Source organism: Humulus lupulus, chromosome 6 (assembly GCF_963169125.1).
Source record: "Humulus lupulus chromosome 6, drHumLupu1.1, whole genome shotgun sequence".
NCBI classification, from domain to species: domain Eukaryota; kingdom Viridiplantae; phylum Streptophyta; class Magnoliopsida; order Rosales; family Cannabaceae; genus Humulus; species Humulus lupulus.
Genome location: NC_084798.1, coordinates 93,105,239 through 93,177,327, shown reverse-complemented (window position 1 = coordinate 93,177,327; position 72,089 = coordinate 93,105,239). Strand labels below are relative to the sequence as shown.

Below are 72,089 nucleotides of genomic sequence, written 5' to 3'. Positions count from 1 at the left end.
TTTCAATTCGTTTTCATTTCAACATTTTTTTTCTTTTAAAAATATTCATCTTTCTCTATTTATTTTGAAAAGAAACTTTACAATCAACACAATTGAAGAGTAACTCACTTTTTACATTGAAACCGAACACACCATCTATTTCTCAATCACACAATCATAATATATCACATTCCCCTACTTTACAACACATTCCAAAAATCAAAACAATTCAATCCTATGCTTATGGTGCAAAAGAGGGTAAAAGGATAAAAATTAATCAAGTTGAAATTGGCATGTCACAAGCTCAAAATGTGTTAAAATAACAATGAATAAGAATGTCACAATAACTCAAAAAGGGAAACAAAAGGAAAAATATATAGGTTAGCTTTTTGGCTCAAACGATTCAAAGAAAATACCTCTATCATCTCTACATAACAAAGATCTAGGATTTTGCCTCAACAAATTGATCAAACAAGTTCTAGTTGTATCTATGTCAAACAAAATGAATCCAAGTCTCTACAATACCCACAAAGGCACACATTCAATAAGAATCATAAAGAGATACTACAACGAGAGATAATAATATTAACACCAAGTAAGATAAGGCAAGCACACAATCAATAAACTTCAAAACACATACTAAGCGATATCAAAGAGTTAAGCATAATAGTCATCATCGAAACCCATGAGTCATAATCTCAATTTAATCAAGTACAATCATCCAATAACACATAAAAACAAAATAAAAACTAAAAAAAATGAAAGTTCACCCAACTAATAATAAAAAAAAACGAAAATAAAAGAAAAAGAAAAATAAACTCTTTTTCTGCCAAACTTAATAAAACCAGTGTCCCCACTGTTTAACCCGATAATACCAAGGAAAGAAAAGAATACCCCATGGCCATACTAAGGATCGTCGGCCATATCACCACCGTTATCAGTAACGGGTGGCTCCTCAGGCACTAGAGAATGGTAGGGATAATGAAACATGCTCAGAAATTGTGGAAGATGACAATCGGAAAATTGTTGCTGCCATTGATTATGAATTGTGGCCATGTAGTTGTAGAAGTGAAATTGACGCTCCTACATATCAGACACACGTCGATGAAGACTGATGAGACAATTCAAGGTTAGACAATCGCTATCCCTGCTGATCCAATAGATGACCAATGTCATCGAGTGAATAATGCCTATCCTCATCAGGTTGAGATGAAGAAGCAACACGCTGAGATTGTCTATCACAATCATGTTGCCAAATATGAGTATCATAATTAGATTGTTGGAAAGCATCAGGTGGCGGTCGGAGACGCGGACGTGGAGCAGCATGCAGTGGTGGGACATTCTCAGGATCATCCACGTCAAATCCAAGGCCAGAAGGACGAGGAGTTCCACCTTGCCACAATGAACCACAAATCAAATTACAATGATCAATAGTGCTATTTTGCAAACAGGGCTCAGTCTCATTCATCGGAATACTAGTCGCCTGACATAACCCTGTAATCAGATTTTCATGACCATGAACACGAGTAGTAGCATCCCTTATAATCTTCAAAATATTGTTCCAAATAAGAATCCCCACATCAATAGTATTGCCTGCACAAATACAATACAAAAGAACCATGCGGTCAACCAAAATCTCTGACTTTTTAGAAGAAGGCATCAATGTTGAACAAATAAAGCTATTCCATAACTTGGCATAAGGGTTCAACATAGTGCTAAGTACATTCCGAGGCACCGTTGGATCCGTTGTTGAGTAATTCCAATCCACCCTAGGCGATGCCATTTGGTTTAGAATAAATCTATAATCTGACCCTTCACTCACCATAGTATGATATGTTGTGAATAGTGCCCTTAAAACAATTGTAGTTGACAAATATTTTAAATGAAATAAATAATTGAATTGAATTATTATATATATATAGACTATGTCCGATATTATATTGATAATATTAAGTGAATATCAGAAAATTCTAAAGTTTACTTATGTGGTCTTAATATCAAATTAGTATGAAAGGATTGAGATTAAGATAATAAACTTAAACCAGTTCGTAGTAAAATAAAGTTATGGAATCTTTAGATCAATTACTGCTAGTACGGTTCACTAGTATTATGAATATAAGTGACCTAGATCTGGGTCACTAGTGTAGTAGGACACTTTAGTGAAGGTGCTTTATATATAGGGATATATAGAACTAGACCATATGTGATTTGTTAATACTTGTTTAAACACCGTTTCATAGTATTAATCAAACACATCAAACAATGATCATATACACGATGATCTTAATCTTGAGGTTGCTATGAACTCCTATATATGTCATCTGATCCTTTGTTTCATGCATTAAGGTTTGTCAGAATGATCAGGCAAAGAACAATTGTTATGGGGACTCAATGATATATATGAGTGGGGACATAATTTAACAGATATGGAATCTATACCTTCTTTTAGATTGAATAATGGTTCTCTATTCAGTGGACTTTTGAAATTGAAAAGGTTATGAGGGCTGACGTCGCAAACTTGTTGTGACACAACCTTCAATGGTACTCTAGAAACAAGATATAGCTAATAGGGTAAAATAGTAATTTTATTCCCTTTTAATTATGATTCATTAATAGAGGATTAACGTTGTATGTAATTATTATATCAATGGACAGTTTATTCTTTAATAAAGTAGTAAGTAAATATATGTCAACAATTATCAATAGTTCAATCTCATATTTATAGTATATAGAAATCATGAGTTTAATAAATATGATTATTTAATTAAAGAGCTTTGATTAATAATGTAATATTTATTGGTGCTTGATATTATAGGTTCATAGTTCCCGAGGGTAGATCTATTAACACTATATCTGTTGGAAAAACATTCAGAGCACGCAGGAATATTGGCGTGGTGGCCCATTGTGTACAACAATAAAATTTTCATCACTCATATAATCAGTGTATATGAACAAGAAAACAATCAAGAAACATTAACATGTAATATTATTAATCATGCAACAAATATATAAATATACAATATATTTATCTATAACATATAAACACAAAAAAATTCAAGAACATAAACAATTACCTCTTGAAGCCTATCAAGTGTCCTTGAGTATTTTTTGTATATTTTTCGATCTTCCTATACAAAGCTTTGAGCACTCAAACCACGATCTTCCAGAGTGTTCTCTACACCTCAAGATGTGTGTGGGCACATAGAGAATATGACTTTGTATTTTTAGGAATCACAAGTATTTCTCAATACATGAGAACTTAGATTATGGTCTGAGAATGACTAGAATAAAGAAGAAGAAGAAAAAGTTTTGTCTGACAAAAACTCTAAGAACTATTCTGAATTGTGTATTGTGTCGTATTGTTCTAATGTTATTTCTTCTCTTTATTCTATATCATATATATAGAGATAATTCTAATACCTTATTATTCCTAATAATAATAGAAAGATAATAAAATATCATAATGATGATAGGAATTGATTTAGGTAAATATCTAACTTACCAAGTTTGAAAAAAATATTTTTAAATTATTAATTAATTAAATAAATAAAATAAAAAAACATTGATACAATATCAAAGTATTGATACACGCATGGCACAGTCCTTGGACTATGTTATGCGTGTACTGCTGTATCCCTTTTCAGGAATATTGTATTTTTTTTCATTTATTTAACAAAAATCAATCTTCCACAAAATAAGGTATTTTTCTTTTTAAGATGACAACCATATTTCAAATTTTAAATTCAAAATTCAAAATTCAAAATTCAAATTGATGATCATCATCTTTTAAAATTTAATAATTCAAAAACTATTTTTGACTTACTAATTTTATTTTCTCCCACTCAAATAAAATAATTTTCAAATTTTATTTATTTATTTATATATATGAAATTTGAAATTTTATATATTTAAATTAATAAATATAATTTCAAAAATTAATAATCAATTCCAAATTAATTATTTAACCTCAATTATCATATAATTGCATACTTGACCCGAATAATAAAATTCTTTTCAAATTCCTAAATTACAGTTATACCCTTGTATCAAGTCTTACCTTGATATGGTGTTGATAGAGTCACCCTGGAGACCTATGGACTTATAATATCAAGCTCCAATAAATATTACATTATTAATCAAAGCTCTTTGATTAAATAATCATATTTATTGATCTCATGATTACTCCACTATAAATATGAGATTGAACTCTTGTTAATTACATACATATATTTACTGAGTACTTTATTGAAGAATAAAATGTCCATTGATATAATCATTATATACAACGTTAATCCTATATTAATGGTTCATAATTAAAAGGGAATAAAATTATTGTTTTACCCTTTTAGCTATATCTTGTTCCTAGAGTACCATTGAGTTTACTAGTGAAGGTTGTGTCATAACAAGTTTGTGACGTTGAGCGCTCATAACCTTTTCAGTTCCAAAAGTCAACCCAATAGGGAACCATTATTTAATCTATAAGAAAGTATAGATTCCATATCTGTTAAACTACGTCCCCAGCCATATACATCATTGAGTCCCCAAAACATTGTTGTTTGCCTGATCGTTCTGACAAACCTTAACGCATGAATCAAATTAGCAGATGACATATATAGGAGTTCATAGCAACCTCAGAATTAAGATCAACGTGTATATGATCATCGTTTTATGTGTTTGGTTAATATTATAAAAAAATGTTCAAACATGTATTAACAAATCACATATGGTCCAATTCTATATATCACTATATATAAAGCACATTCACTAAAGTGTCATACTACACTAGTCACCCCGATCTAGGTCACTTGTATTCATAATACTAGCGAACCATACTAGCAGTAATTGATCTAAAGATTTCATAACTTTATTTTACTGCAAACTGTTTTAAGTTTATTATCTTAATCTCAGTCATCTCATACCAATATGAGATTAAAACCACATAGATAAACTTTGAAATTTTCTAATATTTACTTAATATTATCAAAATAATATCGGACATAATCTATATATATATATAATAATTCAATTCAATTATTTATTTCATTTAAAACATTTGTCAACTACAATTGCTTTAAGGGCACTATTACCAACAATCTCCCACTTGCTCTAAAGCAAATTGAGGCATCTCTTTCAATATGTCAGTCATATTCTCCTGACTGAATTTTTCTAACAAAGTCTTTGTAACAGTTTTGTAAGAAACAGTTTTGAAGTTATCTTCAGGATTATTACATCAATTATGTAAAATTGTCTTGAATTAAAAGATACATCATTTCATGTGCTTTACCCTCTCATGATTTCTTGTTCTCCAAGAATAGTTGTGTCTCCATTGCTTTTGCAATGAGATACTAGTTGTTTATTCTAGTCTGAAACCCTTTCCAGAATGACGAAGAACTTAACTAAGTCAAATAGCCTATTTAACTACTTGTAGCTGTTATATATTGACTTTTGTGCTGAAACATATAAATCAGAAATGTCTAACACATTTCTAGATTAATGTGTCTGGTCCACAGTTAAGCTGATTTTGATATCAATTTTTGAAGATTTAAAATCAGTTCATCCTTTGGGATTTTAGGTCTCTGCCTAATGCACATATATATAATCTTTATTATATTCAAGATACTCAAAATTAAGTCTTTATAATTATTCAATGACTCAATCCATAATGGATTGACAATTGTTGACTATTCCTACCATTTAACAAATGTCAAAATATAACATTCGATACATTAAACTGTCTACCATTGAGTTGTAGGAATACTGTCTCATGTCCTCTTTTTCTAGTAAAAGAATAAATGACCATTTATTAATTAGATGATACATCCTCCTGCCCGGGAAGGCTAAAAGCCTTTCTTGGATTTTTGTCCGGGAAGCTAAAAACATTCAGAGCACGCAGGGAAATTGGCATGTTGGGCCCATTATGTACAACAATAAAATTTTCATCACTCATATAAATAGTTTATATGAACAAGAAAACAATCCAGAACATTAACATACAATATTATTAATCATGCAACAAATGTATAAATATACAATATATTTATATATAATATATAAACACAAAAAAAATCAAGAACATAAACAATTACCTCTTGAAGCCTATCAAGTGTCATTGAGTTTTTTTGTATATTTTTCAATCTTCCTATCCAAAGCTTTGAGCATTGAAGCCACGATCTTACGAAGTGTTCTCTACACCTCAAGATGTGTGTGGGCACATAGAGAACATGACTTTGTATTTTTAGGAATTACAAGTATTTCTCAGCACATGAGAACTTGGATTATGGTCTGAGAATGACCAGAATAAAGAAGAAGAAGAAAGAGTTGTCTGACAAAAACTCTAAGAACTATTCTGAATTGTGTATTGTGTTGTATTGTTCTAATGTTATTTCTTTTCTTTATTCTATATCATATATATAGAGATAATTCTATTACCTTATTATTCCTAATAATAATAGTAATATAATAAAATATCATAATAATGATAAGAATTGATTTAGGTAAATATCTAACTTACCAAATTTGAAAAGACTCAAGGACACTTGATAGGCTTCAAGAGGTAAAAGTTCATGTTCTTGAATATTCATATGTTTATGTGTTTATATGTTGTATATAAATATATTTATATTTATATATATGTTGCATGATTAATAATATTGTATATTAATTTTTCTGGATGGATGTTTTCTTAGTCATATAAACTGTTTATATGATTAATGAATTTTTTTATTGTTGTACAAAATAGGCCCACCACGCCCATTCCGCTGCGTGCTATGAATGTTTTTCCAACATGATATTCATCATCCAGAACTCGTGGTAACCCATAAAATGCATTAATCATCGACGAAGAAAAATTCACCATTCGACCCTTACAATCACAGAATTGTTCTCTCTTTGTTGACTCCCATTTGCATAGAATTCTCTAATTACACTAATATTTCCCATAATGGTAACCTCACATAACCATTGCCAACCACATTCTTGAATCATATGTAACAAGCTACCATCACGTGGTATCAGTTGAAACGACGACTCTATGATAATTAGCCCGTGCCTCATCATTCACAAAAGAATGTGGAACGATAAGAGATGATGAGGTAGACACCTTGGTTCTCTTCTTCTTAGGTCTCATTATCAACAAACAACAACAACCACAAACACTTACAATATCCAAGCACTCCTTGAACCCAAACTACCTTTCACAATACACCAGCTTTTCCCCCAAACATCAATGGAAAACACCACCCCAAGAACAACAACAACACCCCGTTATATACCAAATCAAGGACTAATCACGAATACTAAACACCTTCAACCTTGCTAATATATATCCAAGCATAAAGACAATAATTCCACCACCAAAACTCAAGTAAATCCTCAAAATAAATAAATTTTCGTCATTGAAGTATTTCATCAAAAACTTAGTATTGATGAACTAAACAGACACTTCCAAACCCCAATAACTATCTAATCTCTCCAAAAAAAAATGTAGATCAACAAAAAATATAGTCCAATCGCCAACAATCTTCAAAATAGAACAAAAAAAGAAATCCAACCAAAAGGAGAGATTGCCTTACTTGAATGTTTGACAAGAAACCCTTGATTAGTTTCAATTTTCCATAGGAAAAACTTTGACAAAAAGAGATTAGTGGTGAAGATGATAAAAACAATAAATGAAAGATGAAAATTTTGGTGAGAATAATTAAAGAATGATGATGATGGTGTTGAAGATTAATGGCGATAGAGAAAAACTGAAGAAGAAGATAAAGAGAATGGGTATTTGGGAATGGTAAATTAATGAAATAAAGAGTAGATAAAGAAGTAAATAATAATTTAAATAAATAAATAAATAAATTACAAAAAAAAACCGTGACTTTCTGATTGAGTTTTTTTTTTTTTAATTTTGATGATTTTTTAATAGAAAAAAAACTAGAAGTGGCGACGTATCGCCACTCATCAGGTGACATGTCGCCTGATGCGATTAAAGAAGGGCTCGCGATTAAGGTTTAGGCAATGCGTCGCCTGAATCCGAGCGACGCATCGCCAGACCCTATGTTTTGTGGCCCAAAATGCTAAAAATTTCCACTTTTGGCGATGCATTGCCACTAGGCAGGAGATGCATCGCCTGACCCATTTTTTTTTCATTTTTCATTTTTTTTAAATAAAACTTTAAAAACTAAAAGTAATATTAATCCTAAACTAAATTACTAATAAACTCTACGAAAAAAAATAAAAGTTATTAAAAAGATGGGTTGCCTCCCATTAAGCGCTTAATTTAAAGTCTTTAGCTAGACCTTGTATCATCAACGAGCTTAATGCTCGCCATTTTCTCTACTTCGGCTCCAACATAATACTTCAACCGTTGGCAATTTACTTTGAACGCAGGATCATCACCTCGATGAGATCCAAATGGAAAGACTTGAATAACTGTGAACGACCCCGACCATCGAGACTTTAATTTACCAGGAAAGAATTTAAGATGAGAATTGAATAAAAGGACCTTCTCTCTCGGTACAAACTCCCTTTGAAGAATTTTCTTATCATGACATTTTTTCGTTCGCTAGTTATAAATTCGTGGATTCTCATAAGCTTCATGATGAATTTCTTATAACTCATTAAGTTGACGAAGTCTTTTCTCTCCCGAAGCTTTCAAATCAAAATTCATCTTTTTAATGGCTTATTGTGCACGGTGCTCAAGCTCAAATTGTAAATGACAAGCCTTCCCAAACACAATCTGGTAAGGAGACATGCCGATAGGTGTCTTGAAAGCTGTCCTATATGCCCATAAAGCATCATCAAGCTTATTAGACCAATCATTTTTATTGGATTGCTCCATTTTCTCCAAGATAAGGTTAATTTCCTGATTAAATATCTCCGCTTGACCATTAGATTGTGGATGATAAGCTAAGGTCGTCTTATGTCTTACTCCGTACTTTTCCATAAGAGCATCAAAATCCTTATTAGCAAAATGGGTACCTTCATCACTAAGTATTGCTCTCAGTGTACCAAATCTAGAAAAAATGTTCTTTTGAATAAATTTGACAACAACCTGAGCATCATTTGTAGTTGTTGCAGCAGCTTCTACCCATTTACTTACATAGTCTACCACCAAGAGAATGTATAGATTACCAAACGACGGTGGGAATGGTCTCATGAAATCAATACCCCACACATCAAAGTTCTCCACTTCTAGAAATAATAATGAGAGGCAATTCCTGCCTTCTAGAGATATTTCCCACTCATTGACACCGATCACAACTCTTCACATACGCATAACAATCTTGGTGTAAAGTAGGAAAATAAAACCTACTATCAAGGACCTTTGCAGCAGTCCTTACAACTCCAAAATGGCCTCCCATAGGAGAAGAATCACAGTGGAATAGAATCTCACTTACTTCCATCTTTTCTACTCATCTTCTTATAACAAGATCTGCACAATGCTTGAAAATAATCGGATCATCCCAAATATATTGCTTCACATCATGAAAAAATTTCTTCTTTTGTTGAGAGGATAGATCCGATGGCAAAACCTTGCATGCTAAATAGTTAACAAAATCAGCATACCAAGGGATTTTAGTTGCCACCGAAAATAATTGCTCATCCAAAAATGCTTTCGAAATTGGCGAACCTTCATCTCCATTATTTACCCCCTCAAGACGAGATAGATGATCAACCACTGAATTCTCACTTCCTCGCTTATCTTGGATCTCCAAATCAAATTCTTGGAGCAATAGAACCCAACTTATCAAGCGAGGTTTAGCATCCTTTTTCTTAAACAAGTACCAAATAGTAATGCCCTGGATAGCCAAGACTGTTACACTGTGTGTTTACAAATGTGCAAGACTTGCTAATCAAGTCATTTAGTTAGAAACATGTTACAGAAACTACAGTTGAACTAGGGTTAAAAGATTTTGGTCTCAAAAGTTTCATTTCTTATAATCAAACATTTTTCCATGGGATCACAAAAGTAGTAGCGTTAATAGACACTCTACAAAATTTCAGAATAAAAGTACAGTTACTAGCCACACTAAGAGCAAAGCAGACATTTAGGCTTTTCCCGTCCTGTACTACTCCTCGGCCGTGGCGGCCGATCAGCTGACTATGTACATTCATCCTCAAAGCTCTCCATCTCAGGACTGGTCCACTTTTCCCTTGCCTTTACCTGCACCACGTAGCACCCGTGAGCCAAGGCCAAGCAAGAAAACACATTACGAGAACATAATCATCAAATAAACAACTAGATAACTCATACAGTATAATCATATACTCAACATTCCAAATATTTACATTAATCAAGTATTCAGCATACCAAGTTCATCATTTCATGCTAATAACCAATTCACATATGATAACCAGGGTCAACGCCCTTAGGCCGCACCCTCTATTTATCCCTCTGACTCTGACCTGCTTAAAGCGAGCTTAGTGAATATCAAGCTATCCTCAGCTACCAATGGCCGAGCCGTGCCCTGTGCGCAAATATTATTTACGGCACTCTTAGGTCGTTTATCACATGTCCCATGGCATAATACCATCTATGACATCATACAGATATAGGGAGCTCTTAGTCCCAACACAATCACACATCCGGGTGCAGTTTTCTTACCTTTAGATTCCGATGGCTTTGTTTAATTCAACCCTCAAGCACGATCCCGTCCAAGCCCTAGCGTACACCTAGCCACAGTCACAAGTTAGAACCATAACAAAATTCAATTCCAAAACCTAGCCTTGGGACCAATCCTGAGCCCTCGGGAAGTCCTAATTCCACAAAATGGGGTGGTGGAATCAAACCCCGAGCCCCCGGGAAAAAACCCTATGTAATAACCCAAAAACCTCCTTCTGGAAACAGGGTAGCGCTACAGTGCCATAAAGAGGGCGCTATAGCGCTACAAATAGATCCAACAGGCTCCCAGACACCCAATCCTAGCGCTGTAGTGCCCTAAGGCTAACGCTACAGCGCTAGTCACAGCACAACCAAGACTCAGATTTTCCCCTTCGAACTTCCTCGAGCCAAAACTCTCCAAAACTCCTCCAAACCTCAACCATACCCCAAAGCAAGCTTATCAACATCTTCAACTCTCCCCAAATGACCTAACCATATAAAATTCAATCACATGCACCCCAACATAAAGAAATCACCATGGCTGAGCTTGAAGCTCAAAACTCGGCAGAACAACAAAAATCTCAGAACATAAAGCTAGAACTTCTTACCTTTGATGGATGAATTCGACCTAGGTTATCTTCCACACTTCCTTAGCCTTCACCTTCTCAAATCCTTAGGCTTAATTTCCTAGAATTCCCACAAAAACTCAGCTTAGAAACCAGTTCAAGACCAAAAACCAAGGACTGAATAACAACCTCAAAACCTTACCTCAAATGGATGAATAACCTTTGCCGATTCCTTAAGCCAAATCAAGAATCCTAGTGCTAAGCCTTATCCTAAGCCTTCTCTGAATTTTAGCTCCAAATTCCAAAAAAAAATGGTGAAGAAAAGCCAAAACCGCATAAGAGAATAGTGCCCTGTTTTTCCCTTCTTTCTTTTCTCCTTCTTTTCTTTTGTCTCAATCCTTCTTTTAGACCTCTACTGCCTTCTACACATTCCACTAAGGAAATAAAGAAAAATAATACTTATCTCTGCTTTTAACTCAAATGACCAATTTTCCCTCACGAAAATCCTAAGCCATTACATCATTCTAAGGGCATTTTGGTCATTACACCCAACTCCCGCTAATTCCTCGAATGTCTCTAATATTTACAGCCTATTTCACGACACCTTAATAATAAAAAATTATACTTATCAACATCAAAATAGTCTCCAATATATTTCCTAAATTCCCAGAAATACCCCCAAGCTCGCCCCGAGCCGGGGATAAATCCCCGCCGTGACTTTTTCACTAAACTGCTCACTAGGATCGCCTCGAGTCACAAGCTACAAATATATCCACATAATAATGTGTTCTCAACAATTTATCACACTTATTTACATTTATGCCCTCAACAGGCCAAAATTACGAATATTCCCTTCTAACCTAATCAGGGCCTACATGCATACTAATACACATAGTCATGCATCACAGATATCCAAATAGTCATATAAACATGCTTTTAATCATTTAAATCACATATAATCCAGTTATGCCCTCCCAGCACACTAATCAACGCCCTTAAGCCTTGTTAGTAAATTTGGGTCGTTACACAAATAGCTGCATGCTCGGTATAGATTATCACCTTAGTTCCAATTATATAAGGATGAAACTTGTCACAAGAATAAACCACCGCTAACATCTCCTTCTCGGTAGTTGTATAATTATCTTGAGCTTCATTCAAAGTACGACTAGAGTAATAAATAGCTCTAAAAATATTGTCTCTTTGCTGCCCAAGAATCGCTCCAATAGCAAAGTCACTTGCATTACACATTATCTCAAATGGCTCACTCCAATCGGGCACAATAAGAACGGGTGCTGCAATATGTTTCTCTTTAAGGACATTAAAAGCTTTGAAGAATGACTCATCAAAAAGAAAAGGCTCATCCTTCTCAAATAACTTGCATAGTGGCTTAGTAACTTTAGAGAAGTCTTTAATAAATAGCCTATAGAAATCTACATGGCCTAGAAAACTTCGAATCCCCTTCACATTATTTACTGGTGGTAAGGTCTCAATAATGGAAATTTTTGTTTTATCCACCTCCAAACCCAGAGAAGAAACTCGATGCCCAAGTACAATCCCCTCCTTAACCATGAAATGGCATTTCTCCAAATTAAGAACAAGATTGGTCTCCACACATCTTTTGAGAACTATCCCAAGGTTGCACAAACAAGAGTCAAACGAGGAACCAAAAACTGAAAAATCGTCCATAAATACATCCATTATATTCTCCACCAAGTAAAAAAAAAATGGCAATCATACACCTTTGAAAAGTGGCTGGTGCATTACACAAAACAAATGACATCATATGAAAACAAAATGTACCATATGGACAAGTAAAAGTGGTCTTATCTTGGTCCTCTGGAGCAATAGCAATTTGGTTATATTTCGAATAACCATCTAGGAAACAATAGAAATCATGGCCTGCCAAACGATCTAACATTTGGTCAATGAAAGGCAAGGGAAAATTATCATTCCAAGTTGCCTTATTAAGCTTCCTATAATCAATACACATTCTCCACCCCGTCATAGTACTAGTTGGAATTAACTCATTCTTTTCCTTCATTACAACCGTCATTCCTCCTTTCTTCGGTACCACTTGAACCAGAATCACCCACGAACTATCAGAAATGGCATAAATAATTCCAGTATTCAAAAGCTTCAATACTTCTTCTCTCACAACCTCTTTCATAGCTTGATTAAGTCATCATTGATGTTCAATAGAAGGCTTATAAGAGTCCTCCATAAGAATCTTGTCCATAAAAATTGCTGGACTAATGCCTTTAATATCTGAAATTGACAAAGCAAAGGCAGATGAATACCTCTTTAAAGTTTCTAACAACTTCCTTTCGTCTTCCTCATTCAATGATGCCAAAATTATTATGGGTTTGGTAGATCCATCTTCCAAAAATGCATACCGGAGATGAGTGGGTAATTGCTTCAAAACAAGCCCATCACTAGTAGTATTCCTTTTCTATGAGCTATTATCAATAGTAGGAGCCTTATTGATATCTTCCTTCTTAGACACCTCATTTTCTACTAGTAATGCTGCTAAAGCAAAGACACTATCAACCTCCTCCACATTATTCATGCCCAAATCCACCCTAAGGTCCTTTTTAGAAATCGGCGTTGTCAAACATAGTTCCAAAGGATCATTATGAAAAATAGTCTTAAAAAAGTCTCTTAAGCATGGAGTAACTACATCCACTTTCTTACAATATGCTTGCTCCTTGGGAAACTTCATATCATTACTAATGTTGAACTTCAATTCTTCGCCATTAACCCTTAGAGTCAAGTTATCATCATGAACATCAATCAAAGCTTTCCTAGTTGCTAGAAAAGGTCTTTCCAAGATTATAGGAATTTATTGGTCTTCCTCCATGTAAAGCACAAAAAAATCAACCAGAAAAATGAATCTATCAATCATCACTAGAACATCTTCAATGATACCTCTAGGATACATCAAAGAACGATCCACCAATTGTAAGGAAATAGTAGTTGGTGTGACCTCTCCAAGATTGAGTTTCTGAAAGATAGAGAGAGGCATTAGATTGATACTAGTTCCCAAATCACACAAGGCTTTCTCAATATGTAGGTCACCAATAACACATGCAATTATAAAACTTCCCGGATCTTTAAAATTTTCTGGTAATTTTCTCTTGATAATGGAACTACACTCTCCTGTTAGCTTTACTATTTCATAATCCTCTAACTTACGCTTCATAAACATTTCCTCCTTCATAAACTTAGCGTAGTTTGGAATTTGTTCAAGGGCATCTACAAAAGGAATGTTGATATGTATTTTATTGAAAATGTTCAAGAACGTTGCAAATTGTTCATTATCACCTTCTTGTGAAATATTTGTGGAGATGGTAATTGAGTAATAATCTTGGGTGAGTTGTCCGAAAAGTAATTGAACCCGAATTAGCCACCAATGGCTCTTTCTTCGGAATCTCCTCCTTTTGCTTGTCTTCTTCTTTCTCACCATTCATTTGGATCTCATCAACGTTTTTCTTCTCAATTGTAGGAGTGTCCAATTCTTTTCCACTCATCAAAGTGATTGCCTTGAACTATCTTGGATTCTTCTCTGTATCACTTGGAAAAGATCTAGACATTTGATTCTTCATAGTATTGTCCAATTGACCCACTTGTGTTTCCAATGTCTTCATCATTGCTCCCATATTAGTACAATGTATTTCAATTTTGTTGAGACGAGTGTCATGTTGATCTGGCCTTGCCTTGGAGTCCACTATCTAAGTCTTTAGTAACTATTCAAGTAATGGTGAATGCTTCTCCCCCATTTGTCTAGGTGACTCTTGAGGGGGTTGGAGAATGTTTCTATTGTTGGCATAGGAAATTTTTTCATGATTACAAAGGCCAGAATGGTAGTATGCGGGCAAGTTGTTGTTGGGCCTAAAGTTGTAGTTCCAATTGACATATTGGCATTGTTCATCCACCAACCCATTCGAACTAGAAGCTTGTGCCACATTCACTGTTTGTTGACTTGCCGCTACTTTATTTTTAGTAAGACCCTTAATTTGATTAGTCAAAGTAGACATCTGCACCATCAATGACATTATTTGATCTACTTCAAAAACCCAGCTGCCTTCTTAACCATCGATATTTCACTCTGCCATCGACAACTATTCATGGCCATATCCTTAAACAAGATTAATGCTTCCACCAGTGTTTTTGATAGAATGGTTTTGCCAGATGCAACATCAATATGTGATCTTGTTGGAGCATTGAGCCCATTGTAGAATAGTTGAACCTGAAACCGATCCTCTATGCCATGTTGAGGACATTTTTTGAGCATCCCCTTAAATCTATCCCATGCATCATACAATTGCTTGGACATCATCTGTCTAAATTGAGTAAACTCAACCCTTAGTTGTGACGTTTTAGAAGGCAGAAAAAATTTGGTGAGGAATTTATGTGTCATATCCTCCCAAGTAGTCACATTTCCTGGAGGTATAGATTGAAACCAAGCTCAAGCTCTATCTCTCAACGAAAATGAAAATAGCTTCAATCTTATAGTATATGTCATCACCCCATTGATCTTGATTGTGTATAAAATCTCCAAGAAAGTTTCCAAGTGGATATTTGGGATTTCATTAGCTAGGTAAGAATATTGATTTTCTTGCACCATGTTAACCAAGGCTGGTTTAAGCTCAAATTTTTTGACATTCACTTGTTGCATTTGAATGTCTAAATAATTGTCATTCACAACCAGCGTAAAATAGCCTCTCAAGGTCCGGTTTGCTGGTGCTTTCACAAGAGAATTATTGTTGTTGGCTGGTACATTGTTGATGTTAACTTGGTCCACCATTTTTCGTGATCTAGCTCATCGCTCTCTCCTAATAGAAGATATAATTATTTCAATTTCAGAATCTAATGGTAGAAGATTTGAGGGACGAGCTTTTCGCATACACCTTTGTTTACCTAAAAAAAGATTCACCTGATGACATGGCAAAATAAATATGCATGTGGGGTGCACGTGACTATTCAAGTTGGTACGTTATGTTCGACCATCGAGCAAAAGAGGATTCACTCAGCAGAAGGCATATTTCATAAGCGATCAGGCTGGTCGCAGTATTTCAGTTATCTTTTATAAATTTGTAATCTCGCATTTATGTAATAATTGTAATTTCCATTATTATTTGAGATATGCTTGTATTAAATGTAATCAAGGCCCACCGGCCCCTAAGGAACTCCTTGAGCTTATAAATAAGACCCAAAGGGGCTCAAGAGAGGGGACTTTTGGATCTGGAGAGAGAGAATTATAGTGTTTTGATATGCCAAATTGCTATTCATCTCAAAACTTGTGAAACTCGTGAACCTTAGTTCATTGATCACAACTTTTGGAGTTCTCCATTAATAAGAATACTAAGTGGACGTAGGTCATTACAATCTTTGGGGCCGAACCACTATAAATCTTTGTGTCATTTATCTTTTTGGCTTAATTTCATCTCATTTCTCTCATTTTACTTGACTCCATGTCGTTGACCAAATCCATGGTAAGCATTTTCGTGCTTTCATTGAGAGTTGAACCCAAGACTTCCAAGAAGATCAAATGGGGAAAACAACTAGGAAAATGAGGCAAACCTTAGGGAATGCGCCAACCCAACCTCCTCCACAAAATGTGGCTGAGGATGAGCTACAAGTAGAATTGGAAGAGGAGGATGGATTCTGAAACTTTGAGGACGACTCTGATTGTGTTGCAAGAGAAATTAGCCAATCTGAGGGCTAATCAAGAGAATGTGGCAAAAACAATGGTGTTGCAGCAGAGGGGGATAGATAGGCCGCGCCAAGAGTTGAATGAGCAGTAGGCTAACATGGACCGCTGGCAGAGGGATTCCACTACCGCCCTGGAAGCAGCCATTCAGTTTGTCCGAGGACAGCCTGCACCTGCCTCCCAACCAGATCAGCCGCCTAGTACGCACCCACAACAAGGTCCATAATCAGATCATCCCAAACATCACCACACTCCGCCTCAACCGGCAAACCCTCAGAGGCCAGAACAACCCCTGCTGCTCAACAAGAGAGGCCTTTCTAGGATCTTGGGAAGCAGCCACCCTCTCGGGCTGATGAAGATAATCCATAGCAGCAAAGGCAGAAAAGGGCCGGGCAGCGTCCTAGAAGCCCTAGACGCCAGACGGCTGAGGAGAAAAACCCTCCGAGCAGAGGACAACATCCTTCCGCGAGTAGAAGGCAGGTGGAATCAGGCTCTGTCGTCAGGGGTCCCCCACGACATAATAATGCCTGGGGACCTACTGGCCAATGCAGGCCTCCACCCACCTATCGGGACATTCCAGCAGGGAGAGAGGGAAATAGTGCGAATAGCAGATTGCACCGTCATCAGTCACAATTTAGAGATGGCCATGATTATAATGAGGCAGATTCTGGCAGAAGGAATGCTAGAAGGCGGCAAGAAAAGAGGGGCGAAGAGCAGAACCCTTCACTAAGGGAGAACCGACCAATGAGCCAAAATGCTGGGGGGCAACCTAAATGGCCAAACTTCTTTGATCGACTGGGCACGAGCGAGAAATAATGTAGAGAGGAAAACTTGAGAGACGCCCTCAATGATTGAAGGGAAAGACACGATGAGTATTTCCCCCCAGCGCCGGTCGCTCCAATAGTGCCTGATGCCATACAGGCCCAACTTGATGCTTTGAATCAGGTCATCCCACAACTAGTTGGGAATCAGACATCCCATATAGAATTTGACCGGAGAAAGGGCACTCCATTTGTGCAAAGAATAGTAATGGCGGAGACATCAAGAAAATTCAAGATGCCAGTCTTACCCAAATTTACTGGATTAAAAGATCCTGTATCTCACGTGAACAAATTCAAGATACAGATGGACATCCAAAAGGTGTCAGACGATGCTCAGTGCAAGATTTTTCCTGCCACTCTATCTGAGACTGCCCAAGAATGGTTTTTCAAGTTCCCTTCGGCCAGTATAGTCTCTTGGGAAATGTTTGTAAAGGAGTTTTACAGGCAATTCTATGCTGGTCGAGTACATCGAACCGAGGCCAATCGGCTGGTCAAGATACACCAGAAAAAAGGAGAAACCCTTAAGGGTTAGCGATTCATGTGAGCAGCTACTGGGGCCAAGACGGTTGGGGATGGAGGTAAGATGAAGGCTCTTATGGCTAGGGTACCGCGCCACTCTTCCCTTTAGAACAGTTTGCGAAAGAATGGTGTTAAGTGCACTCAAGAGTTTCTGTACCAAGCAGACAGGTATATCAAGCTCGAGGAGGCCATTGCTAATGAAGGAAAGTCTCCAACAGATGACCAGGGTCCAAAGTAATCTCGTGCCAAAGCTGCCAATGGATCTGAGAAAACCAATGGCAACGGCAAAAATAACGGGAAGAATGGAGGAAAAAGAGTGAACCACGAGCCAACAACGTCTAAGAATAAGCACCCAAAAAGTAATAGATATGAGCCACGGTTTACTAATTACAAAGCCCTGGTCGATAGCTGAGTGGAGGTATATCAGACCAATAACACTACTGTTCCCTTCAGACGACCAGTCCCAATCAAGAAAGATATCTCTAAATGAGATACTACTAAGTTTTGTCGTTTTCATAACGACTATGGCCATGACACCAACGAATGCAACTAGCTCAAGGATGAGATTGAGTTCCTTATTAGACAAGGACACCTGAGGAGGTATGTGCGAGCAGCTAGAGGTTCTCAGCGAGAGCCTCAAGGAGGCAACGAGTAGGCACCTGTACGCCAATGTTTGCCTCCTTTACAGCAAACTCAAGTTGCTGGCACATTGCTGACCATCTGCGAAGGACCACACATAGCAAGTGATAGTGGGAAGGCGAGGGAGAGATATGCCTGAACCTTACGTCACAACCAGGATGTTGAAATTATGAATGTAGAGGAGCGAACTCCCAAAAAAGCTCGAACAGAGGAAGAATTGATAACTTTCTCTGAGCTTGACGCACAACATGTTCGGTTTCCTCATTCGGATCCTTTGGTTGTGGACGACCATATTGCCAATATTATGGTTAAGCGGGTGTTGGTAGATACAGGAAGCTCAGTCAACATTCTGTATAAATCTTCACTGGAGAGGATGAAATTGTCAGTGCAAGATTTGGAACCATGCAACCAAACAATTTATTGTTTTTCTAGCGAAGGGCTCACCCCAACTTGGTCAATCAGGATTCTGGTCATAGCAGGAACTGCACTTGTGAACAGGACATTACTCACTACTTTTATAGCAGTTGATTGTCCTTCTGCATATAATGCTGTGATTGGAAGGCCTATTCTAGTCGACTTGCGAGCCGTAACCTCAGTCTGGCACTTGTCCATGAAGTTTCCAACCGACGCATGGATGGGGTGCATGTTGGGAAACCCGCGAGAAGCACGAGAATGTTATAATTCCTCAATCACCAAGGCAAAAAGGGGCGGATCGAGGGAAAAAGCCAAGAAAAGGTTGTTGTTAGTAAATGAAGCACAAGCCCAATCAAGTGAACAGGTCACCAAATAGGGTGTTGCCCAAAGTGAGGATAGAGACTTAGATCCTCGCTTTGGGGATTTTGAAGAAAATGTTGGACCAGTGGAGGACTTCGAGGAGGTCCAACTAGATGAAGCAGATCTGACCAGGGTTGTGAAAGTTGGTAAAAACTTAGAGACAACAACAAAAAACAAACTGGTGGAATTTTGGAAGGAGAACCAGGAGGTGTTTTCCTGGTCGCATAAAGATATGGTTGGGATTGATCCAGCAGTTATTAGCCATGTCTTAAATATAGACAAAAACATTCCACCAGTGCAACAAAAAAGAAGGCCGCTCGACAAAGAAAGATTGAAGGCACTAAAAGATGAAGTCGAGAAGTTGAAGGAAAACAGATTCATCAGGGTAGCGTTTTATCCATCTTGGGTCTCTAATCCCGTACTGGTTCCCAAGCCGAATGGAAAGTGGAGGACGTGCGTGGATTTCATAGACCTTAATAAAGCTTGCCCAAAGGATTCTTTCCCACTCCCAAGGATTGACCAGTTGCTACATCTGGACACGAGATTTTATCATTCATGGATGCATACTCTGGGTACAATCAGATCAACATGCATCCACCTGATGAGGATCACACTAGCTTTTGAATAGATACATGGCTATACTGCTACAAAGTAATGCCCTTCGGTTTGAAAAATGTTGGTGTGACTTACCAGCGACTGGTCAACCATATGTTCAAAGGAATGATTGGTGTTAGCATGGAGGTATATGTCGATGACATGCTGGTTAAGTCAAAGAAAGCTAAAGAACACATCGAGAACCTTCAAAGATGCTTCAACATCTTGAACAAATATCAGATGAATCTAAACCCCCTCAAGTGTTCGTTTGGTGTTGGATCAGGGAAATTTTTGGGATTCATAGTGAACTCGCGAGGAATTAAGGCTAATCTTAAAAAAAATCAAGCCCTAATCGAGATGAAGTCTCTTTCCAAGATTAAAGATGTTCAAAGCCTAACTGGGAGGATCACCGCCTTGAGTAGATTCATATCCAAGTGTGTCCCATTTTTAATGTGTCCCATTAAAAATGGGTCTTTGGCGCCTAAAAAGCCTGTTCGTACTCTTCTGACAAATGTGTCCCATTTTTAATCTACTCAGGGGGAACAAGAAATTTGAATGGACAGAAGAGTGTGAACAGGCTTTTCAGGCGCCAAAGACCCACATGTCGCAACCACCAATCTTATCCAAGCCGGTTGAAAAGGAAACTTTGTTCATCTACTTGGCAGTCACAGAGTTTGCTGTTAGCGCTGTTTTGATCAGAGAGGAGGACCACGTTCAAAAAGCTGTGTACTATGCAAGCAAAAGTCTAGTGGGAGCAGAGTTGCGGTATCCACCCATTGAAAAGTTAGCCTATTGCTTGATTCTGGCCTCTCGAAAACTGCGACCTTACTTTAAGGCTCACCCCATCGTGGTGCTCACTAACCAGCCATTACGACAAGTCTTGCAGAAACCAGAAGCCGCTGGTCGGTTACTAAAATGGGCAGCCGAACATGGGCAGTTCGACATTTCTTATTCTCCATGAGCAGTTGTGAACGAACAGGCTCTAGCAGACTTTGTCACAGAATTCACCAAGATCCCAATTAGTGAGTCGATGGAAGAAACTGAAAGTCAAGATTAGGCTCCTTCATTGAAATTGTTCATAGATGGCTCTTCCAACGAGCACAATGTTGGAGCAGGACTGATCTTGATTACACCAAAAGGACATTGGTTCATTTGTGCAATTCGGTTCGACTTTACAGCGTCCAATAATGAAGCCAAATACGAAGCTCTGCTCACAAGTTTAAGACTTGCCAAGGACATGGATATAAATTCACTAGAAATTTATAGCGGCTCCCAGCTAGTGGTCAATCAGATTATGGGAAAGTATCAGGCTAGGGGTCTCAAGATGGTTGCTTACTTAAACAAAGCAAAGGACTTATTGGCGCAGTTTGAAAAGTATACTCTCCATCAAGTACCTCGCGATTAGAACTCGAATGTTGATGCCTTGGCCAAGTTAGCAAGCACGAAGGATGCTGACACCTTGAACATAGACAATTTGAGCATTTGTTAGGACCAAGCATTCAAGCAGAAGAGTCTTCACTGGTGATTCAAGCGACAGACACATGGATGACATCCATCATTAAAGACCTTGAGCAAGGATTGTTGCCAGCAGAAAGAAACATAGCAAGGACTCTCCAGAGACAGCCGACTCGATTCATTCTGGTTGGCGGAATCTTATATAGAAGAGGGTACTCGATGCCTCTGTTAAGGTGTGTTTCTAAGGAAAAAGCCAAGGAACTAGTGCAAGAAGTCCATGAAGGTTTCTATGGAGATAATGCTGGAAGGCAAAGTTTGTCGAAGAAAATCTTAAGGCAAGGGTATTTCGAGCTTACCATAAATGAAGACTCTATGGATTTCATTTGGAAATGTGACAAGTGCCAAAAATTCTCCAAGATACCACAAGTAGCCCCTAATAAGCTGAAACAGATACAAAGCTCGTGGCCATTCACAGTATGGGGGATTGATTTGATCAAGTCCTTACCCACAGGAAAAGGGAATGTCAAGTATGCAGTAGTTGTTGTTGACTAATTCACAAAGTGGGCTGAGGCTGAGCCACTAGCAACCATAATGACCAAGAAAGTTTTGGATTTTATGGTCAAGGATATCGTGTGTCGATATGGGTTACCAAGAAAAATTGTCTCGGATAATGGCACACAATTTGAGAGTGATCTTTTCACTGATTTCTGCGAGAGGCACGGGATTATAAAGAGTTTTTCATTGATAGCTCATCCACAAGCGAATGGGCAGGTTGAAGCTGTCAACAAGACCCTAAAGGACACCCTGAAGAAAAGGCTTGAAGAAGCAAAGGGGGCATGGCCAGAACAATTACCAGAAGTCCTTTGGTCGTATAGAACATCCCATCGAACAGTAACAGGCCATACTCCATTTTCTTTGGCCTATGGGTATGAGGCCATGTTGCCTATTGAGCTCAACCCACCATCACATATAAGGCTAACATACGATCAAAGTGATAATGATCAATTATTGATGGAGTCCTTGGACTTGGTCGATGAAACGCGTGAGCAAGCTCAACTTCGAGTAACAGCTTACCAACAAAAGGTCGCTCGGTATTTTAACTATAAAGTATGTGAAAGAAAGTTTAACATGGGAGATTTGGTACTTAGAAGAATTTTTCTCAACACTCGCGATCAAGCTTCCGGAGTGCTCGGAAAAAATTGGGAGGGTCCATATCAGATTAAAGAAGTTCTTCAACCAGGCACATATAAACTTGCTCGCTTAAATGGAAATCTCACTCCTCGCTATTGGAATGGAGAACACCTACGCAAGTATTATCAATAAACAATTCTTTTTAAAGATGTGGCTTGTATTAATTTCACTTTTTACAAGTTTATGAACAAGGGCTAGTCAATTATATGACTAGTCGCTTATAAGTGTAAGATTAATTTTTGATCACTTGTATAGACACGATTTTGTCCATTTATTACGAGAAATAAAAGGAACTGTGCGCAGCCAGTTATTCTTGCCAATTATTGTATTTATTACAAGTATTTGCTCATTATGTGTGTTGTTTTGCTATATTATCGATAATTTTTTATAATTGCCTAAGTAGTAATGTTTGAACAGGGCTTGGTCATGGCAAGTGACCGAGAACCCTAAGCTCCTCGATCACTTGGGGGGCATATAAGATACTAAGCAAGAAAAGCATATCAATAGGCATATGTAAACACACGAGCAAAATAAGGGAAAGCATACTACGGTACTTCGAGTATTTTTCAAAAAATTTAGTTTAAATTTTGTAAAATCAAAAAAAAGTTCTATGCTAAGTTCGGTCATGCAAACAGATGTTGTAATATTAAATATTATATTATAAAAATGACATGTTTTACACCGCGAGCAGCTGCTGCTCTGATGTATTTAATAATTAAAAGAAAGCTGACCTACGCAGCACAAATTTGTCTCGACATCACGAATTGTGGTTCATGTGTCCTAGTTACAAATAAAAATAAATAAATAAATAATTCATTGAGCAGCAGGAGCAGCAGGAAGATCCAGCATCCTCTTCGGTGCCTTCGATGCCAGTCGCCAAGGAGATTTAAGGAGATTCCTGAGCTTTCTTTTCCTCTTCTAGGCGAGTAGCACACTTCGCCAGTTCTGCCTTCTTCACTTGCTCGGGGAGATAGTCAAAGTTCGCTTCTGGATTGTTTTTCCAGAACAAGTAAAACTAGTTGAAATTTGCTCCATTGAACTTCTCTAGATTGCGAGCATTGGTTTCCTTGAGCAGTTTTGTTTGCTCCTCAAGCTCAGCGGTTTTGTTTCAGCTGATCACAAGGTCATCTTGATGTTTGGATGCTTCTTTGAAGTTAATCTCCGAAGCCTCCTTAAACTTCTCCTTGACTACAGTATTTTTGACCACCAAGTCTTGGCATCTCCCCAGCTCCTTGCTTAGGTAGGTAACTCTAGCCTCAGCCGCCTTAAGCACTTTGGCAACTCTGGCCTCGACTGCCTTCACCTCTTTGGGATGTTTTACCTCAGCAACCATCTTCTCCTCGGCGTATCTGGCCTCGACCGCCTTGATCTCCTCAGCAAATTTGGCCTCGGTCTTCTCGGCTTGGCGCCAGCTATGTCCTATGGTGAGGATACCTTGTGAACAGAAAGAGAAATGTAAACCAGTCAGGAGCTGTTAAAGAAAGTGTTGTTCGATTAAAGGAAACCGAAGAAACATGCTTACGCTGAGGACTTCAGATAGTCTACGGCTGATGACCTGGCTATTCAGTAGTGGAGGAAGATGCGAGAAGGCTTCTTGGCTGCGGTGGTGCTTTGAAAGGCTTTGCAACTTCTCATAAGTAACGTTGAAGGCGTTACTCAGCGAGTTATTGGTCGAGGGTCTCCTTGCTGGTTCAGGGGGGAGGCTTCTACGAGGAGGATGAGGAGGTGTCATATTCCTGGAAGGAGTGGGCGCTGGGGGAGGCGCTAGAGGATCCTCTGTTCATGCTTTTTTATTAGAGGGATCACTGCTGCTCTCCCCTCAGTTTCTCTTGCTCGCCTTCTTTTTGGTCGCGGGAGCTTCGGCGTTGGTGTATATGTCGAAGGCTTCCTCAGAAGGCATGACTACAAGATAAAAACAATCGATTAGACAATATAATTTAGAAGAGCAAGGAAATAATAAAAAAAGGAAATTCTAACTAATATACCCAAGCTATTACTACTGGTCGATACATTATTTATAGAACTACTGCTACACTCACTCTCTGGCTCGAAGAAGTCTGAATTAAAGTTACTGGTCATAAATTTAAAGTTTTCATCCCTATCAAAAAAAATTACAGGGGATAGGCAGGCTAACTAAGAGTGAGAAATCTATACCATTTTTGTCGAAGGACTCGAGTATAGGGTCAGTGTACTTCAGAAGCTTTTGCTTGCCTCTCCCGTGTTGGGCAGGGGCAGCAGTAGCCCGAGGGTTGCTGGAGGGTTCCCGGATGGTCACTCCTATAGCCCGCTGTCTCGGGGATTGTGACACATCATGTTGCTGCTCAGGGATTTCCTCTCCAGTAGCACTCCCCGTGGTGGACTCCCTCACTTCCTGGTGAGGTGCCAAAAGGCCAACCAACCTCTGATTGCTTTCTGTGACCAGCTCTTTGATGCTCTTCTCGATATTTGTCATGCTGGCCAGAGCTGCGGCCCTCATCTCCATCTCTGGAGTGGGGTCTGGTCGGTACCATGGACCTAGACACAACATCAAGGTTCTAAGGATGGTGAAGAAAATACTAGCAGAAAATAAACGGCCAGTGTTTGAGAGATTTACCTCCTCGGGTGAAGGCCAGGTTGTCGGCGACCAGGTCTGTCGTAAGGAAGTACTCCTGGAAGTACTTTCCTACGTTGGATTTGTAGGTGACGTCACTCAGAAATATGTGAGTAGATTCCTGGTGACAGAAATAGAAAAACCTCGTGCTGTTTTGGTTGGGGTTGGACTTGAGATCGAACAGGTAGTTGATCTCGTGTGGTGTAGGCACATACCATTTTTTATGGTTGTAAAGGATATAGAGTGCTAATAGTACTCTATATCTGTTGGGGGTAATTTGGAAGGGGGCGACCTCGAAGTAATTGGGCACCCCTTGAAAAAATTCGTGCAGGGGCAAGATTGCCTTTGCCTCGATATGAAACCTCGACTAGGTGCTGAAGGCCCCTCCAAGCACGTTTTCCCTTTGGCCGGGTGTAGGCTAGACTAAGGTAACCCCGGGAAGACCGTACTTCTTGAGGTATCTTGTCACCGTCCTAGTAGATATGATACTAGGAGGCGCGACATACCAGTCGACTTCTGGTCGAGGGCCGGGCTTTGGGTTGAATTTATGGTGGTGCAATGTTTATAGGCTAAGGATCATTTGAAGGACCCTCATTGTCGGTTGTTGGTAGGTTAGAAGGAGAATTTGTGGGTATCTTTTTCCTACGAGCTATATGTTTAACATGACCCATGTGTGGCTGGCGAACTGGGAAGCTGGTCGTGGGGTTTTGTTGAGAAGATGGAAGGTCAGAAAAAGGAAGCAACGGTTGTTCTTGATCTTCGAACAGCAACGCGAGAAGATCATCGTCTATTGGCCTCTCACCTCCCCACGGATCGTGCATGAATATCTGAGAAGAGTAAAGGGGAAATGAGAATCTATGACCAATAGATAGAAGAAGAAGAAGATATGTAAGGATAACGTTGCTCGTGTATAAAAGTTAAGTTTTTATACGACCCGCAACATCCTAGCATAAACACTAAAAACATGCGAACAATTTATAAAAACGGATCAAAAAGTGGAGGTGAAAAGTTTTTCGAGAAATCTTTTAGACTCCAAAAAAAGGCGGGAAACAGCCAGTTTTTCCGAAACAGTATAATTGAAGTTCCCACTACCTAAAATTCCTATTCTATCATGTTTTTTCATACAAACCAGATCATCCAAAAAATTTCTCAAGAACATTCCGAACCCAAACCAGAGGACTTACGAGATTCATTCTAAATTGTACAATAGAGAAGACGAGTTCAGAGACTTACATGGATTGCGGTTTTCAAAGAAGTCACAAGGGGTTGCTCGGAGCTGATCGAATGCGTCTTGGATCACTGAAGCTTTCTGAGTTTGTTCTTGGGAATTTTCTCTCAGTTCTTGAGGAGAGAGAAGGGGATGGTAAAAAGTGAAAAGTGGGAGAGGTGATGTATTTATACTGATTGTGGTTCAGTTAAAGAGGTAATGATGGGGGTAAGTTTTCAATGCATGGGGAATCGTATTAGTCGTTGAAATATTTTTGGGAAACTATAATGGTCATGATTGCTTACTTTTTCAAAAAGGTGTTGACAGATGTGACAGGTTAGATGAAACACTGGTCAAGTGAGTTTATTATATGCTAGTCATAGTAAAATAAACTTGGGGGGAAAATGTTTACCTAAAAAAAGATTCGCTTGATGACGTGGCAAAATAAATATGCACGTGGGGTGCACGTGACTATTCAAGTGGGTACGTTCTGTTCGACCATCGTCCAGAAGAGATTCACTCTGTAGAAGACATTTCATTAGCGATCAGGCTGGTCGTAGTATTTCAGATATCTTTTATAAATCTGTAATCTCACATTTATGTAATAATTGTAATTTCCATTATTATTTGAGATACGCTTGTATTAAATGTATTCAAAGCCCACCGGCCCCTAAGGAACTCCTTGAGCCTATAAAAATGACTCAAAGGGGCTTAAGAGAGGGGACTTTTGGAACTGGAGAGAGAGAATTATAGTGTTTTGATCCGCCGAATTTGTATTGATCTCCAAACTTGTGAAACTCATGAACCCTAGTTCATTGATCACAAGTTTTGGAGTTCAACATTAATTAGAATACTAAGTGTACGTAGGTCATTACCATCTCTGGGGCTGAACCACTATGAATCTTTGTGTCATTTATCTTTTTGGCTTGATTTCATCTCATTTTTGTTGTTTTACTTGACTCTGTGTCGTTGACCGAATCCAGGGTCAACAACCTTCAACCACATAAAATTTAGAAACCAAAGTTAGTAAACAAATAAAAAAAATACGTAGATTAAAATCTGATATTTTCTTTGCTATAGTAATTCAATTTTAATTTCTTTTTAATCCCCGATAACGATGCCAAAAACTTGTTGCAAAAAAATAATGAATATGCTTGCAAGTGCACAAATCAAACAAGTAGTAAAGTAGTCTATAGACAGATATCGTTCCACAAGGATTAAAATCAATTAAATATAACCAATACTATATCCTAGGGGTGTTCATAAAACCGCCCACACCGCACCACACCACACCGCAATTTGCGGTTTAGAACCCTTCGCGGTGCGGTTGTAGTTTGTATTGTTGCCAAACTATGTGGGGCGGTGTGGTTTGCGATTTTAAATTTTATAAATGCGGTTCAAACCACACCGCACTGCATCATTATATATATTAACTTTTTTATATATTTTTTTTCAATTATACTACATTTAAAGTTAATGCATAAATATTTATATAGTATAATATAATATACACAATATCTAGAAAGAAATATAATGTTTCATAGGATGCTAACACATATTCTACTTCAATCTAAAGATATTCCTCCTTAATGAAAATAATATTTACTTTTATATTACATTTTTTATTTGTTATTAGTTTGTTATATTTTTATTGTTTTGCATAAAGTTTATTAGCTTGTTGTACATTTAATTTTTTTGTTAAACAATCTATGGTTATGAGATTTATTATGAATCTTTCTTAATTATAATATTTAATTGTTAAATTATTTGGCGATAAGTATAAACCGCCAAAACCGCACCACACCACACCGCATTTTTGCGGTGCGGTTTGAGGTCTATGCAGTGCGGGTTGTGGTTTGGAAAATTGTTCAAACCGCATATGTGGTGCGGTCCAAAAAATTAGAGAAAAACTGCATTAACCGCACCACGAACACCCCTATAAATCATACTTTATCTAAGCAATCAATTTTGAAAGATAACAAGAAGAAAAATAATAAATAACTATGAATTTTAAAGAACAAATAACTAAATGTGAATAGACTCAAGATAATAACAATTGTTAAGGTTTCAACTTCACTCTTTAACAATTTTACTCCTAATCCTTAATGTGCCTAAATCAATCCAATATGTTCAAATCCTAGAGCATTGTTCTATCTCTATACCCTCTCTCGAGTGCCACATAAAGAATGTGTAAGTGATACCTAGCCTATATCTCTATACGACCATTTATCCTTACCTTCATGAAGTTCCACTCTAGAAATAATCCTACATATTCCACCTCTCGATTTCATAATCTAGAATTATCTCGGTTACCTAGGTTTATGCTTGTCTCTCAATCTCACACAACCTAAGTTGTTCTACCCGCTGTCAGATTGTTTGAATGTTCCCCTCTAGAGTAATAATTTTTACAATCTAAATACAACCCTAATTATAATTCATTTATTGTAAAGAACAATATGAAAATCACAATTTAACCAACAATGATTCAAAGTAGAACACAAGAAAAATATTGTACTAAAAATAGAATTTGTATTAAATCATAAAAATAAAATCATGTCAAGAGATCCATCTACACCCTAACAAAATAAGAAAATTAGCCACACATGATGTGGTTTATAATCCCAAATATATTGTAATCATCTGAAAAGAACAAAGAAATTAAAAAGAAAAATAAAGAACACTAAAGCACTCCAAAGAACTTCGTTAATATTGCTTGATTCACTTCTTAGATCCTTCTCCCATGAATCTCTCCCTTCCAAATGTGTTTCTTTTCCTTTATATTTGTGTTGTAGTTGTGCCTTAGTCACTAGAAACCTCCTCAGCCATCTTACTTTTGAACTTAAGTGAAAAACATGTGAAAAAACACGTTTTCCTATTTTTGTGGTGCAACAGGTGACATGTCACCTATTCCCGAGCGACGCGTCGCCTATACCAAGTGATGCATCGACATATGTCAGCGACATGTCGCCTGCCAATTTGAATTTTTCTCAAATTTCAGCGACTTCCTGCCTCTCAGGAGCGACGTAACACATCCTTCTCTGACTTGAACACCCAAAATAATGTTCAAAACACCTAAGAAATCAATTCCTACACACTTAAAAGGAAACTCATAAAATATACACAAACATTAAGGGAAAAATCCCTTATAAAGATCAAAATCAATATTTGAGTGCATAAAAAGATGCACTAATCACTTCTTCCACCAGTAATTCTAACAACCACACAGTTGATGCACCCATGCTGCCTGCAGATGCGGTACCTGCTACTCAATAACAACCACTCAAACATGTTCCAATGATACATGGGATAATCGAACCAGCACCCAAGGAAGAACACAAAGTTAGAAATTTGAAGCAAATGGAAGAACGTGTCAAGCACTGTAGATCATTGGGACATACTGTAAACTTCATAACTGTTGAGGAACGCTTCTACCCTGTAGCCCCAATTACCTTCACTGAGGCAGATTTGTGTGGCCTATAGCTTCCATTCATGATCCTCTTGTAATGAGTCTCCAAGTGGACCAGTGCATACTGGGTCGAGTTCTAGTTGATGGTGGAAGCAGTGTGGATATCTTATTTTTGGAAGCATTTCAGAAGATGGGAATTGACAAATCCAAGATCTGGCCCACTACTTTCCCGCTTCTTGGTTTTAACAATTTCAAAGTATACCCCAAAGGAGGGATTAAGCCCTAGGTGCATGCAGTGGAACGTTTTGTGGAAGTGGATTTCATTGTCATTAATTCAAAAAATAGTTACAATGACATAATGGGCAGAGGTTGGATTCACAAGATGTAGGGTGTCATATATACCCTGCACCCGGTTGTGCATTGTTAATCCCTTCACAGAACATATACCATAGAAATTAGAGGTTGTTAGAAACAAGCGAGGAAATGCTTTATCACTATGAAGCAAACTTCTCACCTACCTTCAACAAGTATTGCTAACTAAAATGATCAATAAAAATTAATGGGCAAGTTACCAGCATTCCTTCAGATCATCGAGGATGCAGATTCTCCAGAATGCAACCTTACTGTAGTGGACGAACTTGAAGAAGTATACCTCGACGACATAGATAAAAATAAAACATTGTTGGTAAGTGCCCACCTACCCATAGAAGGAAAACTACAGCTTGTGGACTTTCTTAAACAACACATAAACACTTTCTCTTGGTAACCAAAAGACATGCCAAGTATAGATCCTTCGGTTATGATGCACCTTCTTATCAATTCGAAGGACTACCGAGCAATAAAACAGAAGCAGCGAAGATTTGCACCCGAAGTCAATCAGAGGATCCAAGAAGAAGTTGATATGTTATTACAAATAAGAGCGATAGAGGAATGCTTGTACCCAAGATGGATTTCCAACCTTGTGGTAGTCCTGAAGAAAAATGGGAAGAAAAGAGTATGCATCGATTACACAAACCTTAACAAAGCCTTTCCAAAAGATAATTACCCATTGCTAAAGATCGACCAAATGATTGTTAATATAGTTGGGTATGAGTGAATGAGCTTCCTTGATGCGTATTCTGGTTACAACCATATAGCAATGCATGAAGAAGATTGCATTCACACAACCTTCACTACAGAAATGAGACTTTACTTTTACAAAGTCATGCCTTTCGGATTAAAAAATGCGAATGCTACTTATCAAAGGATGATGAATAAGATCTTTGTCAATCATTTGGGGAGCGTGATGGAAATCTACATTAATGATATGGTAGAGAAATCTAAACACCCATCAAGGCACATACCAGACTTGACTGAGTGTTTTCCCATTTTGGATCACTTCCAAATGAATTTAAACTTAGCCAAATGTGTCATTGGAGTTTCTGCATGCAAATTTTGGGGTAATGTTGTTAGTATAAGGGGAATCGAAGCCAACCCAACCCAAATTGCTTCTTTCTCAGAAGTCCAGGTACCACAAATAGTGCGTGATGTCCAAAAAATTATAGGGAAGATCGCGACACTAAGTCGCTTCATCTCTACAATGTCTAACAGATGCCAACCATTCTTTCAAAGCATCAAAAAATTATCCAATGCCCTCTAGGGTGATGAGAATAATTGCGTATTCTACGATTTTAAGACCTATTCAAGCAACCCACCAATTTTAAGTTCACTTATCTCTAATGAGGAACTTTTCCTCTACTTAGCAATGTCTTCTGCTACAGTCAGCTCTATTTTATTTTGAGAAGAAGAAGGAAAGCAGAAACCAATTTACTACACCAGTAAAATGCTCTCCTTCTTATTAAGATGCTGAAAAACGATGTAGCATGATGGAAAAGGTGATCCTAGCTTTGGTATCCTCAAAGAAAAAACTCAAACAATATTTTGAGGGGCATTTAATCACGATCTTCACCGATTATCCATTAAAATAGGTTATGAGTAAAACTGATTTATTCATACGATTATCCAAATGGGCCATTGAATTAGGAGCCTACGATATTAAATTTCAATCAAAGAAGGGATAGGTTCTAGCTTATTTTTGGTCGAGATTCAATCATTTGAACCAGAAGCCATTCACAAATTCGAATCTGACGAATCTGAATGGGTCTGGATTCTTAGCACAGATGGAGCTTCTAATGTAGAAGGTTCAGGCATAGGAGTGGTTTTGGAAGCACCTTCTGGACTGAAGATGGAAGAAGCTTTGCAATTTAACTACCAAGCCACCAACAATGAACCAGAGTACGAAGCTCTCTTATACAGGTTAGAGTTAGCCAAAAGCTTGGATGTAAAGCATATTCGAATCTGTGCAGACTCTATGCTACGAGGCTAGGGCCACAAAGTTTTCACAATTCCTTCAAAAATCAAAATCTTACGTAGCTGTTTCCTCTTTTGAGATGATCCAGATCCCTTGAGAACTCAATCTACCAGCATATATTTTAGTTAAACAAGCCTCTTCTGGGAAGTATGCCCACCATTCAAAACTCTCACTGACCACAACTCATGATGTCTCATAGATATGCAATAAAGATCCTGACTAGCCCTATTGAATGGACCCAATTATGAGCTTCTTAACTGATGGAATAGAACCCAGCGAAAAAAGAAGCTCGCCTTCTACGACTCAAAGTCCCATGATACTCTATCATAAATGGAGTTCTTTATAGAAAGTCTTCTAACAGCCCATACCTGTGGTGCCTATGACCTTTTATAGCTCAATGACTACTTGAAGAAATCCATGAGGGTGACTGCGATAATCCCACAGGTGGACACAGTCTAGTGCACAAAGCTCTTAATGCAGATTACTATTTGCCATATATGATGACAAAAGCCAAGGAATACACTAAAAACTGTGACAAATGCCAACGCTTTGCCCCCATCAGCCATCTCCCCACTCAAGAGCTTCATTCGGTCATTTGACCATGGCCATTTTCTTAATGGGGAATGGACATCATTGTGGAATCGCCAAGGCAGCCAAAGGAAAATGTTATGCATTGCTAGCCACCGATTACTTCACTAACTGGGTAGTGGCGGAAGCTTATTGCAATGTCAATAAATTTGACACATTGAATTTCATCTAGAAGCACATCATTTGCCAATTCAGAATCCCTCTAGAAATAGTTGTGAACAGTGGCACTCCTTTTCAAAATGCCAAAGTTCAAGAATTATGCAACCAATTCAAAGATAAGTTGAGTTTCTCCTCTGTTAGTTATCCGCAGGGCAATGGGTAAGCAGAAGCTTCCAACAAAGTTGTGTTTGAAAACATTAAGAAAAACTTGGAAGAAAAGAAGGTTGCATGGCTAGAAGAATTTCTAAAAGTCCTATGGGCGTAAAGAACAACTAAACGAACATCAACTGGTGAGATCCCATATTCAATGGTATACAGAATAGAAGCCGTAGTACCAACTGAAGTGGGCCTCCCAACGCTTTAGACAGATGATGCCTCTACTTCAGCAGCTAACCAACACTAGTTGGGATACAATCTAAATCTTGCAAAAGAGCATAGGCAAATGGCCCAGATATGACAACTTAACTACCAGAAGGCAACAAAACGTCATTATTAGAAGCAAATTAATCCCAGATCCTTTTCGATAGGCGAACGGGTATTATGGTGCATAACTGGCAATCAGAAAAAACTAAAACCCAAATGGGAGGGCCCATTTGAGGTCATTCAAGTTTTGGGTCGCGGATCCTATTGCCTCTGCGAAGTTCGCAATGGCAAAGACGTCCCATGAACGTGGAACACTTTAGCTTTATATAAATATTATATTCATTTCAAATTGTAACAAAAAAAATTTACATAGTGGCAATAATAAAGATTATTTGACCATTTCCTCATGATATTTGCGCCTCACATGGTTTCAATGCCGCATTTATTTACTTTCCCTTACCGAGAAAGGATTATTTCAGTTTTGACTAATTTACTATAATCAATACACGTGTGCTTCTCACCATACGATTGGTCTTTTCCTAAGTACACAGAATCTCCACCATGTCTACAATAAATCTTACTTGTACACCAAATCATGTACTTTCTTCGAGAAGATTCCACCTAATGCTTAGTCAAACCAACAAATTTCTGCATTGATTTAGACATTTCACTCCATGATATCCCATGATCTCTCTACAATGCTTAAACCAATTCTTCAATTCCAACCTACCTTTCTACCTATATATAAGTTTTCCCATTACACATTTGGACCATATCTTCAACACCCTCCTCACTACCTCCTTAACGAAAGAATGCCTTGGTAAAATAGAGCGAGAGTGATTGTAAGCTACCAGTAGAACTCGAATGCTCCCCATTCATCTCTTCCAATATCCAATCATATTTTTATGTGCATCGTCCCTGAAGCCATTTTTTTGGCAATATCAAAAGTCCCACAATTTACTTATGTCATATAACAAGCTTGATGCAAATCTATTGGAAAAATCCCCTCTACGTAATCTGACAAGCCATTTTGTAGTTTGATCAGCTTTTACTACGCACTAATGGGCTACCCTAGCTTGAAAGGGGATGAAGGTAAGGGCCCATCAGTATCACAGCACCCTTCTCCAACGATTGCTCGGAGGCTTCGACTTCTGTCAAAGCACAAAAGCAGGAAAGACAAGGGTATGGATACTCTGGGAAAATCTCATGTACCAACTCCTCCATCCGCACCGAGGAGCACCTTGCATGGTGGACCCATTTTGGGAGCGGTCTTCCCGCAACCAGTGCCAGCGATAATCTGGAATGACCGCTTCTCCAAGGTCAACTTCCCCCTCAACAAGTCAGCAACTAGACCACTGTGCTTTCTCTTTAGATTAGCTTTTAGCTACTTCCTATTCAAGCTCATTTCCGACTCCAAATATTCACCTGGACCTTGCCTACGCTCCTGTCGTAGTGGAAAGACATATATACTAGGGATGTGTAACGCCCTGCGTTTCGGGCATCTACTAGTAGCTAAGAATGGGGTGGTGAGATGTATATGAATATTATTTTCAATGATAATATATGCTTGAGATGCACAACTCATGTTTCAAGTGTTAGCCAAAACACAATATGTGCGATCTGGTGACAAACCGAGCATTTCGGTCCCGGATCAAAATGGAAACCCTGGTCGGGTAAATTCTTGGATAATCTTTATTTGAGAAGCATAAGTATGGAAAAATAATATTGTACATTAAATTATTGTATTAGTTTTAATTAAGGTTAAAACGTTTAATTTTGTATGAAAATCTCAAGAAATGCATTTTTGTGAAAAAATGCACATTATTGGAGAAAAATGGGATTTTGGCTAATTAAATTATTTGAGTTACAATTATAGGAGTGTGACAACATAATTAGATGTCAAAGCCTATTTAATTTAATTACCCTAGATTAAAATCTCAATTAGGGGAAAATAAGAAAAATTACCATGTAGTAACTTTTTGGAAAAAAAAAATGCAATTAACTTGAGATTAATTAGACTTAAGTAAGATTGCATAGGAAATTATTCTAGGCCTAATTTAACTAATGAGAGGTGACAACACATGGGATAGGAAGGTCATTAGGTTTATTTATTTTACACCTATAGATAAGTTAAAAGGGTCAAGACTTTTATTATCTACAAAATGAGTCAAGAACTTAGAAGCTAAGTTTCCTCAATTCTCTCTCCCAATTTCCCCCACTTGGTCGATGACTTTAGACCATGATACCTCTGGAAATTTCCTTTATAAACCCTCCCCTTCTCATTATTTATCAATCCTAAACTGAATATGAAGGGTTGAAGTGCTAGTTTGGAGCTAAGGAGATCACACACCAGGTTAGTTTCATAAAAGTAAACACTAGATATCGTTGTCAAAGCTTTTGTGTTTGGTAAGCTTGTACACTTGGCTGAGTTGATAGAGTTATGTAATATGATTATGGGACTGTTGGGTAGTGAAAATGTGTAGATTAAAGGTTGAGTAAGGAACTCAAAGTGCTGGAAACACCAAAATCCAATCCAAAGTCTACAAGAGGTATGATCACCTCCTATGTGTTTCCTTATTGAATTCCTTTTGAGTTCTTGTTGGTACTGTCATGTTTTAATTATTGGTTGTGCTTTAATTGATCATTGGAACTGTGATAATGATTGAATGATGACTGATCACATGTGTATAAGGGTTTAGTTGTGTGTTAGTGATGGAATCCAATGTTCCTTAGGCAAATTATTGATTTTGTAAGAAAATGTCTAGGACCTAACTTCCAATGGGTCAAACAAATTATAAGCCAATTTGATTATGGATTTTCATGATTTTATGTTAGATTTTAGGATGGGTAGATAATCAAAATGTGAAAAAATATGTAAAAATTGTTTGAATTTACCAAGATATGTCTTTTTGCAACATTTATGTGCAATCTGGAATTTTGCTTTTCATAAACTTGGTAAACAACCTACTTTTGAAAATTATTTATATGAAAATTTTGGCTGATTTTTGGAGTACATGTTATTTTTAGGTTAATGAACCAAATGCTAAAATTTCAAAGTTAAGGGTTAAAAAGGGTGTAAGTTATGAAATAGCAAAGTTAGACAAGAATTTTAAGAAACTTAAACTTGTTTTTGGACAATCGATTTTGTAGACCGATTTCACTAAGTAAAAATAGTCCAAGTGACCTAATAGTTTATGAAAATAATATACACATAACCTAGTATGAGCCAAAGAAATTTCAGTCCCAAGTAATAAATCAAGTATTTTTTTATAAAGTCCCAAAGTTTCTAAAATGTTTAACCTAACTTTGGACAGTGTTGAAATGAGGTGTTTGGAAAGAGATTTCACAAAGTAAAAAACATTATTTTTGTATGAAATTTAGCAAGGAAGCTTCTGGAATACCCAAGTTTAGTTCAGCATAGTTTGAGAATTTTTGAAGCTATAGTATTCCAAATATATATTTTTTTTCAAACTAAGCTACTCATAACTTAGAATTTATAAAGTTTATCCTTAAGGGAAAGGTGAGTTCTTCTAAGTATTGAATAAAAGAGTTATAAATTTACATTGGTAATTATAAAATTTATTTTAGAACACTACATGATTAATTTGAGTACACTATATACAGTGTTGGCTAACGATGTGGGATTTCCCGAGGGAAGGTTTTTCTGTACGCAGCTAAGGACAATTGGTAAGTCAGTTATGATTTACGTGTCTGCAACATGAGTTAACTAGTGTATTGTTGTTAGAAGTAGGGCGTATATGCTAGTTAGAGAGAGATGGCTCATTGGGAGACAATCTCTAGGGGTGCTTACACTCCACATGGGATGTTGTATATCGGTAGTCTGAGTTATGCCTGAGAACTTGAGATAAGAAGACCAGGTAACCTAGGAGTCTGAACGATCCTAGGGGTGCTTATTCTCCATTGTAATACGTTGTTTTATTAGTCTCGTTAGCTACCGTGATATTTGGCCAGGAGGTAAGTAGCCTGGTAAACAAAGAGGTCTCCATGAGCCAGTGTGGATTCACCAACCCCAATTCTTTGTTTGAAACTAGTATTAATGCCCTAGGTAACTGATGGTTACCCTCGTGAGGGATTTCTGAATTAGATATCAATGTTGAGACTTGAGTCTCCACTATGATTTGAACTGTGACGCTTCAAAATATTTGCCAACTCCTTAATTGGCTTTTGGGGTTAGTTCTATTATTAGACATTATTTCTTGCTTCTTCTTTAGTATGGATTATTTGCATGATTTTGTATTTGACTTTTGTTAAAGGCAAGGCGATGCCGTTAGGACGCTTAGGCATTCTTGAAATTGTTTTATTAAGGTCTGAATTTATCCAGAACCCAAAGTATGATAAGTTATGTATTGTGAGGACAATGACTATGTCATTGATTTCTATTGTGTGTTTCTACTTTATGTTGTTAATTAACTTACTAAGCATTTTAACTTACCTGGTTGCTTATGTTGTAGGTAAGGGAAAGGAAAAGCTGATGCAGTGAGAGCCAGATTTTGCCTGCGAAAGTGTACATGTCACCCGACCTTTGGGAAGTCTGCACTTTCAAATTGAGTCTTTTGATTTTGCTTAAACTATGTTGGGTTTACCATAATACTTTTAAAGATTTTGTGTAAATGTTTTTAGTGTTTGCACACATTACGGTAAAAGTTTTTTTTCATTCGCATTTTTGAGACCTTTTTAAATGTTATGAATGGTTTAACTCCGCAAAACGAGTGTATGTATTTTTTTGGGTCGTTACAGGATGCATCTGAACCGATGTTCAAACTCACATCATTGTTGTACTTTATATGTATTCTGCTTAGGCCGACAAACTATGCTATCTGCTACATTTTATTTTCCATAAAAACTCTGCACGACATTCAAACTGTGCTAAATATAAACTTTTTTGCAGTAATAAAGTTCTCCTTTTACATATTTCTTGAGTTCACAACGTTTATATTATTTACATGCAAAACGGGCTCCACTACATTTCGCAAAGTATATTAAAAGTTAAAATAATTTATTCTTCTAATATACTCCTCCATCACAGAGGCTAAGTTAGCGTGCCCTATTCCATATCTTATGCATGAAATATAAAACAACATACTCCCTTCACTCAACTTCTATAGAGCTATTGACGATTCCATCCAACTCTCCTTAACGAAGATCCTTTGTAAAAATGGGATTGTGTACCACAACATAAATCTCCCACCTAATGCAAACAATGGAAATCATGTTATATGCTCCTTACGTTTGTAAGGTACGAGTTATATTCTAAAGTTTAAACACACAATATTATCACGCTAGAAATGCTTAACTGGGCAGACGCTCCCACCACCTATACGACCGCCTAGAGTACCTATGCACATAAGGCCTAATTGGCCTTTGATCATGCACGACATAGTTCAACACTGAAAAAGAAATGACAATAAAATGGATTTCAACATCAGTAACAATTCTTTATGTCTTAAAATCCCAACAAATTATACCATAATCCATATTGTCTATACAAAAATAACCGACTATTTAAGAACATAAAAATTACAAAAAACTAACATAAAGTGTTTCTCGACATGGGTAATATGTTTTCAAGATAGGCGGACTATAACGCCCGACGTCACTATGGCTGCTTTCTGGAATGACGACTAGCCCTGCAAACCAACACGAGTCTTTCCAGCGTGCTTTGTCCTCACTCACACGCTTCTTGGGAAAACTTCCCAGGAGGTCACCCATCATGAGACTACTCTAGTTCAAGCATGCCTAACTTTGGAGTTCTCAAATGATGGTCTACCAAAAAGAAGATGCATCTTGTTGGCATAGGTAGCACCCATAAATCCATTTAAGCCCTCTTCAAGTGTGTAGTCCCATATCTACACAATCTTAGAATCACCACACTTGACCTTCCCCAGGTGATGTGGGATTGCATAATTTTTTACCAAGTCTTTCCCCCTGCGCATCACGAGATTTTGACTGTCACAATCACCCACCCTTAGGGGTCTGACGTCCCCGTCGGCCACACTTCTGGCTGGGTAAAGGCTCTGATACCATTTGTAACGCTCCACGTCACTATGGCTGCTTCCTGGAATGATGACTGGCCCCGCAAACCAAAACGAGTCTTTCCAGCGTGCTTTGTCCTCACTCGTACGCTTCCTGGTAAAACTTCCCAGGAGGTCACCCATCATGAGACTACTCTAGTTCAAGCACGCTTAACTTTGGAGTTCTCAAGTGATGGGCTACCAAAAATAAGATGCATCTTTTTGGCATAAGTAGCACCCATTAATCCATTTAAGCCTTCTTCAACTGTGTAGTCCAATACCTACACTGTCTTAGAATCATCACACTTGACCTTCCCCAGGCGATGTAGGATTGCACAGTTTTTTACCCAGTATTTCCCCCTACAGATCATAGGATTCTGACTGTCACACAGACACCACCTTTTGCGTTCCTATTTGCTGCGGATGATGAGCACCTGCCTCTGGTATTTGTTGCTGGCTTTCTCTTTGGATGACTTGTGCAATCTTTTGCAGTTGTCATCATCTCTTCCACTGCAACGCTTACCACAGTCTGGACCAACTATTTTCCAATTAGATCCGCTAGGTCAACCACTTCATAGGAGGCACAAACTCCTCTACTCGAGATCCATCAATGCAGTATACAAACCCCAGTTTATCATCATTAACTTCCAACACTTGTAGGTGCTCCGCGTGATAAATAAAAGAAATATCTCTCAAGTCCTGCAAATAATGTTCCATATTGTAATTGCCAAGAACAATGTTAAATGATTCACAATATTTCAAAGCATACCCCTCTTCTGTGAGAGCGACTGTTTGTAATCATTCAAAATGGCATCCATATACTTGGAAAATTCCACTTCCCTGATCCGGATATTCACTTTCTCTACAATTTCTTAGTCATGTATACACTCTCGAGTCTTCTCATTATTGACTTGTTTGATATCTTGCAGAGGGTTATTGACCTGTCCCTTTGCTACTTTCAGCTTCTCTTGGAGATCCCCAACAGCCAAAGTCGTTGTATCCTTCTATGGAAGCGCAACAATATAGAGCTTGTTTGCCTCATTAACTTTCCCTCTTACAATCCACACTAATTCCTCTGTGGACTTCAATTTCTTTTGGATCTCCAACTTGATCTCCTCAACCTTCTTCTTTTCCATTTCAATATTAGCCAGCTCTGTCGCATGGCTATCTGCCTCCTCCGCCATTTCTTCAACTAAATTTTCATTCTTTAACCTTTGCTCCTTCTCCTTCTTCAAAGCCCAACAAGCCTTCGCCAACTGAGCCTCTCGTTCCATAGTTCTCCTTTACTGTTCCTCTGTCACCAATTCTTGTTGTCCTCTACTGACTAAATCACAACGTTCAAGCACGTCCGAATAAAAGAGGCCCTACAAACCCATATACACTACAATTAACTTCATATAATATGAAACAAATTAAGACATAAATATGATAAAACATACCAATATTAGATGTTCCTGCATCGCTTCTTTCGCCTTGTGGACGTCATCCATTTGGGCCACCAATTCACTTGGGAAACGCACAACCGCTGCTCGAAGAATTTCCTCCCCCTTAAGGTCACGTGCCACCACACCATCACTTCTAATTGTCGTAACTACCTCCACCCTTCTATCAAGCATAGAGGAAAGATGGGCATCAGGCATAACTGTTTCACTAGCCTCTGGTGTTATGGAAAACACTTCCATCACAACACTCACAACTTCCACTTGGGGAAAAGGAGGAAGGGACGTAACTATGCTTGGCATAGGTATGACCCCTGGAAAAGAACTTACATTAGAACCACTTGGCACAGCAGGGTCAACAACGTCCATCTCAGTCTTTTGACAATCAGGCTAACTCACAACCTCAATCACATCAACATTCCCTACTTCATCACAATCTAGCTCGCTTGGTAAGAAGATGGGGGTGCTCAGCACAGTCTAACCAAGTTGATTCAAAATATTAGTTGGTGAATCAAAACCTGAGGAAAGGGGGAGTAGTGGTGGTGATGGGATAAAAGGAGTTTCAATAGCAGTGCTAACCTCCGAGACATCACTTATGGGGAGACCTTCTGTCTCTCCTGCCTCTGGAGATTTCTCGACACTAGCAAACAAATTATCAAGGTAACAACTCTTATTTAAAGAAGTCGAGCCCCTTTTAACTACACCAGAACCTACAAAAGGGCCAGCTTGCAAAACAGGGGCACCACTCGAAATTGAAGGAGTCGAAATCCCACGAGTGGATGCTGGAGGGGCAGATGGTAAGAAAACAGTATGGGCAATGATAACACTCACATGAATCGTTGTCGTAGGACATTCAGAAACTTGAGAATACCCCACTTGGGGATTTGGATACAAGCGGATGCGCTGGAATCAAACTAGGGGACACCCTCGCAGAATCACGAGTGACGGAAGCTGCTTGAGGGGAACTTAACACCCCTAACACATGGATAAAAACTTGGTTAGTACATCTGAGTCGCCCTTTCTGGCTGGCGGGTGCTGTCACCGAACTTGATAATATACGAGGTACATGAGTCGAACTTGCGCTATGAGATTTTTTGGCCGACAAGCAAGTAGTTTCTCTCCTCAAAAACTTAAATTGGAACGCCAACATGTACCCATCGTCAGAATCCCCATCAGAGCCTACGAGCGAGGTTTTCCTATTCTTTTTGGGTTCAGATGAATCCGCGATTTGTAGGAGTAAAGCCTATTGGGATGGTCTTAGTAGGGATCGAAAATTAACCAAGTTGATATTCCCAGCACTAACATTGAGGGCATCTCAGGGAATTTCCACGGAAGACGCTTTTCTGCTTCTGGCCTTTGGAGTAGAGCGGTACCTTTCATGTACCGCTGGGCTCTCAAAGACCATCCTCTTGATCTCTTTGGTAGAGAATAGAAGGTCATAAGATGGTAAGAGGCGAGAAGTGACCCTCTTCATCAGATCCTCCCATCCGTTAGAATTGCCCTACATGGCTCCATGTTGGGATTTGTTCCATTAAAGCGTATTTTTCTATGAATGATTACTGTTAATTAAAGAAAATTAATATTTTGCACTCATCTTTCTATTTAATTATACATGTCATTTATCATGAAGATCCAATATTATTGATGTGGTCTTGGATTAAGTATATGTGTAATGATATATATACAAGAGGATTTAATATAAGATAACAATATAAAAATTGTTTGTAATCGCTAAATAAAGTGGGAGCTTTATTTAATAAGGATTATGAGTACGATCTATCTTCTATTTAAGACAGAACAAATTATCTAGACTGTTAAGCGTAGTGACACAAAGAGATAGAAGTACCGTAGAAAATATAGATTGTATTGGACTAGGACACAATGAAAGAAAGAACTTATGATAATCTCCATTAAAGTATAGAAGTTCAACATTTATCAATCGATTGTTGTTTGAGACTTGACCTCAATCCTGAAATGAGTAATGAACTCCTGTTTGTGCTTTTATGACTTTTGACTTATCGGGTAAGGTTCAATATTCCGACAACCGAATTCCTGATATCTTGGAGTCATAGAACTACAAGTGGCTAGGAACATACTACACAAATATGGAATCTGCTCCTTATATAAATGAAAGCGGATTAGTTGTTCCTTTTAGTGTTGATTCAGGGCTTGAACATAGAGTGCTCAATTTCTGTAAGAGAACAAAAATTTCATTCTATAGTTATATTTATAGAATAATGTTCATTAGATGATCAATGGAACTAAATGATAAAGACATAATTAGAGAGGTTAAAAGACATTAAGACCTAGCTTTAATTATGAACAACTAGCAGATGGTCATACCTTGTAACACCCTACTAATCAATGGCCGTTACACTGTGTGTTTAAGATTGTGCTTAACTCGTTAAGCGAGTTGTTTATACTAAAAAGTGTAATTTAGATAACATAAAGGTCCAGGAATTAAAAATTTTTGATAAAAAGATTTAACTTTTCATTAAATTTGTAAAAGAGTTTATATGGGATCCCCAAAATCTGATTAGAACATAATTACAATTGTTGTTTTACAAATAGTCGACCTAAGCGACAAAATTCAGACTTTTACATTGAGTGCCTCACAAATCTCGACCGTGGCGGCCGAGCAGGCCAAACATGTATGCACTGCTCCAAAGCCTTCCAATACATGGTTGACCGTCATTCACCTTGCCCTTACCTGCATCACAGAGCACCCGTGAGTCGAGTGTAACGTCCTGCGTTTCGAGTACCTTGAAACGACTCGGGTCTAGATTTTTTCCTCGAGTTAAGAATATTATTTTAAATAATATTATATTTGTTTGGAATTTATTTCCACGAGTTATTGCTAGCCAAATTATGAATTTTTTGCTTAAAAGTCAAGAGAAGACTTTCGGTCTTGGACCGCACAAAAATCCTGATTGGGTAAAATCTCAGAAAATAAAATGAAAAACTATGGAAAATATATTTTGGGCATAAAATACATTCATAAAAATTAAAGTTTGGTAAAAGATAATAAACCTAAGGGAAAATGGAAATTTTAGGGCATTTTGTGTTAAATGCTTAATTTTACCGAAATGGGGAATTTTATTCCATGAATGGACCTTAGATTAAAATTTATTGTGTGATTAATTAAATTAAATGTGAGAGACATTTAATTTAATCATTATATGTTAAATTTTGTTTTTAAAACTTAATAAGAGTGAAAAATGTTATAGGAAGTCAAATTAGATTTTTCTTTGTAGGAAATATTTATTAACCTTTATAAAAACAAATTAATTAAAAAAATAATATAAATGCATATATAGAAAGAGGTGGCCGGCCATGTGAGTTTTTAAATGGTGTGAAAAAAATTAATTAAGTCTTAAATCACATTTTAAATATTACGGTTAATGACAAGTGGATAGTAAAACACTCAAGTGTGTTAGGATATTTTAGAGTAGTCTAAACCCTTCTAACTCCCCCAAATCCGACCCCCTCTCTCTCACAATCACTCTCATCTTTTTTGAAAACTCTCTCTCAAGTTTTCTCTCCATCTTCAACCTCAAGAACACTAAGAAGGCTTGGAAGCCTAAGCTTTGGTCTTGGAAGGGTTTCCCTAAGGTAAAGTTTCAAAAATCTTGTCTGTAAAGTTTTTAACCATAGGTCTTTCAATAGCTAACTATCTATGTTGTTGGGGGGAGTTGGTTAAGGTATTGAAAGAGTTTTGAAGGACTCAAAGCTAGTAGGAACATCAAAACCTAGAGCAAGAACAACAAGAGGTAAAAGGTTTACTTTTTATGGTTGCTATTGTATGGTTTTTATTTTTAAGCATTATTTTGTATATTTAATGCTTAAAGTTTCTTATTGGTGATGTAATAAGGCTGTGGTAGTTGCTCAATAATTTTTATGATTCTTGTGTGTTGATTTTTGAAAATAAGGACCAAAATCCCTAAGGTTTTGGTGAGAACCCTAAAACAATATACAAGTTTTGAGCTGTGATTTCCATGGGGTCCAGCACCCACTGTATATTGATTTTGTAAAATTTAATTGTTCTGTGTTCTTGTTGAGATTGAGTAAATAAAATTGAGCTTTTGAAATACTAAAAATGTTTAAAAATGAGTGAGTTCTGCTATTTCAAAGTTTAGGTAAAAAATTGTTTTTTCGTATTCTTAATTTCGAGACCAAGTTTGGACAGCCAGTGTATAGGGAAAATCAACCCATTTTTTTCTAAAATTTGGTGTACATAATCTTGGCATAACCTAGCATTCCACTGTAAAATTTAGTAACAAAATATTCAACAGTTTGAAAGTTATTAAGTGCCAAAGTTTGGAAAAATTAAGGACTTGAAAATAAGGTCATTTTTACCTCATTGTTGGAAAATAATTTCACCAATAAAAAATGCTCATTTTGACCTAAGATTTTACAAAGACCTAAATGGAATACCAAAAATGGAGTTGGGAAATTTTGGTAACAATTGGGTAAGTAAATTTCAAGTGATGACCTAACAAAGTATGTAGTTAAAAATGTGAAAAATAGGGTTTTCACACTTAGTGTAAAAATGAGATTTTGGAACTTAAGGTAAAAAGTAAAATTTTGCTTATTGCAATATAAAAACTTGGTAAGTCTTGAAAACATATTTTGACCTAAAATACCACTTTGAGATTAGTGAGAATTATTTTATTAAAGAATTTTTATTCTTTCTAAAAATAAAAGATTTAATTTATTAATAAGTTATTAATAAATTAAAAGAGGGTTTAAAACCCTATATTTTGAGAAAATAATTAAGTGAACTATTTTTCTAGTAAGTAAACTTGATTAATTGACTTTGGAAAAATTAACTAGTCAAGATGGGAAATTTTTAATGGTTTTCCTAATTAAGATAAATTAGGCAATTTTATTAAAACAGTTTTTAGAGATTAAAACCTTAAGAAAAATAAAAGGAAAATTAAGAGTTTATTTTCTTGAAAAATAATTAAGGAATTTAATTAGTATTTTCGGGATATAATACCGGCTAAAATCTTTTATATATTTTACGGAGTGTTGAAAGTACGGGTTAATAGCGGAATTTTTAAAGAAAAAGATTTTTAGCGGATTGTGGGAAAATACCATTGTGATACCCGAGCCTAGGTATCGAAACCATAGGGTAGGTCTCCCCGAAACTTAGGGTTTAGTCTCAAATATTTTTGTATGAATTTCCTTAACGGGTTTAAAACCAAATAAGGATCTTTAATCCTTACTAATAATTTTGAAAATGGCCAAACTCCCCAAAATATTAATAATGAATTATGAAGTGCCATAATTAATACGAGTATACTGTATGTATAATTACAGTATTGGCTAAGCATAACTGGATTATACATTGGAGGGTGAAATCTTGCTGAGAGCAAAGGACTCCAAGTAAGTCAACTTCTATTGTGTGGCTGCAACATGAAACGACTATTGTATTGCATGTTAGTATAGAGACACATGCACATGTATACACTGTCATAGAAAGTTGTCTTATAGACGTTAGTCTAGTTCGTGCTGATTCAGAAAATATGACCGGTAGATATCCGTCATATTCTAGACGGCTGATCCCTGTCACACTGCTTGATTTTATTTATGTTTGGTTCATTACCGCGATGAGTGGCCAAGAGGTGAGGATTGCTGGTTAAACCTAGGAGCGCCAAAATGAATGTGACCTTGGGGCCCTCATGCTTACTTAATCAGTGAACGGTTAGAACCAGAGCAAGTGCTCTGATAAGTTATTCCCAAATAGTAGCCGTGAATATTGGCCATTCAGTGAGAGTGCCTACAGATACTAGGGGTTGCCAAGTTTGAGTGAGACTAAACACCCTAGGAGCAACTGCTCACCAGCACCACTGATTAACATAGAAGTCTCTGTAAAACCGTGTAACTTCGATTACACTCTTGGATAAGTAGTGATGCCCTAGGTAACTTGATGGTTGCCCTTGTGAGGGATTTACTCTTGGATAAATAGTGATGCCCTAGGTAACGCGATAGTTACCCTTGATGGGGATATTTATTGGCTAGATCGTAGTGTTGAGACTCGATTCTCCCTTACAGATTAGCATTAATGCTGGAGGGTGTGTTATGCCCGAATTGTTGGAAGTTGTCAAGCGCTGGTCTCGAATTATTTTGTGATATAATATATTTGCTTGTTCTGGGATTTTCTAAGTGTAGAATTTTATCTGTTTATATGAAAAAATTTGTCATTTGTTATCAAGCATGACCATAAGTTTTCCAGGACGCTTTTACATTCTTGAAATTGATTGTGTAGGGTCCGGATGGATCCGGAACCCTAATTCTCTGCATGCTTTTATTTTAAAGTTGAACTTACTAAATGTTTTCGCTTACCTAGTTGTTTCCTGTTGTAGGTAAGAACAAGGGCAAGGCAGAGTAGTGAGTGTTGGAGTCTACCTTGCGAATGTACATGTGGACCGACCTTTTGTGAAGCCATTTTATTTTTGGAAATGTTGTGTTATTTTCCTAAACTAGGCTCACTCTACTCTTTATAAACTATGTTTGTATTAAATGTTGAGTATGGCCATACGACTTTTAAAAAGTTTTTTTTATACGGGTTTTTGAGACATTTGGTTAAATGAAAACATTTATATTTCCGCATTATCGAGTCTTAAAAATCTGGGTCGTTACACTGAGGCAAAGCAAGAAAACCCTATATGGTATAACGAATATCCAAATAATCATAAGTAATAAACAACATGATTTACATTAATTTTCCTATCAGTATAACAACTCATGCCGAGTGGATGCATATCGCACCCCTGTAATGGGCCTGCCACTACGGTGCACATTGCACCCCCTGTAATGGCCCTGCCACTACGACCTACATTACACATGTAGGGGCGATAACGACCTCAAGGCCGACAGCAGCCTCCTGAACGATCAATAACCAACAACAACCAATCATTACAAATGTTTATAACAACAAATGTTGATATAGAGCAAACATTTACTTTAAACATATTCACAACACGTCATACTCGTGTTTGATAATCAAGGGTCGATCGATCACGATCACAAACAATAAGTACAAGTAGTTATAACAATATAGGTCTATGCAGAGCAAACATTAACTTAAATAGATTCATGACACAATCATCCCAGTGTCCTACAATTGGGGTGCATGCCCTACACTTGGTGCATGTATTGGTTTTCTTACCTCAAGTCTTGAGCGATAAAGTAAAGCAGACGTGAGCAAGATCATTTCCTCTTGAGCCTTGCAGTACACCCTAGTCACAACATAACAAGGACTAACTATCAGGAAATTAACTAACAAAGGCTTTTGGACCAAGCCCTAGCCTTCGGAACCGTGAACTCCCTCAAGTTTGGGTTCCCGCAACACAAAACACAGTTTCCCACTTTTCCCCTATTTGAGTTGCAGCTCACCCCTAAATGGGCCGCGACAATCAACTAGGCAGAGAGCCCCACGCCCAAAATCACTACACACGCGCCGCGAAGCAACACGCCAAGTGCAGCGTCTCTAAGTCTGTTCAAGGCAGCTCTTGCCTCACTGAGTTCATGCTTGGAGCATCATGGCATGACCCTACGAATCGAGAAATTCTACTATTCTAGAATTTGCAAACTGACCCAAACTCATCACAAACACAATTTCAACCACTTACAAGACTAAACTCGATCATAGATCAGTCATACAAGCAATAAGCATCATAAAACAACATTAAAATACACCAAAACCTAACAAAACCCTGACAGCCAAAAATTTACGAAACACTTCAAAAACTCTTCAAAATCTTCAAGAATTGGGAATTACCTCTTAGAATTCAAATCCCCAATTGAGTATCCAGCCTTAGCTGCTCCATAATCCTTCTCCTTGCTGCTCAATAACCCTTAAATCCTCACTTCTTCAAATCTTGGGCAGGCTTGAGCTTAAGAGAAACTAGAGGTGGAAGGGAGAGAGAGAGAGAACTATATGTTGAAAACATGAATAGTGGGGAAAGCTTGAGTCTCTGCTAAGTGTTAGCTGTCTAAAGGGCAAAAGACCCAATTGTCCCTGCCTATTAACTCTCCCACCAATGTCCACTAAGGGTGAAAAGGTCATTTGACACCAATTCCCATTAAACCTCAAATTATACTTAAAATCCCAACTAAATCCACCAATCCCCCAAATACAAATATTTTTCCCCCGTTATAACACATACCTCCAATAATTCCCGCTAATTCCTAAAATTACAAAAATACCCCTAGACTCACCCCTAGCTGGGTATTAATCCACGTTGTGACTTTTTTGCCAAATTACTCACTAGAAACGCCTCATACCGAATATCTCAAATATATCCACATAATAATTCGGTCCCATTCATAAAGTATATATAATTACAAATATACCCTCAACGGGTCAAAATTACGAAAATGCCCTTTTTGACAGAAACAGACCTGTAAGCACATTTAATACTCTTATACATGCATAAGCAATAATATCATAATATAAATTATATAGTTCACATATGTTGGCCCTTGATTTGGCCAACAACACAGAGTCAAATAAACGACAAAGAATAAAAGAAATCTAGAAGAGAATCAAACAGAAAGAAAATGACACAAGTGAATTATAGTGGTTCGACCCCAATTGGATGGTAATGAACTACGCCCACTTAGGGTTCTTATTGATATTGAATCCCAAAATTGTGATCAAAGAACTAGGGTTCTTGAGTTTCACAAGCCTTGGGAGTATTACAACTTTCGGTGGATAATCACACTATGCTCTCTCCTATGAATACTCGAGTTAAAGATTCAAAAGTCATTTCCTTGAGCCCTCTCATTCCTATTTATAGGCTCAAGGAGGTTACATGGGCCGATGGGTCTTAATTACAATTAAGATCAGCGTATCAAGGTAACAAAAAGAAATATAATAAATGTAATTATTACAAGATTGCGTATGCCAAAAGGAGTAAATAAAAGTATGCGACCAGACTGGTCGCACCTAAACGCTAGACTTGATAAAGCAATAATTATCTGGTCGATAGTCGAATAGGAATCCTTTACTCAAAACTGCCATGTGCCAGCCACGTGGAAAAAAATCTTGCCACGTCATCAGGAGCCATTTTTGGGTAAACAACATATATAATCACCATCCAGTTAGGCCCTCCTAGCACAGTAATCAAGGCACTAAGCCTTATTAGAAAATTTGGGACGTTACATAACTCATGCAATGACTAAATCAATGGGCGACTTTAGTGTTATAGCTTCTAATAATATAAGACTATAGTTTTTACAGTTCAACTATGAATTTCTAGCTGAATAAAATTTATTAAATTATTGGAGCTTAAAACTATGAGTCCATACTGTCCTTGTACTAGCTTGATAACACAGAGGTAGAATTTTTGTATTTCAATGAATTAATTAAAAATAATATAGCATTACTTTTAATCTCACAAAATAATATTATTTATGAAATAATATTGAATGGCAAATAAAATTATATTGATAATTTTATGAAATTAATTTATTCATATTTAATTTTATGGTATAATTGTATACTACATCAAATAATATGATAAAGGCTCGGCAAATAGCCTTTTATAGAGATAAAATACCACAGGGGCCAAAGCCATAGGTGCCAATGACAGTCCAAATGGACGATGGCCCACGCAGAGGCCCAATGAGATTAGGGCTAGGTCTTCTTTTGATTGTTGTATTAATATAACATAACATCATTAGAAAAAGACATTAGATTCATTTCACATTAATTTTTCCAAGAGAGAAAAATAGAGAAGTTTGTTCTCTCTGTATTGTGAGAAGAACACTATCTCATGTGTTGAGATTCAAAAGTGTGTTCTTGAGTATCCTATCAAATAGCATAGACATCCACATGTCTCCTTCTCTTTTTGCGAACCATAGTATGGAAGATGGCGTGTTAGGAGGCTAAGACCCTATTTGATCTACAAGTGTTCTACATCTGTAAAAAGGTATTTGTATTTTTCTTTTTATTCAGATTCATGTCGCATTAGAAAGAACTCATTCTAGTTATGGTTCCTTGAGTGATTTGTTCATATGCTTTAATAATGGTTATTATCGCATTAAAATATCATCCCATGCCTCCGCTACACTATCATTCACATGATCTAAATCAAACACTTCAACTGTAGTAACATTGGGGTCCATATCGATTGTAAAGCACAAGCGTGACATAATCTACATGTTGTATGGGTTGAAAACTGTCTAGATATTGATGGCTGAATCTTTAGACTCATGAAAGAAACCTCATTGCATCAAAAGGTTTTCCCTTACATTACTAATTTTGATGGTCAACCAAAAATGTTGGTTATTGATCATGTGATTGACAGTGCAGCGAAAGCATGGGATAAAATTTTAATGCGATAATAACAATTATTATTGAATAATAATAAATCACTCTAGGAACCATAAGTAGAATGAGATCTTTCTCATGCGCATAAATCTAAATAAAATAGAAACTTACAAATATTTTCTAGATGTACAATACATGTAGATCAAATAACGTCTTAGCCTCCTAACCCACCATCTTCCATACTATGGCTCACACAAAGAGAAGAAGACATGTGGACGTCTATGATATTTGGTAGGATACACAAGAAACACACTTTTGAATCTCAACACATGAGAGAGTGTTCTTCTCACAATCCATAGAGAACAAAGCTCTCTATTTTTCTCGTTGGCAAATAACGTTAAATGCATCTGTTGTCTTTTTCTCATGATGTTATGTTCTATTAATATAACAATCAAAATAAGACCTAGCCCTAATCATATTGGGCCTATGTGTGGGCCACAATCCATTTTGACTGTGGTTCGCGCCAACTGTAGGGCTTTGGGCCCTCTGGTATACCACAAAATTAAATATGATTTAATTAATTTTCAATAAAAAAATTATTTCTCAAAATTATTAATATAATTTTATTTGCCATTAAATGTTATTTCATAAATAATATTTTAAATATTACTTCACAAATAATATTAATTTGTGTGATTGAAATAATATTTTTACTATTTTTAATTATTTCGTTTTAATACCAAAATCCTACCACTATGTTATTGAGCTAGTACGAGGACATTATGGAGCTCCAATAATTTAATTAGCTCCACTAATTAATTTATTAACTATGAGTTATTCCACTAGAAATTCGTAATTGAACTCTCAAAACTATAGTCTTATATTATTAGAAGCTATAATTATAAAGTCATCCATTGATTTAGTCATTGCATGTGTTATGACCCTCTGCTAGTTGTTCATAATTAAAATTAGGTCTTAATGTCAGTTAACCTCCCTAATTATATCTTTATCATTTAGTTTCATTCATCCTCTAATGAAAATTATCTATAAATTTAATTATAGAATGAAATTCCTGTTCTCTAACTTAAATTGAGCGCTATATGTTACAGCAACAAATTAAAACTAAAAGGAACAACTAATCTACTTTCATTTAAGTAAGGAGCGGATTTCATATATGTGAAGTATGTTCCCAACCACTTGTAGTTTTATGACAACAAGATATCAGGAATTCGATCATAGGAATATTGAACCTTACCTTATAAGTCAAAGTCATAAAAGCATAAATAGGAGTTCATTACTCACTTCAGGATTGAGGTCAAGTTTAAAACGACCATCGATTGATTAATGTTGAACTTCTATATTTTAAAGGAGATTATCAGAAGTTTTTTCTTTCATCGTGTCTCAGTCCAATACAATCTATATTTTATATAGTACCTCTATCTTTTTGTGTCACTACACTTAGCAGTCTGGATAAACTGCTCTGTCTTAAACAGAAGATAGACAATACTCATAATCTTTATTAAATAAAGCTCCCAACTAATTTAGGGATTTCGAACAATTTTTATATTATTATCTTTAATTAAATCCTCTCGTATATATATATATCATTATACATACATTTAATTCAAGACCACGTCAATAATATTGGATCTTCATGATAAATGACATGTATAATTAAATAAAAATATAAGTGCAAAATATTAACTTTATTTGTTTAACAGTAATCGTTCATACAGAAATACACTTTTAGGGAACAAATCCCAACAAGAAACAATCTGGGGCAAAAAATAAACAAAAGGTAAACACAACTAAATTCAAAGAATTTGGACATACAACTAATTATGTTAGTTGGAAGACATAATTGTAGATTTGGTGAGGGCGGCATAGATGTCACCTAAACTGATTGAAAGGCCTTGCATGGCGCCCAACGTGCGTGCCCCAATTATTGCCTAGATGTCGTTTGGCACAAACTAGCAAATGTGTGCCTTGGAACAGGAAACAATCTGTAGGAGAATTGTAGGGAGAGGGAAACATAGATATTCATTGTGCTTGGTTCTAAGTATTATTTCGTCTGGTTTAACGACATCTTTGTATCACCAATTACGCAATTTGCTCTCCGTGAGTTTGCAAATCGTGACATTCTTAGCTATGTCACAGTCTGTGAGCAAATGATCAAGAGTCATGTGTTAATTCATCTTTGGAATAGGTTCTGAAGACGATCTGTGGGCCATAATTCACAGATTGTTTGAGTAAAAAGTGTTGAAGCTTTATGAAGTTCTTGAGAGAGAAAGGACTGAGAGAAAGTCTGGTTGAAGATTCCAATTAGAAGAAGAGAGCAAGAAGCAACCTTTCATTTTCCCTATTCAAATAATGAGGGAAGCTAAATTTTCAACAGTCGTGGGCGTTCCCCATTGGTCCTTAATTCTTGGGAATGTGGGATGTGATCCCTGAAATCGATCAGACCATGATTATAAGCAATAAATGCTTACGACGTGATTAGATCATGGAGATATTTTGAATTATCCTTCGCAATGATTGGCCCACATTTTCATCTGTAGAACAACCAGATATGGGTTGAGGGACAATTGTTAGAACCTAAAAAATGTCGCATTTTTCCTAAGACCAAATTCATCGTATGATGTTGGGCCAAAGTATTTTAGCCAGCCCAATTAGTTATTTCTTTTGAGAAAGCCTAATATGGTGTGTTTATGATAGTAGTTATTTAAACAAGTACAAAGATTGCTTCTCTGTTGAAGTGGAGGTAAGCCCTTCCAGCAGAAGCGAAAGTGAATTATTATTTACTTTTTATATAATCTTTAAAGAGGAGAAAAATTAGAGGTGGGAAAGTTGGTTTTTCAAAGACCAATGGTATTTTCAAGGTGGGAAAATCGTGTATGAGGGAGAGAGAGAGAAGGCTGAATTTTCAAGTCTCTTGGGGTGGTTTTCTGGCTAAGTCTAGAGTCCCCACAGGGTATATCCTTGAACTCAAAATGACCAAACTACCTCCTTTGGATTACTTAGCTCTTTAGTTAGTTATAGGGGTAAAATAGTCTTTTCCCTGGTTCCCGATAATTCCTTGAGTGTTCCTAATATTTACCAATTATTTCCGTCATGTTCAGTTAATTACCAAATATTTATTCATTACCCAATAGATCCCAAAATATTATCTAAATTCTCAAAAATACCCCCAGGCTTCCTCGAGCTGGGTATTTAAACCCCATTGTGACTATCTCACAAATCTGCTCACTAGGACCGTCTCGAGCCATATATTGCAAATAAATCCACATAATAATGTGGTCTCAATCATATATCACATAAAATCACATTTATACCCTTAATGGGCCAAAATTACAAATATGCTCTTATAAGTAGAAAATGGCCCACATGCATATTTAATACTCATAAACATGCATTCACATCAACACATAATCATTTTAATCATAGATGTCACATAGCCACACATTTAACCAAATAAGCATGCATATATCCAATTATGCCCTCCTGGCACGCTAACCAAGGCACTAAGCCCTATTAGCAATTTTGGCTAAAATTTGATTACGCCCAAACTTGTCTTCACAAATTTGTTGTTGTAGTATAGTATGGGCGGTCGTGTCCACAGGGAGATATCTTAATCAAAATGTGATTAGTAGAATTTTAAGCACAAAAAAAATAAAATAAATCGTTGGTGGTTTTTGAGAAAATATTGATAATAAAATCAAAGCAAACAAAATTTGTAGAAACATTCAATAACAAAAGTGATAAGGTTTCAAGAATCACCTATATGCTTGGCTCATTTATTTGGGTTTTGATTCACACATAAAACACAATTAAACTGTTCACTTCCCAACAATTTAATTGGAAGATAAAACTTGAAGAACATATATTAATAAAATTTATTTGAGTAATAAAAATTCTCACCCTAAGAGCATAGAAATCCTCTTTACTAGAGTAGTATGAAAAATCACAATTGAAACATTTTCAACCAAATGACCAATAAGTAAAATAATTTACTTATTTTGAAAGAACAAGCTTGGTTATTTTTTTAATAGTAACAAGTTAAAAAATGTAATAATACACAAGAAATATTCCTAGGCCGATTGGGAAGGTTGCCAAGGTACCGCCTCATCCCACACTTTCCTAGATAGAACCAAGGTTCCCAGGAAAGTATAGAGGGTACTCTATCACAACCCTTAAAAGCCAATCTTTCTAGATAGAGTACTCTCAGTTTTTACCACTTGTAGCATTACACTATTGTTCCCAATACTAGAAAGTTTTATGCTAAAATTTTATGAACAAATATTTTTTTTATGAATTAAAGTGGAAGAACCTAAATTAAAGCTAATCTAAAACCTAATGTTACACAAGTTATGAGACCTAAGTTATTATCTAAAATTTTGAAATCTATAAATTTAAAGCTAAAAAGTAAAATTAGAAACAAAATAATTAAATGAAAATAGTTATAATATTAACAATGAATGATAATTTGGAAGCAATCAATTAAAAATAATTTAATACTAAAAATAAAAATAACATATAAAGAAAATTAATGACTATTTTATTTTTATATATAATGAAACCAATACGGTAAGAAGATAAAAAAAAAATTAGTCCTATATGCAACACTAATAACAATGAGCTATAATTGGAAAGGAAAAAAAAATAATCACTAATATAATAATATATATATAAGTAAAAAGCATTAACAGAATAAAGATTTAAAATAAACAAAATTACTAGCTAATAATATTTTTTATTTTTTTATTTTTGATAAATGATTCAAACATATACAAGATAATACTAATAATAAAATAATGTGGTAGCACCAATATTAAATACACATACAAAGAAAGCAAATAATAAAACTAAAATTACTTGCCTCTTGGCCGTGTATTCCACTAAGCTTTTGATACTATCTCCATAGTGTATTCCACTAAGCTTTTGATACTATCTCCATAGGGAGATATCTTAATCAAAAAGTGATTAGTAGAACCTTAATCACACCAAAAAAAAATCGTTGGTGGTTTTTGAGAAAATATTGATAATAAAATTAAAGCAAATAAAACTTGTAGAAAAATTCAATAACAAAAGTGATAAGGTTTCAAGAATCACCTATATGCTTGGCTCATTTATTTGAGTTTTGATTCACAAATAAAACACAATTAAATTGTTCACTTCCCAACAATTTAATTGGAAGATAAAACTTGAAGAACATATTTTAATAAAATTTATTTGAGTAATAAAAATTCTCACCTTAATAGCTTAGAGAATAATCTTATGAAAAATCTAAGAATGACAATATACATCATTGGCAATAATGCCATAAAAGACTAATCATAAATTATAATATCAATATATTTGTACTATTATATTCACATAGAAGAAGCATGACTATTTCTATATAATACTACATAGATAAATATATTGATATAGAGATGGAGAAAATAGAAGAAAAATATATTACTCAAATGTATGAGTTTTAAGCATTTTGTGAATCAAAACACAAATAATATTTTACCTCACACATAGGATCATCTTTTACCTTACCTAGGAAATTAGCCTAGAATGCTAGTCATTCTCACCATATTCTAAAGAGAAAATATGAGAAGAAATAGACAATATTGAGACTAAATTTTACTATAGTTTTTGCTAATGAAAAAATACACACCAATATGTAGAAGAGGTCCTCCTTATATAGAGTTTTGAAGACTCAATTGTAACATAAAATAATAAAGAGAAAAAGCTAAAAACGTGTTATACAATTAACTAAAATCTGAAATGGTGGGATTGATTTAGAAAGCTTGCAACTCCTTTCCAAAATTAAAGCACAAATTGGTCAACTTTGCACCATTTAACAATATTGCGAATATAGTCTCTATTAGTGGCTTATTCATTCTATGCGTGGGCTTCCTTTCTTCCAATAGCTTTGGACTTCCTTTCTATCATCATTTATTTGTTCTCTTTGCAAAATTACCATATTTTTTCTACAAAATCAAATTAAAATCACATATTTTCATATCAAATAAATATTTTATATTAATTTTATGGAAATATATAATTAAAACGTAATTCATTTGGATACTTTTGCTTGCAAAAGTGCATTTTCATGCACTAATCACAACCCCAATGAGCTTATTGCTAGTCTCTAGCAATTCAAGTGGAGAAGAAAATTATCAAGCTGAATAATCAAGTCAAACCAATCAAAACCAACCAAGCACTTTAAAATATCATCAAGAAGTCAGAAATTGCTATGCAAACTATTCAGTTGTAACCCCAGAGTTACCACATCCATTTCTTACCACAAGCCATAACGCAAATAGTATCGAAAAATCTCAAAAGCATAAATGACTCAACTGAAAATTCCTCACAGGCATTGAAAGTATTTTTTTTATTGGAGAGATGACACTCTTGGAGTTGGAATTGTAACACTTAACGCTCAAATGAGAGAGGGAAAAACTTTTTAGGACAAACAATTTGAACAAATATTGATCATAAAATAGACAAATCAAATTATTAGAATTCAAATGACAAACAACCTTTGGGATTTACACAAGAAACTCAAAAAATAAAGAGCCAACTAAAAGAAAATTACAAATATAGAAAAGAACACTTTTTTTTTAAGAAACATATGAAGTGATGTTTCTTTCATTCATCATCATTTTTTTTTTGAGACTAACATAAAAAGAAAACACAATAAATGCTGCTCTTGTTCTATTATTATTATTATTACTTTATTTTTATTTTTTTGACAAGAGGCAACACATAAATACATGAAAATAACATTACAATAAAGGCTCTTTTAAACATGAAATTATCCCTCTAGTACATGTCATGTTTTAAATTCTAAAAATCTGATTTCACCAACTCAAATGATAAATAAAAGTTCAAAAAGTCGTTTTCTCAACTCTCACAACTCACCAAAAAAATGGAAAACTTTAAACTTGAAGTTTTCTCAACTATTTGTGTTAACAACCATCTTACCACATGTTTGGAATGTGCATTAAAGAACTTTCAAAATTACTTCTTAATAGCTAAACATAGCAAAAACCAACTCAAATCAAAGATTTTGTAATCATGCTCAGAAAATTTTGAGAAAAGTTGATGTGAAAAATTCAACATAACAATGCAATTCTCCAAATGAATGCTCACATGAGCTCACCACCCCCAAAACAAATACACGTTGAAAATGAGAGGAAAAGTGAACACCTGGTAGATGAAAATATCCATGGGGCGATAGTTGAAACAGTCTGAAAACAACAACTCAAAACAACAAAAAGAAAACGAAAACACACAAAAATAAAAGAAAAACATAATAAAATAAAATAAGTAAAAGAAATAAACCACTCAGAGTGTATAAATAGGGTCCTCAAGAAGGACCTCTTCAACATGACTCACACTCTTGATGTAATGCTTCAATCTCTGGCCATTGACTCTAAAAATTCTCCCATCGGTTGGGTCCTCGACCTCAACAGAATCGTTGGGAAAAACATGTTTCACCATAAATGGGCCAGTCCACCGCGATCTCAACTTGCCAGGGTGGAAATGCAACTGAGAATCATAAAGATGCACCTTTTGATTCACCTCAAAATGCTTTTGCAGGATCTGTTTATCATGAGCAGTTTTCATTTTTGCCTTGTAGATCCTGGAATTGTCATATGCCTCATTTCTCAACTCCTCAATTTCACACCGTTGGAGTTTACGATTAATGCCCGCAGCACTAAGATCAAAATTAAAGGCTTTGACAGCCCAATATGCTCAAGTTCAACAGGAAAATGATAGGCTTTCTCATAAACAAGCCGATAGGGAGACATCCCAAAAGGGGATTTAAAAGCACTACGGTATGCCTAGAGTGTGTCAAGAAGACGAGAAGACCAATCTTTTCGATCGAGATTTACCGTTTTTTCCAGAATTTGTTTAATCTCCCTATTGGCTAACTCTTCTTGCCCATTGGTTTGTAGGTGATAGGAATTAGCCACCTTATGGAGTACACTGTACTTCCGCATGAGAGCCTCAAAAGACTTATTGAACAAAATGGGTGCCTTGATCACTAATGATAGCACGAGGCGTACCAAACCTTGACAAAATATTCTCTTTCAAGAACTTGACAACTATTGCATTATCATTGGTTCAACAGGGTACAGCCTCGACCCATTTGGAAACATAATCCACAGCAAGGAGAATGTAAAGGTAACCAGAAGAAGATGGAAATGGTCCCATAAAATCTATCCCCCAACAATCGAATATCTCAATCACAAGAATTGGGTTCAAGGGCATCATATGATGGCGCCACAAAGAACCTAACTTCTGGCACCTCACACATGAACAACATAATTCATTGGTGTCTTTGAACAAAGTAGGCCAATAAAGACCACACTATATTATTTTTGCAGCAGTTTTCTTCACAGAGATGTGACCACCACAAGCATCATTGTGACAAAAGTTCAGAACACTAGACACCTCATCATCAGGGATGCATCTTCGCATGATCTGTTCGGGGCAATACTTGAACAAGTATGGATCATCCCAATAGAAATTGTGCACTTCGACCAGAAACTTATGTCTATCTTGTGAACTCCACTTAGACGGAAGTTCACCTGTTACTAAGTAGTTAAAAATGTGTGCATACCACGGTAACTTAGTAACAACAAGAAGTTGTTCATCGGGGAAATTATCACGAATAGGTGGACCATCAGCAGAATCTCTGAATTTAAGTTGGGACAAGTGATCTGCGACTACATTTTCAACACCTTTCTTGTCTTTGATTGTGATGTCAAATTCTTGCAATAAAAGGATCCACTGTATTAAGTGTGCCTTAGCATCCTTTTTGGAGAGGAGGTACTTAAGGGTAGAATGATCTATGAAGATCGTAATAGGTGAGCCAATGAAATATGCTCAAAATTTGTCAAGCGAAAAGATGATGGCAAACAACTCTTTTTCAATAGTGGAATAGTTCATTTGAGCACTATTAAGAGTTCGACTTGCATAATAGACAACAAAAGGTTTCCCCTCCCTTCGTTGTCCCAAAACAACTCCTACAACAAAATTGCTTGCGTCACACATGATTTCAAAAGGCAAATCCCAATCAGGTGACTACATAATAAGAGTGGAGGTCAATTTTGCAAGTGTTCGGAAGGAATTCTCACACATAGGCGTCCACTCAAAAGTAGCATCTTTGGCTAAGAGGTTACATAACAGACGAGAAATCACTGAAAAGTTTTGAATGAACCTCTTATCAAAACCAGCGTGCCTAAGAAAAGTTCTAACATCTTTGACAGTCTTTGGAGTTGGAAAATTAGAAATGAGATCAATCTTAGATTGATCAACCTCAATTCCTCTTTCATAGACAATGTGTCCAAAGACTATGCCTGAAGATACCATGAAATGGAATTTTTCCCAGTTGAGCACAAGTCCTTTCTCAATATAGCATGTCAAAACAACTTCTAAATTGAGAAGGCATGTGTCAAAAGAGTTCCCAAAGACTGTTAAATCATCCATGAATACCTCCACGCATTTTTCAACCATGTCACTAAAAATACTCATCATGCACCTTTGGAAGGTGGCTGGTGCATTACACAGTCCAAATGGCATACGCCAAAAAGCATAAGTACCAAAAGGACATGTGAAAGTGGTCTTATCTTGATCCTCCATTGCAATCTCAATTTGATAATAGCCTAAATAGCCATCAAGAAAGCAATAAAAAGGATGACCAGCCACATGCACAAGGATTTGGTCGATGAATGGAAATGGGAAATGATCTTTGCGGGTGGCAGAATTCAAATTTCGATAGTCAATGCACATGCGTCAACCCGTCATAGTTCTTGTGGGGACAAGGGCCCCTTTCTCATTTTTAACAACAATTATAACAACAATTATACTGACCCATTTGCTATCAGCCATGGGATAAATGATGTCAGCATCCAGAAGTTTCAACACTTCATTTTTCACAAATTCTTTCATTGTGAGGTTCAATCTTCTTTGAGGATCTCTTCGAGGGATTGCTCCATCCTCCAGAGTAATTCGATGGGAGAAAATCAATGGGCTAATACCTTTCATATTAGCAATCGTCCAACCTAATGCAGATTTACGCTTCTTTAGTAGCTTGACTAACTGCATTTCTTGTGAAGGATCAAGTTTGGACGAGATGATAACAGGAAAGGTATCACCATCCCCTAGGAATACATGTTTTAAACCCTCAGGTAGTTGGGCTAACTTAACAATGGGAACCTCTTCAGCAGAAGGTTTTGGCTTTTCCCTTTCACTAGGTAGCTTTTCAAAGCGAGGTTTCCAAAACTTTGTTCTTCCGTTTTGTGAGTCTTTGTAACAAGAAATTACATTAATTGACTCATCAAAACCAGAACTTTTAGAAAAAGACAGGAGTTCATCAAGATCATCAGAATTTCTTTGGAATTGAATCTCCTCAGGAATGAGCGTGTCAATCAGAAATGTCAGATAGCACTCATCATCATCATCATGTGGTTGCGTTGCAACATGAAAAATATTGACCTCGAGAGACATATTCCCAAAAGATATTTTCATGAGACCATTCCAACAGTTAATAAGGGCATTAGCTGTAGCAAGGAAAGGTCATCCAAGTATGATAGGGATTTTTGACTCCATGTTAACCACAGATTGAGTATCCAGAATGAGAAAGTCAACGGGGTAATAGAATTTGTCAACTTGAACAAAAACATCCTCAACAATACCCCGAGGCTTCTTAATAGAATGATCAGCTAGCTGTAAGACTACAGAAGTAGGCTTGATTTCACCAAGACCAAGTTGCGAGTTGACAGAATAAGGCATGAGATTGACACTCGCTCCTAAGTCTATCAAGGCTTGGCTGAATTCATGAGTCCCAATTTGGCAGGAAATGGTGGGACAACCAGGATCTTTGTATTTTGCCGGTGTCTTTTGTTCAATTACCGCACTAACTTGCCCAGTCAAGAAAGCAATCTTCTTGATATGTGCTTCCTTTTTACAGCGCAAAGATCCTTGATGATTTTAGCATAGGCTGTCACTTGTTTGAAGATGTGAAGCAAAGGAAGATTAATCTTCACTTGTGTCAAGTGCTCAAGGATTTCTCCTCAATTTTCAAGAATTTTCCCAGCAGGTCTCAAAGCATGGGGGAACGGAACTTTTGCAGAAGCATTGGATGGCACACTTTCAAGGACAACATTTGGAGATTTTGAAGTAGTAGTTCGTATTGGTGGATCTTTCAAAGTTTTACCACTTCTAGTTGTGATGGCATTAGCCTCCTTAACGTTTTGATCGTTAGAGTTGGAGGTTTGAGCCATATGTTTCCCTTGTGTATTGAATTGATGATGAGAAGGAAGTTTGTCTCTTTGAGAAATAGCCAAGGATCTAGTCAGTTTTGAAAATTGACTTTTCATTTCCTTTATTTCTTCCATCATTTGGCGATTTATTTTAGCTTCCTCCTCCATGAATGAATGAAGGGTGTTATCAAGAGAACTCCTCTGAGGTGGAGAATTGTATTGAGGAGCAGATTGAGCTTTTGATGGTTGAGATTCATGCTCATTTCTCCATTGCCCTCCAGAAGATTGTGCTTGGTTGGGATCTCTCCAGCTAAAATTTGGGTGGTTTCTCCAACCAGGGTTGTACGCATGAGAGAATGACTTATTATAGGCCCCTAAGGCATTGCATTACTCTTCATAAACCCCCCTTATTTCACTAAACGCTAAGCAGTCCTTAGCTAAATGATCCGTTCTTCCACACACAAAACATGGCACATGTGTTTCTGCTCGGGCAATCATATGTAGTCCTTGCCCCTCTTTTATCTTAAATGCCTCAAGTTGTTTTGTTAAGGACTCAACTTGGGCCTTGAGACTGTCCTCCTCCCTCAATTGGTAAATTCCTACTGGTAGATGTCTTTTAGTGGTATCAGTAGCACTTGGACCAGTGCGGGAATGAGATTTTTCTGCAAGCTCATTGAGATATTCTAAGGCTTCTTCAGGATCTTTCTGGAGGAATTCACCATTGCACATCATTTCGACAAATTGGCGTCACTACAACAAAAAAAGCCATTTGCGTCAGTTTAGCACTGCCACAGTTGATTTTTTGCATCAGTTTAATATGTGACCAGTTGCCCATGATGCAAACCAGAGTGGCATTTGCGTCAGTGAGGCACTGCCACAAACTTGCATTTGTGGCAGTGCCCCACTGTCACAAATCTTGCATTTGTGGCAGTGCCCCACTGACGCAAATGACACTCTGGTTTGCGTCAGTGGGGCACTGCCACAAATGTTAAAAACGAGTATTTTTTGCGTCAGTTGGGCACTGTCACATAAAGTATTAACCAGGGAAATTGCAAATGTTTATGCCAATTTCCCTGGCCTATTTTGATAAAAATAATCAGCATCAGAAACAGAAAAAACAGCACCAGAAATAGAAAAACAGCAGCTGAAACAGAAAAATAGCAGTATGAACAGAAAAACAACAGTATAAGTTTTTATAAACATTTATCTAGAGTTAACATTTGTGATCAAAACTATAAAAGTAATTGAAATATCAAAGTTAATATATGTACTCTTGTGTTCTAAATTTCTAAGTGTTAAACCTACTTAAACTAAAATTTCCTCACCCACTTGCTCATTTGCTAATTGAGATACGCCATAATTGATTCAGTCCACTCATCCCGTATCTCGTTGATTTCGTTAGCCGAATATGGACTCGTATTTGTAAACTATTTAGAAAATATTTAAAATAATAAGTTAGAAATCATCTAAATAAAATCATGAACGATAGTTTAAATGAAAATTAAAAAGCAAAACAATACCTCATTTTTCAAGTAGGCCTTCGGTCTAGGCTGTGAAATCAAGTCTCTAGCAAATTTCAAAATGTAAAAGCCACACTCGGTTGGCCCAGTCTGGTTTCGACACTATTACAACATAGTTATCCAAAGTTAAGTATTATATTTAGTAAGTTATTATAATAAAAATATGTCAAAAAGTTGAATACGATAAGTAATATAATTTACTTACCTTAGGAACACAAACTTTTAGATTGATTGACTCTTTTAGTCTTCGGTGTGTATCATATTGATCCAATGCCCTGCACACAATATTAATATTTACCCATATATGAGTTTGAAATAAAATCATAAATTAATTAAGTAAAATGAAAAACTTACATGATAATTATCTCCTTGATTTCCGGACGGAAATGTGAGTTTACAGGATCCAAAAAAGCTACCGAATGACTGTGGGGTTGAATGAATACTAACATCCAATGAAAGCTACAATAAAAAAACTTGTGTAAGATATTTATCAATAAAAAAAATATATGAATATAAAATTAAGTTTACTTACTTGTTGTTCCAAGGAAAAATTAGAAACTGTGTCTCTAGCTCCATCTGTAGAAACCGATCAAAGAGATTTTTAGCATGTATTTCGTTTGTTCCTGCATTAGTGGACACTAAAGCGGGATGCATGAAAGTGTACATGTGGTTCAATCCCTTCGTTTGCACCAAATCATCGAGGAAGCTACATATAATTAAAAAAGTTAATAAACTATTAAATTTCAAGTTAAACTAAATAAACTAAGATTATAAACACCATTGTACCTCATATATAATGCTAGCTCAGTCTGTCCAATCATCTCATAGTTGCAAAAGTGGAGGATATCATCTTTCCCTAACAGAGCGATAGTTTGGAATCCAAATATCCTTTCAACAATTGGAATTTCTACCACGCGGTCAGCTTTCCATTTATCAATAAACTTCACCAAACACCTCAATATTTTTGTGATAGGCACTTCTGTAGGCTCCTATGTCAATGCCTCTATTCTTTTCTTTGATTCTCTTGGTTGTTGAGTAGAGGGCGCAAGTGGCTCTTTTGTTGGTTGATTAGTAAGAACCCAATGTTGTGGCCATCCAACATCATATCCGACTGCTTGTCCAACCAATGTATAACCTTCCATTGTAAGCGGATATGGTAAACTAGCGTTTTCTTGAATGGCTATCTCAGCTCTAACACGATAATTTCCAGGAGGCAGTTGAACGCTATGTATTTCTGTGCAGCAGATACTTACAAGTTTCCCCTCTGCAACTATATTTTGTGTCGAACCAAGACACAACTTACAATTAATCTATTACATTCCAATTAATCTGTTAGACTTTTCGATAAACTAGTTTATTTTTACTGTATCAAATATATGCAATAATGAATTAATAAGAAACTATTACCTCATCAAGAAAATTTGACTGTGGTGGTGGGGGAGCACATGATGCCTGCGTCGGTGGTGGAGGAGCAAGTGGTAGCTGTGAGGGTGGTCGGTGAGCAGATGATGTCCATGTCGGTGGTGGCGGAGCATGTTGTGCCTGTGTCGGTGGTGGAGGGGCATATGGTGCGTGTGGTGTGTTTGAGGCTCCTCCTACACCCGAACCAGATGCATTTGATGATCCAAATGCACCGCTCTGTTGAGATGCAATATGCGCCATCAACTGGTTTAACTTTTCCTCATGTTGACGTGCCCTTTCTTCAGATTGACAACATTTCTCTTCAAGGTCTTTATAACAAGCATCTTCCACACCTTTTTGTTTGTGATTGAATCTTTTGGCGGTGGGACATGAAAAAATTGACGGGGAGCGACATATGCACTGACCCCCCTAACACATCCCCCATGCTCTGGAGTGCCTAATGCCATTGTTAGTATATCGTTTGAACCTTCCTCCACCAACTCGCCTTCTGCTACTTTTTGCCTGTATTCCGCCTATATACATAGTAAATAAATCGATTAGAATTTAACACACACATTAATCATTACAATTATTTTAAAAAATCGAAGAACACTTACAATCTTATTGACCACATCTCGAGCTTCTTCATCAATAACTTCTCGATTCTTGTTCATCCGTGCTCGTGTCCACATCTCATCTTTGTCATATTCGGTCAACTCATGACCCAATTCCTCTTCCATTTGTTGCTGTACCTGTGCATAACCACCACGCCCTGAGTGATGTGGATCCTTGTTCTAAGCCCGAGCATTTTGTTTTTGTTTTCTCATCTCTTCCCAGTCTGGGGTTAGACTTTTTGCAACAAAATTTTTCCAATCTTCTAGTTGGTAATACTCGATGTACTCTGATGGCGGCTTGGCAAGAAGGTCAGGAGCTACATTCTTATATACATATATAAGATCTTTTGTTAGTCTTGTTTTCCAATTTCTCCATGTTTTTCCTACTTCTTTGAGGACATCTGTTTTAGAAGAATTTGGTAGGTTGAACGTTTCATGCACAAACGAACCCAAAAATATTAAACTTTTTTCAATATATTAATTCGTTATGATAAATTTAATAGTCAATACTATAGCTTACCTATATTTGACCCCATAAAGTCTCTTTTTTATCCTTTGGCATTTGTTTCCAATTGTCGATATCTAAAGGAAGGGTTATGCGTGATAGAATACCGATGGTGCTGTTCATGTTGATCCCTCCTTTTCCCATCGCTCGACCAAAACGATTGTACTCGTCCTCATAATTGCGACCCTCACTTCTTCCTTTGAATACATCACTACAGTTTGATTTACCCCTATACTTCTTATCTTGTGTATTTGTTGGTGCGGTAGGATTAATCCCCTCCAGACCATTACCATGATCATCAACAAACAGATCGCCATCTTCATCATATGATGGATCCATAATCAATGTACCTGCAATTAAGTAAACACAAATATTATCTGGTATAATCTTCACAAAATACATAAAAACAAAATCATAAAATTAATATATATACCTTTAATTATCTACCCATAACCCTTCACCATTCTCGCGTATATAGTCATCATCATTGTCAATGGTGACATCAATAGGAAGTGAATCAATGGTAAACGTTTCTTGTTCAAGTATAATGTCATCGCTCACAGACTCTTTGATCAAATAATCTTTCGGTTGACTTGTTAGGACAACTGACCATCGAGCATCTACTGGACCACTCACATAAAATACTTGCTTGGCTTGTGATGCCATTATAAAGCGGTTAGATTTATGTCCTACTCGATTTAAGTCCACCAGTGTGAATCCTAAGTCATCTGTTTTGACCCCATTATCACTTTTCACCCAATCACACAAGAAGACAGGAATTCGAATAGTCACATAATCTAGTTCCCAAATTTCTTTGATCACCCCATAAAATGTCATATCACAATTTATGGGATTTTTATCTTTGGAACTAGATATTTGAAAAGTCTGGGCGATAATAGTAACACCGATATTTTGTGTCTTTCTAATATTATCACGTTCTACGGTGTTGAATTGAATACCGTGAATATAATAGCATTGATACTTAATTACACTCATTGAAGGACCTCGTGCTATCCATTTTAGTGTTTCAGACACTTTGTTTGTGGTGTTAATCAGAACCTAGAATACAATAAAATAAAACAAAGTATATTAAATTCTAACAAGCTAAAATACAATAATACTCAAACAAGAACAACACAAGTATTTTACCTCATTCCCGAACCAAGTGCTGAAATTTCGATAATGTTCATCTTGTACCCATTTTTTATTCTGAGACTTATTAAGATAAGTAGTATTGATCCAATTGAAATGTCCTCTTCAAGAAATATCATTTATATCATTGTCAATATAATGGAAGAGAAAAATAAGATTGATCATGCATATGTATAAGAACTTACTCGATGTATGGTTGAACATCATCAATATTTTGTAAGACTAGGCGATGTGCTTCATCTCGATCAGATTTATTTACTTCAGAACAACACCACCTCTACCACCTTTACTTATTTTAAACTCAATTTTAGAAAAACATAGTCCAATGCTCGCAACACCTGATAAGTATTCTGAGCAGAACTCTATTGCTTCTTCAACGATGTAGGATTCAACTATGCAACCCTCAGGTCTACTTCTATTTCTAACATAACCTTTTAAAACTTTCATATACCGTTCAAATGGGTACATCCATCTCAAGTATACTGGTCCACACAATTTTACTTCTCTCACCAAATGAACTATTAAATGAACCATTATGTCAAAAAATGAAGGTGGGAAATACTGCTCCAACTCACACATAGTTATCACGATATTTTTTTGAAGATTGTCCAACTTCGACACATCTACCACTTTACAACAAATAGATTTAAAGAAAAAGCATAGTTTGGTAATTGCATATCAAAATTTTTTGGGTAACACAGAGCGGATAGCTACCGGTAGAAGATGTTCAAGTAGTGTATGATGGTCATGAGACTTCATTCCAACTAAATTCAAAATTTTCATATCTACCAGAGAAGAAATATTTGAAGAATAACCTTCCAGTACTTTCACATTCGACAAAGAATGACATACACTTCGTTTTTCTTCTTTAGACAGGGTATAACACGCAGGTGGTAAATAGGTTCGTCTCTCACCAACCTCTGGTTCTAACTTACTGCGTATACCCATTACTTTTAAATCCAACCGAGCTTTGATTCCATCCTTACTCCGACCAGGAATATTCAGCAATGTACTAATTAAGCTATCTGACACGTTTTTCTCAATGTGCATTACATCGAAGTTGTGCCGCAAAACCAAATGCTCCCAATACTCAAGCTAAAAAAAATAGATTTCTTCTTCCAACAACCTGTCGCACCATCTACAACCTCCTTTTTTTTTCACGTCTAACATTTTTTCTCTTATTTGTAAAATTTCTAGGTTTTTCGAACATGCACTGGACTTTGTTCAACTTTGTTAACAATTGTCCTCCAAGTAAAGGTGTTGGAGCCTTTCCAAATTCAGGTTTACCATTAAAGGTATCTGTCAAACTTTGAAATTTATGTTTTTCGGATAAGAACTTTCGGTGTCCCATATAACAAATCTTTCTAGAATGTTTTAAATATTCAGAATGAGTCCCTTCTTCACAAATGGGACATGCCTTGTACCCTTTCACACTAAATCCAGAAAGATTACCTAAGGCTGGAAAATCATTAATAGTCCACAACACTACTGCTTTAAGATTAAAATTTTCTTTCTTATAAGCATCGTAAGCATTAACCCTCTCATACCACAATGTGCTCAAATCATCAATTAAAGGAGCTAGGTATACATCTGTACGCCCTGATTTTCCCACGGGCTGATTAGCAAGCTGAGATACGGCCTAATCATGACTACCTTGTGGACATCCCCAAGACCGGAGCTGCCATCGTAAAGTCCAACCTCCTTGGCTCGAGGTAACCTAAGGGTTTGGCAAGATTGCTCAAGGACTGAGTCTGAACCCTGAAGGCCGCAAGTCGAGGTAAGCATCCAGCTCGTGGTACGAGCTAGAGTTGGAGTCTATGACCTTTTATAAAGTCAACCACGCAAGGTAAACGTGCATATATCAGACATCACGTGTCTGATATACCCCTGACTTCTCGGACACGCAGCAGGAACGTGCGTATTCAGACACCCACGATTGGGTTGGGCCGTGCAGCCCATTATCCCCTTACCTATTGATTTGACCACACTTATGTGTCAAGTTTAGGAATTAATCGTGAATGTCACAGAGTTGACATGATGGGTAAGAATGTCACGGGATGACCTTCTTACCAACTCCCAGGTGCCTTCTCCTATAAATATGGAGACCTTGGGAGTTAATAGAGGTTGGATTCTCGATTGTAAGAAAGACCCTGTAACCAAATACCCAGTATATAGCAATAATACTGACTAGTGGAGTAGAAGGATTTTAACCTTTGAACCACTTATAAAACGTGTTCTGAGTCACCATTTCATTTTCTAAGATCATTTATCTGTTTCGGTTCAACCTAAGCACTAATGCCTTTCTCTTCTTTTCTTAATTACCTGTTGGCGAAGAACCGCGTCAACAATTTGGTGCTTTCATTGAGAGAAGGAAGTTCGATTAGCGCTGTCGCAAACATCCAACTATGGTGACTACTCGATCCAGGCACAGCAACGAGACGGAACAGCATGATGGGCAGGAGGCTCATCATACGGCCATCCCTGGTGAACCAATTCTTGAAGTCCAACAGCGGCCCGGTAAGCAGCCGGCGGGCCAAGACGACACTGGAAGTTCGGCGCCTCGACCACCTAATCCGAACCCATGTTATTATACTACAGTGGAGATGGAGAATGCTCAGCTGAGAAGCCAGCTAGCATTAGCTAATCAGCAGATCAAGGATGTGCTGGCCCGACTACCCCCTCTCACAACCGACGCTAACGTCGGAGAGAGGCAAGGCGAGGCTCCTAAGTCTCGCCGGGGTAACCGGTCCAGGCATAGCTTCTCGGACAGACTTCCGACAACCAAATCCACTCCTTCATTGCACCGACGAGAAATAGACGTCAGAGGAATGCCTAGAGCCGAACAACAACAGTACAGCTGTTCGGTCAGAACTTCAACCCCTAGCTCCCAACCAGCCTCGAGCGCGCCCAGGAGAGCTCGAGGAAATTCTAGAAGGAGGTCCGGGGAGGGCTCGTAGCGTCAGCCGATCCCCAATAGCAGTCCTACGCCTCGTCCAGATCGCCAGGCGCGGGACCTGCAGGTTGCAGGGCCGAAAGGCCCCCACCTAATCTGATCCATCCTGACGGAACTAGGATCACCTCTCTAGTCAGGCATCCTCCGTCTCCAATCAGATATCCATCTCCTCCTCGGCCCGTCCGAGATATTCCAGGCAATGGAAGTAGCAGAAGGAACCCGCCATCAGCCGGACCTCCCCAACATAGTAGGGTGCCGAGGGAAAGCCTAGATCCTCTCCACCAAAGGCGAATTCCGAGCCTATCTAACAGGAGCTACTGGACCGGTAGTCGCCGGAGTGACCTCTCTGGCGGAGACCTACGTCAGCGTCTAAGCTCGGTGCAAAGTCCGCAAGCCACCCAGGGGGGCGACCTGCGAGATCGCTTTAACTCTCATAGAGGGGAGCCAGCAGGAGGAGACAACCATGCTCGCTCAGGGGGGGCCCTGTCCGAAGTACGTAACGGCGGGAGTGCCCCAAATAACCTATCTCAAGATAGGAGGGGCAATAACCCACCAAATATGTACAATGGATCCGGAGCTGTTGAACAGCCCCAGAATAACCAAGGACATCAGGACCGAACCCTCAAGCGCCTGGCCCAGATGGAGGAGCTGATGAGGAAGCTCCTATCGGAGAAAGAAAAAGATGAATATGATTCAGGGGACGAGATGGAGCTCTTCGCCCCCAGCATAGCAGCAATAGCTTACCCACATGGTTTCCATATGCCGCACCTGTCTAAGTTCAATGGAGACGGAGACCCGTCGGATCACCTAGGGATGTTTAACACCCTGATGATGGCCCACAACATTGGCCCTAAGCTGAGATGCTTGATATTCCCTTCCACACTGACTGGACCAGCCAGGCAGTGGTTCAAGCAAGGCAAAAGACAGTCAATCAGCTCCAGGAAAACTTTCTCGGCTGACTTCAAAAGGGCATTTCGAGCCTCCCAGGCTGCCCGCGTTCAGGCCGACTCTCTGGCTAACGTGAGGCAGCAGCCCGGCGAAACTCTGAAGGCCTACCTAAGCAGATTTGCGAACGTCGCTGCTCGGGCCAGAGACACGGATGATAGCTCCAAGCTCATGGCCATGAGAACTGGAATCCTCGTCGGAGGGGATCTCTGGAAAGATATATAAAGAAAGGGAGTCAGCTCGGTTAACGAATTCCTTAACAGGGCCCAGGAATGGATCAACTTGGAGGAAGCCGAAGCCTCAGCTGCAGGAACCAGCCAGGTCCCTGATCAGCCCGCTGGAGTGGGGACGGAGGTCGTGGCAGCAACCCAAAACGTCACACAGAACAACCAGCTCGGTGGAGGCAAAAGAAAGGGGAATGGTGAAGGCAGCCAGCACGGCCAAAAGAAGAATAAGTCTGTAGACAAGTTCAAG

The 72,089-nt window shown here is 37.2% G+C and overlaps 2 protein-coding genes and 1 non-coding gene across 3 annotated transcripts; 2 read left to right on the top strand and 1 right to left on the bottom strand.

Moving 5' to 3' along the window:
* Positions 1 to 13,321: 13,321 nt before the first annotated feature.
* Positions 13,322 to 14,666, bottom strand: LOC133785298 (uncharacterized). Its single transcript, XM_062224546.1, has 4 exons — positions 14,534 to 14,666; positions 14,065 to 14,391; positions 13,643 to 13,947; positions 13,322 to 13,552 (listed from the first exon to the last, which is right to left on the bottom strand). The coding sequence occupies exons 1-4, from the start codon at positions 14,664 to 14,666 to the stop codon at positions 13,322 to 13,324; spliced, it is 996 nt and encodes a 331-aa protein (XP_062080530.1).
* Positions 14,667 to 15,401: 735 nt separating this feature from the next.
* LOC133787575 (small nucleolar RNA R71) lies at positions 15,402 to 15,508 on the top strand. The gene has a single exon (XR_009872588.1). It is a non-coding gene; the product is annotated as a small nucleolar RNA R71 (small nucleolar RNA).
* A 15,675-nt stretch (positions 15,509 to 31,183) lies between these two features.
* On the top strand, positions 31,184 to 40,090 carry LOC133785297 (uncharacterized). Its single transcript, XM_062224545.1, has 5 exons — positions 31,184 to 31,552; positions 31,685 to 31,804; positions 31,907 to 31,934; positions 32,148 to 32,340; positions 40,030 to 40,090. The coding sequence occupies exons 1-5, from the start codon at positions 31,184 to 31,186 to the stop codon at positions 40,088 to 40,090; spliced, it is 771 nt and encodes a 256-aa protein (XP_062080529.1).
* Positions 40,091 to 72,089: the final 31,999 nt, after the last annotated feature.

Bases quoted from the DNA above. Each gene is read 5' to 3' on its own strand.
- LOC133785298 (XM_062224546.1), bottom strand. From the start codon at position 14,666: ATGAGTGGAAAAGAATTGGACACTCCTACAATTGAGAAGAAAAACGTT. The intron at 14,392-14,533 runs GTTCAATTACTT...TTCCTTTTGTAG, and splicing joins GCCATTGGTGGCTAATTCGG to ATGCCCTTGAACAAATTCCA. The intron at 13,948-14,064 runs GTATCATTGAAG...GACCTTTTCTAG, and splicing joins TTCTTTGATGTATCCTAGAG to CAACTAGGAAAGCTTTGATT.
- LOC133785297 (XM_062224545.1), top strand. From the start codon at position 31,184: ATGCATGAAGAAGATTGCATTCACACAACCTTCACTACAGAAATGAGA. The intron at 31,805-31,906 runs GTCAGCTCTATT...AAAACGATGTAG, and splicing joins TAGCAATGTCTTCTGCTACA to CATGATGGAAAAGGTGATCC. The intron at 31,935-32,147 runs GTATCCTCAAAG...CATTTGAACCAG, and splicing joins AAAAGGTGATCCTAGCTTTG to AAGCCATTCACAAATTCGAA.